General features: G+C 40.7%; 1 protein-coding gene across 1 annotated transcript; it reads right to left on the bottom strand.

Moving 5' to 3' along the window:
- Positions 1-14,902: 14,902 nt before the first annotated feature.
- On the bottom strand, positions 14,903-57,763 carry LOC143171867 (tubulin-specific chaperone A). Its single transcript, XM_076360984.1, has 4 exons — positions 57,606-57,763; positions 30,862-30,967; positions 20,801-20,887; positions 14,903-15,142 (listed from the first exon to the last, which is right to left on the bottom strand). The coding sequence occupies exons 1-4, from the start codon at positions 57,656-57,658 to the stop codon at positions 15,062-15,064; spliced, it is 327 nt and encodes a 108-aa protein (XP_076217099.1). The 5' UTR covers positions 57,659-57,763; the 3' UTR covers positions 14,903-15,061.
- Positions 57,764-72,089: the final 14,326 nt, after the last annotated feature.

The raw sequence follows: 72,089 nt of genomic DNA, 5'->3' as shown, positions 1-72,089 counted from the left end.
ATTTCCGTTTTCCATCCACTCTTTTGGCTGATGCATCTGTAAACCAAACACCCTTCAAAGGGTTTTCAGCTGATAGAGGGGGAGTGGGGTAAATAGGAGAGGGTTTAAAAGGTTGAGCTAATGCAAGTGGGTTCGTGTTCACTGATACTTGAAGTTTGGAAGGTTTAGTTGGTACTTCCGTAAGATTCATTTCATCAGCTACTCCTGTTAGGTAGGCGTACCATTTCCTGACTGTGGGCTTCTGTGCAATTCCTTCAGAAGGTGCTGTACCCTTTAAGACTGACTCGAGCAAGTGAAAGGGACCTCTGACTTGTATAGGTTGTCCCTGATGTAATTTCTCTACTTGTTTGACAGCACAAAATACGGATGATAGGCCCTTTTCCCATTCTGAATAACACTGTTCAGTTTCTTTAAAAGCTGTAGAATTGAATAGCAGGGGCCGCTTGGGTCCATTGGGTCCCGCCTGGAATAAGTTACAATAGGTTCCGTGTTCTGCAAATCCCCATTCTATAGTTATGGGATCTAGGGGATGTATCGGTCCCAATGACTGGTAGGTCCTTAGTTCATTTATTAACGTCTTTACTGCCTCTTCATGTTAATTTCTGAAATCCCACAACTTTCCTTTTCGTAATAGGGAATATAGGGGTCGTGCTATAATTGAAAATCCTGGTACATGTTTTCTCCAATATCCTAAAGTTCCGAGAAGTTGTTGCAGTTCCTTCCTGTCATTAGGCATTTTTTGAGTTTTCTAGTTCCGTCAGAGTATCTGGGGGTATAACAGCACTCCCAGCTACCCACCAGGTACCTAGAAATTTTACTTCCCTACTGGGTCCCTGGCATTTGTTGTGGGGAACCTCTATTCCTGCTTCGTGCGGTGTCTGCCAAACAGCAGCAGCAGATTGCCCACTGGTAGCTGCTAATTTTCTCTCAGCTAACCAAGGACACTCTGGGCGGCCAAATGACCAAACACTACCATCTGGTAATTTCCAAATCTGTCCTTGTAGTACATCAAAGCCTAACATATTTTCTTTCCCTGAAGCTACTGCTAATCAGTGCCTTGATATCCTTTTCTCCCCTGGTAATAAAAAGTTTACTTTAGCCACGGGGCATATCTTACTTTTGCCAGTAAATCCTGTTATTTTAACTTTCTGCTGTCTGGGCTTAATGTAAGTTCTTTGGGCATCCAAACTTGAGATTATTGAAATTTGAGCTCCAGTGTCAATCAGAAATTTTACTAACAGTTTCTTAGGGCCAATGGGGATATAAACATGGGGGCTGTGTGAATCATCTCACTGATAGGCATCTACTCTCTGGACGGGTAGGCCCAAAGTCCATTTGGAGCTTAATCATTTTTTTGTGAGTTTAACTCTTTCAGCTCGTTCAGCAATATCTCCTGCTTCCTCCCTGGGGGGTTTAAAAGGGTTATTTACAGGTGGAGCAGATGACTGAGTGTTCTCCCTAGGTCGAGTCTGCCTGTCGATTCCTTACCGCCCAGTTGAACAGCTTGTACCAGGCTAAGAATTACCCCTGTAGGCTGTCCTTGAATAGCTACTCGGGGTATGCCTAAATCTAAAGTTAGTCTCCGCAATTCATTACAGCTCTTCTGGGGATCCATTGCTTTATGCGGAGGCCCTTGTGATTGAGAAGGATGTCTGGGATTCTGGGGGGTCTGTTTCACTTGTCTGACCTGTTTACTATCTGGTTCAGATCAGGATCGCCCAGCTGGCATTGGATTGTCCCACCCCATTTCTCACCCATGATTGACAATGCCGTGCATCAAATCTGCCCAGGTCAGAATAGGTCGAATATGTTGTTGTCCGTCCTGCACATTGTGCTCCATATTTTGTCTTATTTCATCTCTTTTTGCAATGAGATATGGTTTTAAAACAGCAGGAGCTCTCCGTATTAGTGGTTTCATGGCCTGGGGGTCTATGGGAGCTGAGACAGGGTAGTTACCATGTTCACCCCTATTGTTCATAGCTTGAATGCAGTCTGCCTTTGTAACAGCTGTCGATAGCTCGCTCATTGATCGTATAGGGATAACAGTGGGTTCTCCTCGTTCCCGAGGGTCTATGCCCCCTGCCCAATAAGCTATTTGGTGCGTGATAGAATGCAGTTCATTGTTAGGGTCTGGTCCCCCTGTTAAAAATACCTCTGGTCCCCAAAAGCCACCTGCTTCATCTTGGTTTAACATGATACGATCTCCCCCTGTCAGGGAAACTCGCCATAAATATTCAGTTTCGCTTTCGCCAGGCTTCCGCCCATGTTTTTCCTGCAAATTAGGCAGTTGAAGGGGGTCCCACGGAATGGTTCTCGTGGTATTTCTTTGGTTACCCCCCTGGGGCCCTACGGACACTTCAGTTTTAATAATAGGGGCCACCTTAAACTCAGATTCATCTAACTCACTCTCTTCACTACTCTCATCGCTAAATTCCTGGTCAGGGTCCCCCCATATATCTCCATCCCAATCTTCTGGGGACACAATTAACTTACGGATCTTTAAAGGGTCTGGGGGATTGGGGGCCCAAGTTATCATGAGTTCTAGTTTGTCCTCTACTCTTTTTCGCTTTTCCTTTTCCTCCTCCAGTTGTTTCTGCAATTGTTCTATTCGCAGAGATAACAGCATTTCTTGTCACTTTCTTTGTTCAACCTCATCTTGTAACATTCTCATTTCCTTTTCTTTGCATTTCTTATACTGACATGCTGCTTCCAAACACGTTCCCAACATCTTGCATATTATTCCCTTTACTATTTTTCAGTTTCCCTCTCGCAAGGTTTAACTGTTCCTCTATCTTACTCCAATTATCCCAATTTTCGCATGCCTCCATAAGTAGTCAGTGATTGAATCTGCCATCCTGCTGACTACGCCAATTTTGTCCCAGGATTCAAAGATCACTCAGGCAGATCTGATCTAGTGGTTATTTTATTGGGTTCTAATCAGTAAATTTAGGTATGTAAAATATTTAATAAGTACAGATGGGTTGGTGGTCAATACTCTACTATTTACTACACTTAAAGTTAGTATGGGATACAAAGATTATCGCGTAAGCTTACTATACGTATCTTAAATGTTACATGCATGCAAAAAATGTCACTTACCAACCCATCGATGCCTGGTGTCAGGTAAGGGATCTCTCAGCCTCGAGGAGTAACCTTGAGAGGCGTCCCTACTCAAGGGGAGATCACCGCCACACAGCCAGCTGCTACGGAGGGAGAGCTCAACAGGCCCTGGTGGCTGCAGATATTTATAGCGTAAAGTGGTTGATTTGTAGTCTGTTGATTTTCTGCTGTGTTCATGCAGTTTCTGCCGCTTATCAGCCCAGTCTCCAGCCAAACCGTTTTTTTTTGGTTTTGGTGCTGGGTTCTCGCTGATAGCCTCACACAATAGGATTAACTTTGGTTAGGCCTACTTCTTGAGCATCTGCCTGGACCAAAGTTCAATTAGTTCAAACAGGAGGAGTGCACCCATCACAGGAAGGTAGGGTGTGGTTCTCTCTTTGGCTTGAGATATGCTTTTGGATTCATTCTCTGCCTGGAGCCCAACTCTTGTGTATCCAGAGTTAGTCTAACTACCTGGCAATAGGCTCTCCAGCTCTTACCCCTCTTCATCCTGCCCCCTCCACCTGGACACTTCAATCGTATTTACCACTGTTGACAACCTGAATTTTAGTGCATAAGACTTTAAAAAACAGCTAGAGATTGAAAGTACCTTTTTCACGTGTTAGTCTTGCAATGCGTGTAATTTTTCTCTTTAAGAGAATAGTTGCTTCTGCTTGGTTAACAGTATTAACTACCTGTAATACAACATACTGCATACTTAAAATATCCTGGGATAATTAAATTCTGTGCTTAAAACTGTCAAGAAGTTCTGAAGCTTGCATGTTTGCATGTAAACTTTTTAATGAAAAAGTATTTCTTGCTTCTTCAGTTAAATGTAGTTTGCTCACTTAACAACTTTAATGAGAGGACAGAATTATTAAACTGAAATAATCCTGACATCACCACTGGGATAACAAAACTTAAAATGCTTAGGTATTAGTTTATGGAAAAGTGAACTAAAGCTTGGAGAGACTAATTGATTTGCTGAAGAACAACAAAATGAAACTGTGGCGCTATTGGTAACCCGGCCCCGATAGCGGTCTACTGCTCTGCCTAGTAATCGCTCTAAAGCAGAGTTTGTCTGTGTCTAGCTCATCAAGCATCTAGCCAGTGCAAGTTTTGCTTTTGTCTGAAGCCACAGAACAACATTTTTTACATTTTCCTGTTTGAGCTTCATGAGGGAGAAGTAAAACTTGAAAGTAGATTGGCTATTTCTTCTCTTCTATATGAAGAGTAGCACATCTCTTTGAAGTTAAGCCAGCTGTGAAGTGCTCTTGATCGTAGGCAGCTGATGATGTTGCAATTTTTGAGTAAAGTTTTATATTTGGAAGTCTAAATAGAGAGTATTGGTCTAGCTCCAGCTGAGGTTTTCATTAAAAGTTAATAGGAGCATTTCTGAAAAGCGATGTGTTTGGTGCAGCAGGGACTGGAATCTTCTGCTTATCCACAGGATGTGTAGTCTTGGCAAAACTGTCTGATCTTTCTTATCTTGATTGCTCATTTCTGTGATGTGTCTTGATGCCGCTCTGGCAGTACTCCTTTTAATGATAAGAAGATAGTTTAATGATAGGAAGGTAATTTAGTTCCTGTCAGCTCAGCTCTAGGCTCCTTTGAAGGGGCTAGTATTTAGGATATGAGTTCTCCCCTCTTGTGCCTCTGTTACCATAAGAGAAATGGCTCTGCCTTGGAACCCTTCATAGTTTAGCAGTGTCCCATTTGTCATATGATGTTATAGGGTTTTAGTTGTCACCTCTGCTCCCCCAGCTGTCCTTTGCTCCTGTAAGACTGCATTTTTAATTTTTTTTTTTCCATAGCTTTTGTTGCATGTAGCTGTTGTTACACAGGGGCTTGAGTTCAAAGCCAAGTGAGAACACTGGTTGTCCTCCTTCCAGTTTAATGCAGTCTCAGCTCTGCCTATCTGTGGAAAGAAACTGATTTCTAGTAGTAGCCAGGTGGTGTGGCCATCATCATTTCCTCCTGGCTAAGAATCTTAATGTCTTGGTTACCTTTTTCCTTTTTTTTGAGTCTGCTTGTCTTAGTCACGTATTCACATGAGCATAGAGACCATAAACTTGTTTGGATTATTGTTCTCCTTTATTTGTACAGCTCCTGGCACAGTGAGGACCTAGTGTGATGGCTTTTTAGATGCTGTCTCTGTAAATGCTTGATAATATTCAGAAATGGACTAGGTTCACCATCTCACTTTATGTAAGCTGCTGAAGGTAATGTTGATGGTTATTGATTTTAAATTGGGTTTGGCCAAGTAATCTGAGGTTTGTTAGCTTTGATGTGAAAATTGCTTCATTTTGATCACTCCACAAGCTTCTTTTTTTTTTCCACTAGCTCCATCTACTGCGCCTAAGGGTACATGTGGAATTTCAGATGTCTTCAGTGTGGGTTCTCATGAGTCCACATTAGCCAGAAATTTCCAGATTATTCAATATTCCTCAAAAAAGGGGGTAGCATTCCAAAAGTAGCAAAGGCAAACAAAATTAGAGTTGATGTCTGGATCCTTTAAAAACAAGTCAATGAATTCAGTATAGGTAGTTGTATCTTTTGATATCACTGTTTAAAACTTCAGTTTCATGTATACCTCCTTAATTTAAAGTATAAAACTTAAGTTTACAGCTGTTTAATTTGCTCAACTGAGAGTAACAGTTTAGCTTTTTGGTTTTGGGTTTTTTTGTGGGTGGGTTTTTTTTTTTTTTTTTTACACTGTTTAGAAGGCAGCTTGCTCTCTTGTGCCGGTTAGAGTTTTTACTGCAATTTTTTTTTTTAGGTCACAAATGGTATTTGGTGCATTCATGGAGGTGAGGTCCATCAGTGGCTATTGGCCATGATACAGCCTTTGGGGGCTTAACTCACTGATTTTCCTGGCAGAGCTTCCCAGTTGTCATCAAGGATCACTGTTATACTTGTTTCTTACACTTTTCCCTTGAGTATTGGCTACTGGCTTTTGCGCCCCCCATCTGTGCCCCAGCTCAAGAGAGTGAGAATACAGCTCCCTGCTGCCACAAATGATGCAATTGAGTTTCCTGCATTTGGGGAAATTGCATGAGTCAGCACATACGGAGTGTGAGGCTTGATCTTCACCCTGAGAAAACTGCATTCCTGCCCAGGATGTTTCCCCTGGCTTCTGTTGGTGGCAGGATGTTTGGGGAGACAACCCTTGGTCTGGCCCAGTATCAGGAGCTGTTCTGAGTTCTTACAAATCCTGCGGTGTGCTGGACGATAGCTCTCGAGCCTTCCTTTTCCAGGTTCAGCACTGGTTCAGCTTGGCGCCTAGATGACCTGGTGGTAGGTATTGTGTAAATGACCCAGAAGAATGAAACATAACACGTTAGTCCTTTTGTGGAGGCATTGATTTTTATGCAAAAATATGAAGTTTATCTTCTGTGTTGAAAACAGAGGACAAATTATAAAATTGACATATGTGATCAATTGGTTTTGAAAGGTACCATCTTCATTTGCAAATGCGGTCTTTTTTTTTAACCCACTCCCTTGGAAATGTGTAGAAGCTATAAAACAGCAGGAAGCCAAGTCACTAAAAGCATCCAGAGGAATTTTATCTTATTTTCATAAACTAATCTACCCACTCACATCTATCTGTGTAAACTAATTACTTTTTAATTAGGTAGCCTTTTGATTGCTTATGGAGAGCTGTGGTGAAATTTACCACTAATTATGCTGGGGCAGGAGGAGGCCATTGGATTGTTAGGAAGGATGAGAAAATTTTATTTCCTTTTGTTGAAATGGGGAGCAAGTAGTAATTGATACATAAATAATGTGCTTATTTTTCCAATTTCAACCTATTCAGCTTCTGTTAACCTTACTAATTGAGACTCTTTCTATGGGTCATTGGGTTTCCTTCCATCTAATGTAACATCTACAGGAACTTCAGAACAATAAGGAAACAGAACTGTTGTAAAGTTGAAGTTTTCCTTCTTCCTGTTAAAGGTAACGTTTACACTGAGTGGTTCTAGATTTTGGAATTTGGTGAGTTCCAGTGATGTTTGACCTAAAACGCTTGATCCTAGGACATGCTAGCAAGTAATCTGCAAAGTTCAAGTGCTGGGTTTTTTTCACTGTGGTTGAATATGTATTTAGAAAACTGGGGGAAGGTGTCAGTTTCACATCTCTTGTGCCATCTCTGAAGCCCTAAGCTCATCGTTTGGATTTATTGAGGCCTGTGTTACATATAATAACACAGTATAGCCAAGATTGCACATGGAAGAGAACCCAGTAAGTGGTTCTCCTTTGTGTTTTCTGTCTGTGGTATAGTCCTGGCTCCTTATAAAGAGTTGGTGCCCAGAGAGATCAGGTGGGAGGAGGGCCGTTAAGATGGTTAGGCCATAAGCAGCACGTCTTCTCCTTTCCCTCAAGCTTGCAGTCCTGCTCTGAGTCTCTACTAAGGCTGACTTTCAACTGAATTTGCTGCACCCCTCCTAGTTGTTTCCAGCAGGCTCCACAGTTCACTTCTGGTGCCTTGCGAGCTCCATCCTTCAGTTCTCAGCTTCAGTCCAAACTTCTGGCTTATCTTTGCCTGAATGAGTTGCTTGTGCACAAAATAAAAAACACTGACAAGTGGGAAATTTGAGGTATTTTTGGTATTGCGTTAATGGTGGGTGTTCAGAAACGTGAATAAAAACAAGTGGGAAGCCAGGAGAAATAACTTCATCTGGATCATAATCTAGTCCTTTCATTCAGGAGGACCATTTTCAGCTTCTTTCAATCCACTGCATTGTAATGTGCAGTGCAAGGTCTGAAAGGTCTGATGTGTATCACTGAAATCCTCTCCTTTGAGGGGGCTCTGGGGATCACCTCTTCACTGTATTCTGAGTAGTTCACTTCAGCTGTGTCATGAATCTTGCCTTTTTTTACATTTCTGTGTGGGTGGGTGAGCCTAAAGGGGCAAGTGCTGCCAAGGGAAGGACAGTTACTCCATCCATCTCTAGATGCCTTTGCCTAATGCGCAAGTATGAGGCAGGATCAACTGTCCCTGTGTCACATGTGACAGAGCTGCCTGGTCAAGAGAAGACCTCTAGGAATGCATTTCTGACAGCCTCCCTGGGCAGTCTGTTCCAGAGCTTCGTTTGTCTTAGTTGATTTCTGAGGAGAAAGGAACCTTTCCAACTTCCCCCCCCCTTGCTGTAACTGAAGCCCATTGCATCTTACTCTGCTAAGCAAAAGTTTATTCCTTTCCTCCATAATCTTTTACATGCTTGAAGACTATTACCACCCTCTGTATTCTCCAGGCTAAAATGTCTGAATTTGTTCCATCTTTCCTTAGAGACCGTTTTTTAGTCTTTTTGGTAGTTTTCACCGTTTTCCTCTGAATCTTTCCTATTCGTTCATTCCTTTAGTTGTAGCTTCTAGCTGTGATAATGCTTCTAGATGAAGCCTTACTAATATGAAGGAGAGTGTAAGGGCTGTTGCCCATGTTTTGTGAGCTAGGCTAGTGTTTTGCATATAATTCACTAAAACACATCTCTTTCAGAAATGCTGTCTAGCTTTTAACTTTTCCTGTGTTTATGCAGCAGATGATAATTTCTGCTGCCATGTAAAATTTTGCATTTTTCCTTACTGAAATATGTTCTTACTGAAATGCATTTTTTCTAAACTTTCTCCAATTTGTTAGAAATATTTTGATTTCTAATCTTGTCCTTCAAGATATTGAACAGCCTTATGTCGCCCACATATTAAATATGCACACTTCCTCTTTCACCTCTTTCGTCATATAGATCAGTTGAACAAAACTGCACCTTTTGGGGTGGTCAGAACGTTCAATTTTAGTAGTAAACTCTTGGTAACTACCTGGTATAAGGGGCTGTGCACCCACCTGCCCTACTTATGTGGGAATTCTGAGGACTCCAGTCTATTAGGAATGAGTGGCAGGTATTGCCCAGTAGTTAAGCATTTTCCTGGATTGAAACCCCTCTGCTTGCTTGATTTAGACCAAGGACTTCAATCCTTCTCCCCCTCCCACCTCCCCAAGAGAATGTTTTGAACTGTGGCTGCTAGGTATTCTGTGGGAGAGCTCTCAGTCTGGGCTTTTAAAGACAGTTCAGTCAGTGTTAGAGGAGTGTGGGAGATATTGACTGCAGCTCAGAGTTGAAGGCTTTCACTAGAGGTGCGGAAGGTGGGTTGCCAAACCAGTACATTATTCTAAAGAAATAAAGCAACTTTGTGTGTGGGTTTTTTTGTGGTGGTTTTTTTTTTTTTTAATTGGCAGATCTGGATTCAAGCCTCTGCCTTAGGTTAAGCAGAAAGGATTTGAAAATAGGTCTTCTAGATGGCAGATAAAGCCTGCCTTTTCCTGCTCCTAATCTTGACATTTCCTGCTGGCTAGAAACTTCTTGCTTAGTTTATTGCCTTTTGTGAATGCCATTCTGAAAGCCCAAACTTTTCCCATGCCTGAAAGTCAAAATCTGACAGTGTGTCAGAAGTGTTTGTAGCATGGAGTACATTATAGTCTGCAGAACAATGAGCATTAGACATCTATGAAATGGTTGCCCTTGGATTCAGTGACACTGGGCTAATTGACTCTGCAGTCAGTCCCCTTTTCCTATCTCAAGGCATTTAGCAGATGACATGCTGTACAACCTTTATCCTTTTTGTAGATTTAACCCAAAATACTCATGTACAGTTAGCTCTTCCCTTTTCTTAAGGGAAGTTGGAGCATAACCTCCCTGGAGATGTACACTGTAGTCCTTTTCTTAGCTAATTATGTGCCTACAGGATAGGGGAAGCAGGCTTATTCTGTTGGAGGCTTACTTAAGTCTTGGATCTGATACACATTTCTGTCCCTTCTGAAACTGTGTTTCAATGGATAAAGCGCCTTTTAACCTATGCTGTGTGATCTTTCTTAGTGAAATTCAGCTAATTCAACTCAATGAACAATATTTTTGATTGGAAAAAAATTACATTATTCAGTTTCATCCCTTTTATTCTAGTAAGCTGTGGCCAGAAATGACCTGTACATAGTGATGTTCCTTGTGCAAGTGCTTTTGGACCAGATTGTGCTTTCCCCTGCTCCCCATACTTCTTAAGTCATCCCAAAAATCTATTTTTGAGTGTAAAATTTCAGTTGTCTTATTTGTGGTGTTGGTTGGTCTGTAGTATAGTGTGGCCAATTATAAGAGCAGATTTCCATATTTCAAGGAAGTGGTAGCTGCTCAGCTAATAAATAAAAGGGTAAAAAGATGCAGTGGCAGCTGTTTCCTCTGCTTGCGTTTTGGGAGAAATAACTGATGTAAACATTGCACTCTAAGCAGAGGTTCAGGGTTGCTCTATTGGGTTTGTGGGGCAAGGTTTTGGTAGCGGAGGAGGGGACTACAGGGGTGGCTTCTGTGAGAAGATGCCAGAAGCTTCCCCCATGTCCAACAGAGCCAATGCCAGCCAGCTCCAAGACAGACCTGCTGCTGGCCAAGGCTGAGCCAATTAGCGACAGTGGTAGTGTCTCTGTGATAACATATTTAAGAAGGGGAAAAAATCTGCTGTGCAATAGCAGCTGGGAGAGAGAGGAGTGAGAATATGTGAGGGAAACAACTATGCAAATACCAAGGTCAGTGAAGAAGGAGGGGGAGGAGGTGCTGCAGGCACCGGAACAGAGATTCCCCTGCAGCTTGTGGTAAAGACCTTGGTGAAGCAGGCTGTCCCCCTGCAGCCCATGGAGGTCCACAGTAGAGCAGATATCCACCTGCAGCCTGTGGAGGGCCCCATGCTGGAGCAGGTGGATGTGCCCGAAGGAGGCTGTGACCCTGTGGAGAGCCCATGCTGGAGCAGGCTCCTGGCAGGGCCTGTGACCCTGTGGAGAGAGGAGCCTATGCTGGAGCAGGTTTGCTGGCAGGACTTGTGACCCTGTGGGGGACCCACACTTGAGCAGTCTGTTCCTGAAGGGCTGCACACTGTGGAAAGGACCCACGTTAGAGAAATAGAGGACTGTCTCCTGTGGGAGGGACCCCATGCTGGAGCAGGGGAAGAGAGTGAGGAGGAAGGAGCGGCAGAGACAACATGTCCCCCCGTGCTGCTCAGGGAGAAGAGGTAGAGAAAATCAGGAGTGAAGTTGAGCCCAGGAAGAAGGGAGGGGTAGGGGGAAGGTGTTTTTTAAGACTTGTTTTTATTTCTCATTACCCTACTCTGATTTTGATTGGCAATAAATTAAACTAATTTCCCTGAGTTGAGTCTGTTTTGCCTGTGACAGTAATTGCTGAGTGATCTCCCTGTCCTTATCTTGACCCACAAGCCTTTCGTTGTATTTTTCTCCCCCTGTCCAGTTGAGGAGGGGGAGTGATAGAGCAGCTTGGTGGGCACCTGACAGCCAGCCAGGGTCAATCCACCACAGTTGCAAATCTCAGCCAGAGGGAGGTGCAGCTTAGTTATTGGAATTAGAGCTGGAAGAATAGGGGTGAGGAAGGGACGTGTGGCTTAATAGCGTGCTTCCTACAGTTCATGCTGAAGTGTGGATGTTTCCCGGATCCTCTTTTTAAGTATTTAACTACATGTAGTTTTCAGAAGAAAATTAAGTTCTTTTCCTAGAGCTTCCTCCTAGAACATAAACACTGTAAAACAACAACCCAAAATATGTGCTAATAAATTGCAAGGTTTGCTTTTCATGCAGAATATTTTGAGATGTGTTGTATTAGAGGCCTGTAAGAAGCATTATTTTAGAATCATGGTTACTTTTATGAATGTAAGAAACTTACCTTCAAAGAATCCTTGGGAAATTATTACTGGGGAAGAAAGTGCTTTGTATTAATTAAAACACTTTTAGTAACATAACAAAAGCAACTGGCCTGCAAATTAGCCAGTTAGTTACAAGAAATTTCCTGTGTGTTGTAGAGGTTTTTCAAGTTGAAAGGAGGAGTTTAAATTAGAGGACAAACAGAGTTTTGAAACTACTTTCAGTTTTGAATATACAGTATAACTGAGGACTTGATATCTTCACCCGGAAACTAATATTTCTCAAGTTTGTTTTGTAGTTGTATTTCAGATGCAGCACATCTTCTGAATCAAAGGGCAAGAATCTTAACTGTGCAAGGGTAAACTTAAAAGCAGGTAGTAGCTAGCAAGCATGTGATCAGAGCAACGGGCACAGGACTTATAATGATAACTTACTTACAAATTGTTATTTTCTGTCTACCTTTTTCTTCTAAAATCACCTTTGGACTCCTGTTCTGCTATGGCCTTTCAGTAAAACAAATGCTTTGTTCAGCTGGCAAATAAAATTATTCTGCCAGCACCAAGAGAGAAAAATGTCCAGGGCATAAAAATGCATTCATGATATGAGTGCAGTATGAAAACTTCTGAGTGATAAATGAACATGTATCATCATATGTAAGGGTAAATGCAGCTTGTGTCAATCTTAGGTAGACTTTGAAAGGCATCAGTAAAGCTAGTGACAAGGTTCAAAGAGGAGAGAGGTCAAAAATGTTGCCCACAGGACTTTTCTTTTTTGGAATGGTCTCTTGTATCTGCTAATGCAGACTATGTATCTCCAAAAAAGAGTAGGTAACTTTAAAATTAGAAATAACACGGTGTCACTTGATGTGCTACTGCCTTTTGAGTTTGGGATCTGAGAGGACAATAACAATACTACTACTTAGGCTTAATTTTCTGTATTTTACTTCACTATGGAAATTGGCCCCAGTCTAAATGCTAAATGTTTTTGTCAGCAAAAATCATCTTCTATATGAATAATCTGCATCTGGCCACTCAGAGCACTGCTGGAAAAATTTAGTCTGCCATAATATATCATTGGATCAACTGTTCTACTAGCATGAGTAATGCATTACCTGCATGGATTTGCCAATCACCCTTCAAGGGCCAGCCCTATGTTATTGCTGCCTCGTCACAATTTTTTGGTATAGTTTTTACAGATATGCTGCTGTCCTCTCAGAAGTTAGACACTTTCAGGGGCACCTGGAGACAAGAAGAGAGCAAGTCCCCTTTCAGGTATGAACCTACCTTGATTTTCATCAGTGAGGCTGGCTATTTTCTGTACAACAGAATACGCTCAGTCTTTTGGAAAACTTAGTAAGAGGGAAGAAGAAATGGATAGGGGAGAGTATCATCTCAGCTCATGATGTAATCAGAGGGAGCTAGAAAATAGCTTGGACAGAAACATATAGGCAAACATGAGAAACCACCCTACCCTAGAAACTATTGCACCAAGAAACTTTTCCCTGGAGTCTGGTTTATATGTTAAACTACTCAGTCCCATGCACCCTTAACTCTAAATGCCAACTTAAGCCATACCACAATGCTACTTCCCTTCAGCCACTACAGGTCCCACCTATGTTTAGATTTCATGCTGACCTGCATTTCTTGTGGTACTTTGCAACTGCACATCATTTTTCTGTGGGTTTGTTTTACGAGAAGTATGTATTATTTCTTCTGAAGAAGAGTAATTTTAATTTTAAATTCTGCCTTACCCAGCAGATTCACCCCCACTGCCACCACCTTTTCAGCTCAAGCATTTATTCACCACACTCCACTCAAGGGCCTGCAAGCATAGTTACTATTATGCTGACTGCAGTCAGTCAGCTAAGGCAGGCTTTGTCTGCTCCAGCCGCTGTTCCTGGTGAAGGTTCATAGAAGAAACTGACTGAAATGAGTATGCAAAGACAGATGTTCTCTTCAGTAGCAGTTCATTTTCCCTGTGAACAGGGCAGTGTCTGTTTGGCAGTTACATGCCTAGGACACAATGCTAGTAAGAAGGTGTGCGTATACTCTTATGAAACCATAGTGTGGTCACAAACAGTTTTTATCTCTTAGTGCTGTCTAATACTGGTCTGGGGTCACTTACTTCAAAAGTAGGTCATTCTGCAGTCAGTAAGAAATCTTGCAGTGTTGATAATCTGTCAGAGCAGTGCTTAAGAGTGATGGAGAAGTAGACATTAAGCACATTGAGAATAAGGTACACAAATAGAGGTATTGAAATTGCAGTTTACCCAAACTCAGGCAAATTAACAAAAAATTTTAATAAGAGTATTCAATATAGCACCACACAAAAGATACACTGTGCTTTGCGTTGCCTTTAAGGAACATGCCAAAAGCTTTCACACTAGAAAAACTAATGTAAAAAGCTTTCTTGTTCATCAGAGCTTACTCTCTGCTGTTTAGAGAAGCCATTCTGAAAGAACCACAGCTTTTGTACATGTTTGGTCTTCCAGGCTGATTAAGCATTGTTCCCTTACCTGTTAGTTCTCTTCCAGCTTCCAGGGTTTAAGCTTTGAACAAAGAAACTCACTTAAGCCAAGGTGCTTTCAGGAAAAGCATTCAGTCCAGAACTCCTACCAGCAAATCCAACTGACAACATACTAGTCATCTGCTAAATTATGTTTCTTGAAAAAGTAACAGAATTTTGATCAATGGTAATTGTGTGAATTGGGCTCTACAGATCAACCCCAGGCAAATTGAGAAAGATTTGGAATCAGCTCTTAATTTTGTCTTGGGCTCAAAGATAAAAAAGGAGTAATACATGATAAAATTACAAATAAATTACATCACAGAAAAAAAAGATGGGTGACATTGAAGGGTCATTTACTCCATCTCTTCCTTCAGTACAGATTGTTATGCTATAATGGCTTGAAATTATTTCAAATATAAGGTGCCTCTAAAGTATTTCTTGGTCCCTCACATTCCTTACATAGCTAAACTTTCTAACCTGAATTGTTCAGACTATGTTCTGTATATTATCTATTACACTATTATGCTTACATTAAATAGGCTTTTTTTCCTTTCTATAACTGAGGTGAACTGGAAATGTTTCTATTTTGCCTGAATATGGACCACACAGCTGTTTCAGAACATCCTTTATTTGATGCATCTTGCAGTTAGAGAAAGGCCAGTTTGCATAAAGGGAACCGTAGCAAGCCAACAATAGTAATAGAGCCATAGTCAAATGAAAGTGTGGAATGGACCCAGTGCTAATGCATATAGAGAGAGTATTGAAAAACTTCTAGGCTTCCAGCTTCACTGACTCTAGTATGGAACGTGCTTCTTTATACTCTTCGGCTTCTTCCAATTCTTTTTCATTTTCCTGGAATGAAAAACAAAACTTCTGAGTACTTTGAAAATAATGGACATGGGATTAAATTTAAGAAGGAAACTATGAAACAAGGGATATATCATTATTGAAAACACTAGTTCTACATAATTCAAAGCACAGGTAATTTCTTCTGTCCTGCTTAAGGTACAGGATAATAGCTGTCGTGTGAATAGATTTGACCTATGCATACCTTTATTTTGTTAAATAAATATTTAAAACCAAGGACAGCATAACTGAAACCAATAACAACAGCACTCAGAACAAGAGTACCATTAGGAAAAAGCTTAAGCAGAAATTGACAATTGAAAAAACATACTACTACACAGTCGATTTTAAGCATTGAAGGTGAGCTAAGAACAGAAAGCAACCTTGAAAGACTTCCAAATTCTTAATAAGAACAGTAACTCCCCACATTCCTCATTTTAACTTTGTACAGTACAGTGTATGGATCAATAGCATCACTTCTGCATGCCGCTGAAATCTAGACCAGCTGTCAAGTAACTAGCTGAATGACAAGAAGGTCCTAAATCCTGCCAGGTACTGAGCATTTATTTTGGAAAACAGTAGAGGCATACCACCCAAGGAGAAGACACCTTGAGTTTTCCTTTGAAAAGGGATTTGCATTTTAAATGTCAAATGTGTCTGAGGTTTAATTTACCATATGTATTTTTAGCCTCACAGTAGCATTTACATACTGTCCTGGTTTTGGCAGAGATAGAGTTAATTTCCTTCCTAGTAGCTGGTACAGTACTGTGTCTTGGATTTAGGATGAGAACAAAGTTGATAATGCACCGATGTTTTAGTTGTTGCTAGGTAATGCTTACACTAGCCAAGGACTTTTCAGCTTCCCATGCTCTACCGACTGAGAAGGCTGGAGGTGCACAAGAAGCTGGGAGGGGGCACAGCCAAACTGGCCAAAGGGACATTCCATACCATGTGACGTCATGCTCAGTACATAAACTGGGGAAAGCTGGCCGGGGGGGCCGCTGCTCGGGGACTGGCTGGGCATCGGTCGGCGGGTGGTGAGCAATTGTACTGTGCATCACTTGCTTTGTGTATTATTATTATTACATTATTATCATTTTATTTCAATTATTAAACTGTTTTTATCTCAACCCATGAGTTTTTCTCACTTGTGCTCTTCCAATTCTCTCCCCCATCCCACTGGGGGGGGGGGGGAAATTGAGCAAGCGGTTGCCAACTGAGGTTAAACCACAACAGTCCTTTTTGGCACCCCACGTGGGGCAACGAAGGGTCTGAGATAATAACAGATTAACCAGAGCATATTAAGGAATTTTTATTTTTTTATATATATACATACATAAGGAAAAAACGGTGGATGAATTGGCTGGTCAACTCCGGCAATATGAGGAAAGTCTCTCTTCCTCCCTTGTTTGGCTGGGGAGAAACTGTCCCGGGAGATAGAATCATAGAATCATAGAATCATTGAGGTTGGAAAAGACCTCTAAGATCATCGAGTCCAACCGTCAACCCAACACCACCATGCCCACTAAACCATGTCCCTAAGCGCCTCATCTACACGTCTTTTAAATACCTCCAGGGATGGGGACTCCACCACTTCCCTGGGCAGCCTGTTCCAATGTTTCACCACTCTTTCAGTAAAGAAATTTTTCCTTACATCCAATCTAAACCTCCCCTGCCGCAACTTGAGGCCATTTCCTCTCGTCCTATCGCTTGTTACTTCGGAGAAAAGACCAACACCCACCTCGCTACAACTTCCTTTCAGGTAGTTGTAGAGAGCGATGAGGTCTCCCCTCAGCCTCCTCTTCTCCAGGCTGAACAGTCCCAGTTCCCTCAGCCGCTCCTCATAAGACTTGTTCTCCAGACCCCTCACCAGCCTCGTTGCCCTTCTCTGGACATGCTCCAGCACCTCAACGTCCTTCTTGTAGTGAGGGGCCCAAAACTGAACACAGTATTCGAGGTGCGGCCTCACCAGGGCCGAGTACAGGGGCACGATCACTTCCCTACTCCTACTGGCCACACTATTTCTGATACAGGCCAGGATGCCATTGGCCTTCTTGGCCGCCTGGGCACACTGCCGGCTCATGTTCAGCCGGCTGTCGAGATCCAGCAACTCAGAGAGGATAGGTCCTACTCCTCACCTGTACGGACCAGTATCTCGGCTATTAGGAGTCAGCGTTCTTTTGCTGAAGAGAGAGGATATAAAGGGTACACACGACGGGGCACCCTATGGTTTTACCTGCGTGACCATGGAGAGGACATGAGGAAGTGGGATGGAAAACCTACTTCAGACCTAGGGGCACGGGTACGTGAATTGCAAGGGAAAAAAATCACAGAAGGGGGTTCTCCCAGGAAAATTGCTGCTCCAGTTTCCAGCAGGCAGTTCCCCAGACAGAGTAGAAGGGCTGATCTTACTCCTGATCTTAATGAAGAGAGTTCTGACTCATATATACAAGAAGTGAGAAATGAGTACTGTGATGAGTACTAGAGGGGCCCTGCCTCCAGCCAGGGGGAAGAAAAGGACAACCGGGTTTACTGGACTGTGTGGATTTGGTGGCCTGGCACATCAGACCCACAGGAATATAAGGCTCTCTAGTAGACACCGGTGCACAGTGTACCCTAACGCCATTAAGCCATATAGAGGCTTATATATTTCTGGGGTGACAGGGGGAGCCCCACAGCTAACTGTATTGGAAGCCGAAGTGAGTCTAACTGGGAATGGGTGGCAGAAGCACCCCATTGTGACTGGCCCAGGGGCTCCGTGCATCCTTGGCATAGACTGTCTTAGGAGAGGGTATTTCAAGGACCCAAAAGGGTACCGGTGGGCTTTTGGTATAGCTGTCTTGGAGATGGAGGAAATTAAACAGCTGTCCACCTTGCCTGGTCTCTCGGAGGACCCCTCTGTTGTGGGGTTGCTGAAGGTCGAAGACCAACAAGTGCCAATCGCTACCACCACAGTGCACCGGCAGCAATATCGCACCAACCGAGACTCCCTGATTCCCATTCGTGAGCTGATTCGTCGACTGGAGAGCCAAGGAGTGATCAGCAAGACTCGCTCACCCTTTAACAGTCCCATATGGCCAGTGCGGAAGTCTAATGGAGAGTGGAGACTGACAGTAGACTATCGTGGCCTGAATGAAGTCACGCCACCGCTGATCACTGCTGTGCTGTGATCTGGACTGGCAACATAAGGGTGAATGATTTCTAGCTCTGTGGGCCCATGACACCTCAGGTCAGCAAGGAAGAGATGCAACATACAGATGGGCTCGTGATCGAGGGGTGGACTTGACCATGGACACTATTGCGCAGGTTATCCATGGATGCGAAACATGCGCTGCAATCAAGCAAGCCAAGCGGTTAAAGCCTCTCTGGTATGGAGGACGATGGTTGAAATATCAATATGGGGAGGCCTGGCAGATCGATTATATCACACTCCCACAAACCCGCCAAGGCAAGCGCCACGTGCTTACAATGGTGGAGGCAACCACCGGATGGCTGGAAACATATCCCGTGCCCCATGCCACTGCCCGGAACACTATCCTGGGCCTTGAAAAGCAAGTCCTATGGCGACATGGCACCCCAGAAAGAATTGAGTCAGACAACGGGACTCATTTCTGAAACAACCTCATAGACACCTGGGCCAAAGACCATGGCATTGAGTGGGTGTATCACATCCCCTGTCATGCACCAGCCTCTGGGAAAATCGAACGATACAATGGACTGTTAAAGACTACACTGAGAGCAATGGGTGGCGGGACATTCAAACATTGGGATACGCATTTAGCAAAGGCCACCTGGTTAGTCAACACGAGGGGATCTGCCAATCGAGCAGGCCCTGCCCAGTCAGAACTCTTACGTACTGTAGATGGGAATAAAGTCCCTGTAGTGCACATAAAAAATATGCTGGGGAAGACAGTCTGGGTTATTCCTGCCTCGGGCAAAGGCAAACCCATCCGTGGGATTGCTTTTGCTCAAGGACCTGGGTGCCCTTGGTGGATAATGCGGAAGGATGGGGAAGTCCGATGTGTACCTCAAGGGGATTTGATTTTGGGTGAGAATAGCCAATGATCTGAATTATGTGATGTTAAGTACTACATAATATTATTTGCCATACTAATCATATTACAATAAGAATCACCCAGACTAATGAAGAATAACTTCAGTGAAACCAAGCAAAGCACAGCGATGATGGTACCAGAACTGACTTCAACATGAAACAATCCAACACCACATACCATCTCCATCTTTCCTGCCCTGAAAGATTATTACGACAGATGGAGCCCAAAGTCATGGACTAAATGAACTCACCGAACATTTTAGAGGGATGGCCCACAGACTAAGGGAATGATATCTCTGTGTGTGTGTGTGTGTGTGTGTGTGTGTATATACATATATATATATAAATAAAAACCCAGGAAAAGGGGTGGTGATTAATGAAAACGTACTGGAAAATATTGGACTTGAGCATGACGTAGATGGTATAGAATAAGGGGTGGATATTGTCCTGGTTTCGGCAGGGATAGTGTTAATTTCCTTTCTAGTAGCTGGTACAGTGTTTTGGATTTAGGATGAGAACAAAATTGATAACGCGCTGATGTTTTAGTTGTTGCTAGCTAATGCTTACACTAGCCAAGGACTTTTCAGCTTCCCATGCTCTACCAACTGAGAAGGCTGGAGGTGCACAAGAATCTGGGAGGGGGCACAGCCAAACTGGCCAAAGGGACATTCCATACCATGTGACGTCATGCTCAGTACATAAACTGGGGAAAGCTGGCCGGGGGGGGCCGCTGCTCGGGGACTGGCTGGGCATCGGTCGGCGGGTGGTGAGCAATTGTACTGTGCATCACTTGTTTTGTGTATTATTATTATTATCATATTCGTATTATCATTTTATTTCAATTATTGAACTGTTTTTATCTCAACCCACAAGTTTTTCTCACTTGTGCTCTTCCAATTCTCTCCCCTATCCCATTGGGGGTGGGGGGAGTGAGCGAGCAGCTGTGTGGTGCTCAGTTGCTGACTGAGGTTAAACCACGACACATGTGTAGCAGAATTCTTGGCGAAAAATCAGCTTTTAAAATAAGCGTGACTATCTCCAAACTTAGTATAGTTTAGTACAAGATACTATTTATTCCTGCAGGTATTCATATTTTAAAAATGCAGCACTTGTTCTCATCTCACTAATAAATCATATAAGCAGTACTCAGTAAGGACTCAGCTGTCTTGTTTCTTGTCCATAGGATAATGAAAGTAGCAAGCAAAGTATTTTGACTATTTCAGTTCACTACAAGCATATTATATGCATCTACATGATCTAGAAAGACTACCTAAAGCAAGTGAACTATTTTTTCGATCATGTAACTATCACAGGAATTCAGAGTCCATTCTAACAGTTCAGTATTTAAGTGTATGTTGAGTGTGCACTCCCTTAAAGACAGCTTATAATATTCTAACACACACAGTTTTCATAGACTGAAGACCAAGTCTGCACATTTATCTAAAATGAAATATTGCTATGTTATAGGATGCTAGTCTTGGGACCTATAAAAAGTAATTTTTCAATCCAGTTCTAATATGCTGCAATTGCACTGCAGACAAGCATGTTTTTCCAAGTTCATCAAGGAACAGCAGCATTTCTTGATCAGTGGATTTTGATGCTATACTTACTAGTAGTTGAGTAAGATCTGCATGTGCAACTTCTAATCTGCGCTGGCAGTCTGGAATCATCATTCGTGACTCTTGTAAGATCTCAATCTGTGAAAATTAGAAGCCAATGAAATGAGAATGTATTCCAGATAGGAACGTTATTTTTTTTAAGATAAGCCTTTACTCTGAAAAATCAGTAGTCCAGTCATCATCTAGGAACTTCAGAACAGTGGTACCTATTTTCTGAATAGGCTTTTATATTAAAAGACACACTTAGCATAATTACTTAAAACTCCGTTAATTTACAGGACACTTCCATTTATTTTGTGCTTAATTAAATATAAAGTATTAAGTGCAAAAGAGTATTTAGAATAATTTTTTCTTTGAAAAAGGTACTTATCTGGTAAGCTTTCCATATAGCATTTGTTAAAAAGGCTATTTAAAACAAACTTTGTCCTGCTGTTGTGAAGCAGCTTCATCCAAAATGGGATCAGCTGGTTATATAAGTATCTCCTGCATCTTTTGGGTAATAAAGAAAAACAGTGTTCAGATAATACCACATAGAGATAATTACTACATGAAAAAAGTTATTGAGTTATTGATCACATTGTGTGCACACTGCAGGAAGCTCTGACTGAAAGAGAAAGGTAAAGAAAAATGAAAAGCAAAGACCAGCAGGCTCATATTTTTGATGCTTATCATGTATAAAAAGTTATTACTTATCCTTGTGTTTCATTTTAGGAGAAAGATTATTCTCACCATGCACTTTGAACAAAATTACTAAACTGGCACCCCACCGAATCTGAACATCCTGCTTCCTCCTACAGAAAACTTCAGATTTATACAAGGGAATATTTATTTCATGGAACATTTCTGGATCTGAAATCCAACCACTGAGAAGAAAAGGTGTGCAGAGTTGTTCAATAACATTAAGTCTATTTAGAAATGAAAATAGGTTAAGTATGAAACCTCTTCTGCATTCAGGATAACCTGCAACAGAAGGCTTTCACTTTAAATGGCTTGCTTCATTCTGTCATTCCTATGTTGTATTCTTTCAGTATTAATGCTGCCGTACTGAAGGGAACACTGTCATCACAAAAGGGAAGATAAGCTATGGCTAATAATGTATTTATGCATATAGGAAGGCCTTTTGTAGTACAACATTATCATCATTCTTAAGTGTCATATGCTTAAGTTCTTAGTTCAAGTGGTTTTTGAGAGAAACGGTTTAAAAAGTTTGTTTCTAATTTCCTTTCAGAGAATCTAGGGCAAAACCTGTCTACTTTGATGAAGCAAAGATGGGTGATAAATATTGAAAAGAGTTAAGCACCCCCAAGTTCTAGTTCTCATCAGTATTATTACTTTCTTTTAAGCATTCAGCATTGGACTGTATTAAAAAATAAGACTAGTCAGTCTGCATGTTACACTTTCAGCAGTGAATGAATAAAGGTTTGTAACTTCTATAGAACGAGGTATTCCATGAGATGATGCCTTCTGCTTTATGTACTACAACTTTGTTTTACAAAGAATACCTACAGGAGTGAGAATATCCAATAATTACTTCCTTGGGCTGGTACTGCTAAGTAGTTGTGCGTTGTAAAGCTGGTGGATGATATGGAAAGTAGTAACTTATTTGATATATGCCACTCAATAAGCGATCTGGGAAGGCATATAAACTGTAGTCCTAGCTGATGTAAGAAAAGAACAAACCTACCCTAACCACTCTGTTCAAAACAGAATTTGACTGAGATCCAAAGGGGTACCTGAGTTTTATTTACATTTGCCTGCAGTTATGCAATAATAAATAAAAAACAGAAGGAAGATAAATCCTGTAACTACATTCACAGTAGGTGCAAATGGTTGGAGATTGGAACAGGAATTTTGTGGAACCAAGATTATTAGTTGATTACTGAACTAACCTATGCAAACTTTGATAACTTCTACATAAAACACTTTTTTCCAAGATAATCCCAGATGGACCATTTACTGTTACAAACGTATATAATAAAGCAAAGTCAAAAGCTCAAATAATTAGATAAGCTTTAGGACTGGAATTTTTAAAAAGTGTTTGCTCTCCAAACTCTATCAAAATTTAAACAGCAGCCCTCTCCCCTCCCCCAACACATTCTAGAAACTTTCTGACTAAATTCTAAGGAGTTTAAATTATAAGCAGGTCACAGAGGAAGTTATTACATGAAACTGATCTAACTTTGCAAAGAACCATAAGTATCTGCAAGGTTTCTGTGAATTACAATGCCAAACAAGTATTAGAAAACTGGAGTAACTGAAGTGCATCTAAATAAAGTGTTAAGACAAAAGCAATAAAGCACAAAAGTACGTTCAGAGAGAAGCAAATTGAATTTGTTGTCAATAAGCGCATGTAGGACCAGAAGAGCTACTATGACTAGTGAGGATGACCTCCCTATTCCTTTAAGTGTACTGAAAAATCCAGTTAAACAAATCTCTGCAGAGACACACATTTCTGGTCAGTTGTCTTTCAGGATTGAAGGTATTTCTACTAAGGGAGCAGATGTCTGGCATTTTTCAAAAGAAAGCAGTCTGCTCAGATGTGATGGAACTCTCTAACTGTTGGGGTGTATATAGCCTATTTACTAAACATGATGTGGATTTTTTGTAAATTGGTTCAGATGTCAAAGAACTAGCGTGCTAGTTCTATCAATAGCCTTCAATCTGTTTTCCATAAATTCCAGACTGCAGTGACAGATAAAGCAGAACTGGAAACAGAAAAGCCGAAGAGATGCAAAGACACAGATCCACCTACCAGTTGCTTAGATGGAAGGGCACCATAACAAAAATCAGACAATTATTTTACACATTCAAAGTAAGCACAAAGGCCAAATGCAACTCTATGAGAAACAGCTGAGGAGGTAATGCTCAAGGCTTTAAACATAAGCAACTTTGATTTTAGCAGGTCCCACAATAAAAGTTCAAAGCCAGTATTTCAACTTATCTAGGCACATCAGAGCTGCTCAGATGAGGCAGATTCTCTATTTTTTGGATCACCCAAGCACTTATATTAAAACAAATTTTTGATATTTTAAGAATACAAATAAATATTACTGCTTACAAGTGTCAATACCAAGTATTCTGCAACAGGAAGCAATTTTGCTCAGCCTAACTGACATGTAACAGGGACAACAGTTTTATCAGCTTCAAAAAGATGGAAGCAGTTTGGTGGGGGTTTTTTTTGTTGTTTGTTGTTGTTTTTTTTTCCAGCTGACCCACAACTTAACAAGAGATTTAGAGATGTGCAGACCCACAAATAATTTGAAAAGAACAAGAAAACCTCCATAGGATGCTCTGTCATTCCTTGATCTTAAGAAAGACAGCCTAATAAACTACCAGGTCACAGGGTATAGTGACAATATTGTTTTATATGACAGGAATGGTATTCTAAACACAAAAGATAAGCTAAGAAAAATTAGAAATGTGAATGAGTCATATATGAATTATATACACACACGAATATATATTTATGCTTTTAAATACTGCCTCATAATCACTTGCCCTTTGTTGCACAACTGAAAACAGATAATCATAACAGTATGGATCTACTCAGAGACAGTAGGGAAGAAAAGAAAAAGCATGCAAATAATTCAGTTTGCCAAGAAAAGTGCTACTTGTTTGAACTACTTTTCATCAGAAAGTTTGTAAAACGCTTGTAATCCATTGACCAGTTACAGCCATATCTGATGGAAGGACAGAGAGATGTCCTTTTTTCTTTTGGGTCTAAGTATCATGAACACCAATGGTGCCAAAATTAATAATCCTACTAAGGAAAAGACCGTAGCACAACGTAAAATAGTGATGCTAAGGCTACTGGTTGGCTAATCAACATATTTGTAACTTAAATCCACAGCATGGTATTACTTCTCACCTCACTGGTAATCAGGGAATATAAAGGCACAAGATGCTGGGCCAGGATGGTGGCAAAGGAACACAGGGAGTAGGACAGCATAGACGATGTAGGAGAAAGCTGGGTATAGGGAAGGCAGGAGCTCACAGGAGATACAGCATTAAGGGGAATATAGAGGGGAAAAAAAACCCAAACACACACAAAAACTGTAGGAAACCAAGTTTTATTAGTTCTACTTCCTTTGAAGCAACTTGTTTTATTTTCACATAGCAGGCCCAAAAGAAAGCTTGAGCTATCCGCAAATATAGGATACAAGAACACACTGCAGTCTGTTGCGAGTTCTTTGCCAAATACATTTGATCAAAACACTTCTGAAAGACCACGAACAAAAGCTTGCAGTAAAGAATTGGAAACAGATTACATTGTTTTGTTTCTATAGTGCTTGAGTGTTTCAGGCACTGAAATGGCCATGTATCAACCACAAACTAACTACCCATTTGTAGCAAGAAAGCTGGAGGAGAAGAAAACCCTCTAGATCTAAATGCCTCAGTATTTCAAACAAGCTTTCTCCGCAGCCCCTTCTCAGGTGAGGAACAATCCTGTTTTTTTTAAAGCAGATCACTTTAGGACATAAAACACAGAAAGGTTCCTTTGGTCTTTTTGGAAAACAGTTTGTTGCTGGCTGTTTTCCACTAGTGTACAACAGTAAGGTTTTCTTCATTGCCAGCAGCAGGGGATGGAGGGAGAACACCACATGACTTAAGCTAAAAGATGGAGATACCGTTCAGAGGACAGAAGCAAAACTCTGTGTCCTTCACTGAAAAAGTTTTTAATTAAATACTCTGTATCATAAGTTACAGATACTGCTCCTTTAAAATTAACTTTAGAGGATTATAATGGAATTATTCATTACAGAAAGTTGTAATTTAATTAGCAGGCAGCACATTTCCTCCCAGAAACTCAAAATTTTACCTGAACAGATCCATGTTGATGCAAGTATAAAGTCTCACCCTGTAAACAGGTGAGAGGTGGTAAACATCTGAATGAAGAGGTTTCTTTGGGAGTAGCATAAAGAAAACACTGACAAAAGACAGACTTGCTTTCCCAACAAGAATGGCTCAACCTTGTTAGAACAAATAACCAAATTTTCTCTCTGCTGAGGTTAAGCCTGGGGGAGAGGTTTAGAGGGTTGGGTTTTTTTGTTGTTGTTTTTTGTTTGCTTGTTAAGATAGCATATAGATTCTGAATGCATGCTTTGCTAAAAGGCAGTAGGCTGGTTAGGAGATGTTTTAGAATAAGCTTGAAGGTTTGAGAGGAATTCCCCATCTGTTTTGTGGAGGCAAAATACCTGGGGAAATTTGTGCTAAAATTGGAAGCAGAACAGACATGGGAAATTCCCTAGATAGACAGAAGGCAGAAAAATCAAGTCCAGATTTTTTTCTTCCCTCTAGAGCAGAGGAAAAGTGAGCCCAACTACAGAAGAAATGAATCATGTCCCATCTCGGTGACAAGTCTTTTCTACCATAGGAATGTTGCCATACTAACTTATTCCAAATATTGCATAAGTGCCTTTAATCTTCAGTATAAAATCTGGAATCCAAAAGGTATTTACACCTGCCTAGATAAAAAGGAAAAAAGCCTCTGGAAAACAGAAGGGAAAAAGGAAGATCACAGTAATGATTTTTCATCATTTGGTCTCTTTCAGAAAGCACATTAGGCAATAAAACCAAAGTTTGAAAGCGTTTTTAATATCACCTGTATGTTAGGAATATTATTTTGTATTTAGTACAGAGAATTCCAAGTTGCTAGCTTTTAAGGAAACAAACCGTGCTTGTTAAGGATACTGTCCAAATACATAAGGGGGAGCATTAGACCCTTCATTAGTATTTCCACTGCCTCTTTACCTAAGCAGCTAGAGTTACAGAGTTCAGATCATATATTCTAAAAAAAAAAAAAAAAAAAAAACAAACCAAAAAACCCACAAAAAAAACCACAAACCAAAAACCCAAACAAACCAAAAACTAAAAAAACAACTTATGAAAATAATTAGACTTCAGTGAAACTGTATGTTTCATCTAATCTTACTGTACTTGATCAGTGAGAAGATTGAAACTTTGTTTGAACCAATAGGGTGGGGGGTGGAAAGAGTTAAACTTAAAAAGCCAACTGAACTGGAGTATTTCTTTGATGCTAAATAGACATTTAGAAATGAAAAAGTTACAGAACATTACAATGTTCCTTTTAGCTAGAACTCCTCTAGTAACAAGGTTAGCAGCTCATTCTCATCTTCAACAATAATTTTCCAAAACAATATAAATTGTTTGCAAGTGTATTTCTTTTTAGCTGTTTCAGGAAGTATTCTACCTCCCACTCAAAGCAAGAGAAATATTGCTGTTTTCACTAATGCTTGGAGAAAAACTGTATATTAGCAAGACTGTATGTACTCTTTGGCATGCAGATATTAAATTCTATGTTAAAGTCCATTGGATTTTTAATTCATCTGGAAATGACATTACACAAGAAATCATTTGGAACTGTAGGATAACTATTTAAAAAAAAAATTATCATTTATCAGTAAAAATGCTGACAGTTAACAAACTCCAGAGTAGATCTACAATCCCACTGAGAGGAAATAAGGAGTAGATACCTCAGGCTCTTCCCACACTCACAAGCCTCAAAATAAAAGCATGAGATGGGAAAGGATGTTATTTATGTACAGGACAAATCAACAACCACAGAAATACAGAAAACTACTGGTTCCTACCATTAGTCTGCATTCATGACCAACTACAGTGAAAAGTTTCTATTACAGATAAAGTATCATGAAGCCCTGTGTAAAGTCTTCATACATTAAGAACCATTACAACTGTGTGGAAACTAAGGCTTCATTACAAAAAAAAAAATCCACATGGAGGTACAACCGCATTATTTGCTGCTACCAGTCAGGGGTCTTCATGACCCTCTACAGAAGCCATATGCAGAATTTACACCTGATAGAATACATCAAAAGTCTTTTAATACTTTTTTCTAACTTGTACAAACCTGTTTTGTATAAAATAATTCAGTTTTTATTAAAATTGTTTTCAATTTAGTATTTTATTAAAATACTTAATAACCCTTTTTCCTAAAAAGTCTTGTGGTTGAGGATAGTGTGATTTTGAGATATAAAATTTATGAAAATATTTTCTTTCATAGTATTTTCCCCCCCAAATACTGCTCTTCATTTATTATGTTTTTTCTGCCAATAAATTGTTATAAGCTTTCCCCTAAATTCTAAACTTCTCATCTGCCTTTTGTAGACAAAAAAAAGTGTTTTTTTAGTTTAGGGGTTTTTGTTGTGGGTGGGGGGGTTGTTTGTTGTTTTCGTTTGTTTTTTGTTTGTTGGTGTGGGGGTTTTTCTTTGTTTTTTTAAATAAGCTGTAAGTGATGGGAAAGGAAGGGCTTCCCTGCCCCATAATGCTAGCGATTCTTTCCCTGGGATATACTACCTACCACAAGTAGATCTCTCACAGCTTGGATTCAGCTGAAGTACATTAGTTGAGACACAGCAAGTAACACAAATACAACATGCACCCAGGACAATAGTAATATACAGGGTCTTCAAGTTATATTCTTGGTCAGAGTATACCAGCACTGCGAGCAAACTGTCCTTTTTGTTTCTCAGATATTGAATCTGTTCCTCATTAAATTAGTCTTTCTGGACAGCACAGGTGAAGACTAGTATCTAACAACTGCCAGCTACCCTAGTTGATCACTGCCTCAGCTAGACATCACTTCAGTTCACAGAAACCACAAGATGCCCAATTGTATAAGGAGTTAGGAGAAAAATATTGAGTCAAACCCTAACTATCGTTCTACAAAGGGACTGATCCCTTCTTACAGACCAGACACACCCTAAAGTCTACATATGCTTTAGGAATGGTATTATTAATTTTAAAGTAAATTTTTCCTTAGACACTTCTGTACTGTTAAACCATATGTTCTACTGCAGAGTTGTAACTAGAAAGCTAAATGAGAATAGTAGTACATTAAGAGGTAAGTAATGCTTTTAAGCATCCCTCCCTCAACTCTGGATTGATTTGTATATACATATCTGATACCTCAGCTAAAATAAGTTAAAATTATTCTCCTAGTCTCAAATGATTGAATTCATTCCCATCCCCCAAATGCTATTTTTTATTACTGAAATAAAATCTATAACCATATTTTTAAATAAAGTTATTCAGATTAGGAATTATTAACTGAAAGCAATTCTTAAAGTGTGTAACTAGAGATCTCTTTCCTGAAGAACTTCTCAGAGTATTAACTCTATCCAAAATGTTTTTTTGATCAAGCTCTCCTGGTATTATGTAATTTTCTTTAGTGTAAGAAATTTGATCCTATGAAAAGCATGCACGTTCTTTCTGAGCCTCCAAGTTCTTTATAACCTAAAATATTAACAACTTCCAGAATGCAAAGTGCTCTAAAAGAACAATAAGTGAAGATGTCATTGGAGGAATTGATTGCTTTCAAAGTGGATCAGGCAATTTCTGAATGAATCGAGACTATTCTCTTTGAAGGTATTTTCAGAGACCAATGACAAAAGCCTTCAAGTAGTGTGTAACATTTCATTTCACAGCAGAAGTTCTCAGCCTCCGCTGTTTTTGACTTTGATGATATCTTGCCAGGTCACTGTGGAAATACCACGGTGCAGTCAAATAATCTGATGAATGGGGGACACTAAAAATGGGAATTGCATTCATTAGTTCTTGTTAGCACCAGCAGATCTTCAAAAATACTATTTCCGTAGGATCTTGGAGTCTCAGTCTGTGGTGAGGCAGAAGGCAGCTCAGGTCTATAATACAATTCTTTATTTGTATACAAATTCTTTATTTGTATTTCTTTCTCATGGCATAATGAAAGCAAGGCAGGACATGCACACATGAACTGAAATCTGAACTTATTTAAATAAGTTGTTTTAGTTTGTTCTTAAAGGGCTTTCTCCTAGCTTGTTTTCATTTTTTTTTTATATTGGGTTTTGTTTAACCTTGTTGTGGTTTAACCTGGCAGGCAGCTAAACACCACACAGCTGTTCCCTCACTCCCCCCCAGTGGGACGGGGGAGAGAATTGAACAAAAAAAGGTAAGACTCATGGGTTGAGATAAAGACAGTTTAATAGGACAGAAAAGAAAGGGAAAGTAACAACAACGACAAAAAGAATATACAAAACAAGTGATGCACAATGTCGTTGCTCACCACCCACCGACCAATGCCCAGCCAGTTCCTGAGCAGCGGTCACACCTCCCCTAGCTAACTCCCCCCAGTTTATATACTGAGCATGATGTCATATGGTATGGAATACCCCTTTGGCCAGTTTGGGTCAGCTGTCCTGGCTGTGCCCCCTCCCAGCTTCTCACTGGCAGGGCATGAGAAGCTGAAAAGTCCTTAACCAGCGTAAGCACTACTTAGCAACAACTAAAACATCCGTGTGTTATCACATTATTCTCATCCTAAATCCAAAACACAGCACCATACCAGCTACTAGGAAGAAAATTAACTCTATCCCAGCCAAAACCAGGACAAACCTATTCTTCCATTGTTTGAAAATGAAGATGGGAAAACAGTAGGTTTTATAACATGAAGTCACCAGACTATTGAAACCAAGTGAAAATAACTTTAATTTACAGTTTCAGTGAAAATTTAGAGAAAGCATCTGGGAAATGCTTGGGAAAACAGTTAAAAGATAACATGTTTAGCTGAAAGAATATAAAGGCCACAGTTAAACACAGACATGCCACACTTCTGTAAAGAATATAAACGAATCTCCCAAAGCCAAGCCTTCTCTCAGTGACAAGGAAATTTGACACTCCTCCTTCCAAAAGGGCATGTACCAACTGTCTGCAACGACTGTCCTTTATGGGGAACCTTCCAAGAAAAATTTAATCATATTGTAATAGTGACTCTAAACCATACCATAGTTAGTGAGTGATAGCCATCCTGACACCAAGTGCTAAACAATCCATACCCAGTCTCCTTATAATTTAACAGTTCTGGAGGAAAGGAAGTTTCTACAAATGCGTATTATGACTTTTATAATTGACAGGATTTTAGTCTAGTACTTATATAACAGGAGTCTGGAAAAAGGTACAGGAGATTCTTTTAAGGATGACTATGATTAAATCAGAGAAAAGAAGGATTTTATAAAACAAGTTTTAGGATAGTTTACCTGCTTCTTAATTCCATAATCATCACATGCTTCAGCTTTCATTTTTTCAATCTTTTCTTCTTGCTGTTTTGCTTCTTTTTCATACATAACTTTTTCTTTTGCCAATCTGCAATTAAACCAAGTGACTGTGTTAATCTGGTTCTATTATGGTAAAAAGTTACGCCATTAAAAAAAAAAAAACACACTGAAAGCTGCAGCCCTATAAGATAATACAGAGTTTTATAAAAAAAGGCTCTTAACCACTGCAAAAAACTGCATCTAGGAAATGCTGAATTTAGCTATAATGTATAATAATTCTTATAAGAATAATTTCAATTAAAAATATTTTTAAAGATTCTGTGTGGGTATATCCATATAGAATATCCTAAAAAAAAAAATCTATATACTGGTACTTCATTTCAAATACATACTAGAAACAGATAAGAAGCTGCCTTGTAGATCTGGATGACTGCTAATAAAGACAGTAGTACAGAGGAGAAAACTATCTATCAAAAAAAAAAAGTCCTCACATCATAGGTAGCCAAAACAAACTTAATATTAAGATGTCTACAAAGGCAACACTTATCATTGACTTTTAGATCAGCATTTGCCAGACTTTCTCATCACCATCTAGACTCTGATAGTTTTGTGAGTGACCTATATTGGCTGTTATAGTCATGTGGCCTTTCCTCTTTCCTATTCACTACTGAACAACACCACTGCACCAGCATCAAAAAGTGAACAACATTCTTCTTAGTAGTAACTCTGAAAAAAATTATCACATGTAAATGAAAAGAAAAAGCACTTTCAGGTTCACAAACTATGATCCCAAAATGGTTTGTTTGCTTTGTTTCTGATCATAACTCCATGTCATGCCATTAAATGCAATATTTCCCATACTAGCTTTCATACAAAGTACTGAAAAGTAAAATTCCCAAATAACACAGTAGCCTCATAGCCTTGTGTTCCCTAGAGTATTTTCTCCATTTACCTTGATGCTGGTTTGGGAGTTATAGACAAAAGTAACAGTTCTATAATTTACATTATAGCAATTTTCTTTATGGCCTTATTTTTCAAAGGGAAAAGAATCCATCTTTTAATCCTAATAACGGACCCATATTTGGGAGCAGGATGCTTTTTGCTAGCAAGCGTAGATTCAAGAGTAATGCAAGAAAATTTTGAAGGTCAGAAGGGAATATTAAGGTAGTCTAGCCTGATGTCCAGCAGTAATTTTTACATTGCAATTCCATTATCAGGCTTAATTATTTGTTGTTATTGCAATTTTGCTGTTACATCTCCTACTTTGTTATGTACGTTCATTATGTATATGTTGGATTACATAATGCTAGATTTGAACCAAAACATCCTTCAGGATCTGGAGAATGATGAAGTAATTCCTGACTAGCTAATTCAAGACCAAAACAAACATTGAGATGCTAGTGCAAACCTGAGAGCATGTCAAAGGAAATCCTTCCCCAAACAAGAACAAGCCTATATCAGATCAGCCTATATTAGATAAGATTGTTTAAGAACTCAACAGCCAAAAGAACATAATCAGATCCAAGAAGCAAAGAATATTATACAAATGAAAAGAGAATAAAGGTCTTGTTAGAGAGCTTCTTGGTCACGTTAGCACATCAGAGCAAATTAATTCTTAATTTGTCACTGTTAAGTGCTCTACTAGAAGTGCTGCTGAGGATGGACAGAACAGTACTGGGTTGACAAGAACCTTTTGTGAACTGAAGCTGCCACAAAAGCACCACTGCAGTAATATCTTGAGAAAAATGCCAAGAAGAATATGCCAATATTGCAACAGCAGGAATTCTCCCTGCTTTTGACAGAGTTTACATAATCAAAAATTGTTTTGCCAAAATAGCCTTAAGCTGTGGTTCCACAACAGCTGATCTAAATTGGGCTGTGGCAACACTCACCTGAACTGGTTTCAACCCCTGTGGAATCACACCATCAAAGAGGGCCTTCAGTCTTTTAAAGCAGCAGCATGTAGAGCATATAGCGTAGGTATCATCTAGGCCAGTTTCTACAAGTCAGCCAAGTACTAGCTTTGAAAAGTAGTACTGGGGAAAGACAGAAGCCTAATTACTACTAATAAAGATACTAAATCAGGGGCTGTAATTCCAACTACTGGAACTAGCTCCAGTATTAGCATCAGCAAATATTGATTTAATAGAGGATGAGTTAATTGTTTGATCAAGATTGCTTGATTTAATTCCAGACAGTATTATTTGCTTTGCTATTTTTAGGTTCCAAAAAAGTTAATTTTAATCAACCTGTGAGACAGCTGATTTTTTTTTTTTGAGTGAGAACAGGAAATTCCCTTGAGTAACAGGGAGGGAGAGATATGATGAAAAGTAGTTTTAATGTTGATTCACTTACTAAAGCATGTATGCCACTGAAACTAAAGGCAACTTGCATTGCTAAACCCAGCATTTTGAATTATTTTAATTTTTAGCTAGAACAAAAGGCACAATGTTTGTCACTACTTATGTTTTCACATTATGTTTTCACACTCACATCTCCCTCTACGCACACTAACTTTTCAAACTGACTGCTATTCAAGTTTGCTTACTTTTGTCAAAAGGTAAAGGACTGCATGTTCTGGCCTAGTTTAGAACTAAGTTTTAACTAGATTTTTTGCCCGCCTTTCTCAGATCTGGATGCTTAATAGTTACATCCATATTTATCTACCTACTTCTATTTCTGTATTAATTATACATTTCAGAAGCAGAACTTGAAATATTCTGCTTTCAAAACTGGAAACATTACATGAAACCTGAAATATGAGACTACTTTCTGTGACACTTTTTCCACTGCACTTTGTTCAGTAATCAGAATTGTTCAATTTAATGTTCCATTTATCATTCATAAGATTAATATCAGCATCCCAACGCTATTAAGAAGTTTTGATTTGAAAACATTTTCTGTAGTAGATCTAGATGCCATGAAGCTGTTTCTATTGAATACATGGTTTGGGAGATGCTAAATTAAAGCAAGCTATCGATTTCAAAAAGAAAGTGAAATTTCATAATGGAGCAATACTATTCCTTAATCACCTCTTCCTTAAAAATTTCAGCAGAATTCTACACAAAGATATCCACATGATACTTTGTTCCTCTCTTCTTCCTTCACCCTTTGTCTATCTAGAAGCAAAATTCTGGTGTTTTTTTTTTTTGGGGGGGGTGGGTGGGGTTTTTTTTTGGTTTTTTTTTGTTTTTTTGGTTTTTCTTTTGTCATCACCCCCCCCCCCCCCCGTTTAAAATAAATACTAAACCAGAATCTTTATATATGGTGTGATCATACACAGTGAACAGAGTAAGAATAGCTCAGTAGGTACCAGAAAAAGCTAGACCATAACTTGTTGCATTTCAAGTACACGGGTCATTTATAGATGGAAAAACCTGCAACCACAAAAACTACTACAGGCATAACTTTAGCAGACATTCTATAGCATCATACGAAATATAAGCTACAGTAACTTTAACTTTTAACTGCAAGAATCCAAAAAAAAAAAGGAAACAATGTAGATTACTTATCATAGTTCTAACTTGTTTGTGCTGGTTTTGGCTGGGATAGAGTTAATTTTCTTCATAGTAGGTAGTATGGGGCTATGTTTTGGATTTGCACTGGAAACAGTGTTGGTAATACAGGGATGTTTTCGTTATTGCTGAGCAGTGCTCACACAGAGTCAAGGCCTTTTCTGCTCCTCACACCACCCCACCAGTGAGTAGGCTGGGGGTGCACAAGAAGTTGGGAGGGGGCACAGCCAGGACAGCTGACCCCAACTGACCAAAGGGATATTCCATACCATATGACATCATGCTCAGCAATAAAACTAGGGGGAAGGTTGGCAGGGGGCCACTGCTTGGGGACTGGCTGGGCATCAGTCAGTTGGTGGTGAGCAATTGTTTTACATTTGCATCACTTGTCTTTCTTGGGTTTTATTTCTTTCTCTCTGTAATTTTCCTTTTCATTACAATTTATTATTATTTTATTTCAATTATTAAACTGTTTTTATCTCAACCCACGAGTTTTCTCACTTTTACCCTTCTGATTCTCTTCCACCATCCCACTGGGGGGGAGTGAGTGAGTGGCTGTGTGGTACTTAGTTGCCGGCTGGGGTTAAACCACGACATTGTCATATGTAATAAGCCTTTATTGTACAATAAGCAGTTCCTTAATATCCTCTTGTTTTTAAACAATTCTGTCACCTAGTACCCATCTGAAACCCTACAGTTAGCCTTATTTCAGCTACACAATATCCTGCATCCTGTAATAGCTCTGTAAATAAACCAAACATTAATCACCAAGAAGTTCTATACATTGAAAGGCACACTGTGTTAAGAAATATTGTCAGCTCTGTGACCAGTTCTCTCAAACCTGATTGCCAAAGTTAGGAATCTAAATGTTGTTCTAAATGACATTCTTTTTCTTTTCTTTGGTAAAAAATGAGCCTGTTTTTTAGTAGTAGTCTATAAACAGAACTTAGATGGACACCAATAGGAGAGAAGGGTACTCACCCTTTTAAAAAGAAAAATCTTAACTTTGCTCACAAAATAGAAATTCTAGTCCTTCGTGCACTCAAGGTAAAACATTTTGGTATACATTACAACATGTATCCTCTCAGTTACCTTAAAATGCTATTGTATTTTTCAAATTCTTCTCAAGTGCAACTATGACATATGATAAGCAAGTGGAAACGAAGTGACAAGGTATATTGCCTCCAATATAAAACAGAACTTTAGTTGAAACAAGAGTAATTTAAAATGCAATACACAAACAAAATATAAAGGACAGTTAAGAAGAACAAGGACTAAGAAATTTAACCTCTCAGCATTTTGTTTATATTTATGTTACAGTTAAGCAATAATAGCATACCTGTAAGACGTATTCCGTATTATCAGAATAAATGCATTAATTTTGGTATACACCAAGTTCAGGGTGAATATTCCATTCAGAAAAGTCCTACAAAGCTCCATAAAGTGTATTATAACACAAAGGTATGACATTGATCAGCATGAAACTGACCTCAAGAATAACTACACCTTTGGTTTGACACTTCAAAAAAATTCACTGTTGTCTCCCCTCAAACTCAGAGAGGTAGATGACGACATTCATTCTTTACAATGTATCACTTGGACAGACTCGGATATTAAGATGTATTTTATACAGATGTAGTTGTAGAGAGCGATAACGTCTCCCCTCCCTGGGTCCTGCACTTGGGTCACAACAACTCCATGCAACGCTACAGGCTTGGGGAAGAGTGGCTGGAAAGCTGCCTGGCGGAAAAGGACCTGGGGGTGCTGGTCGACAGCCGGCTGAATATGAGCCGGCAGTGTGCCCAAGTGGCCAATAGCATCCTGGCCTGTATCAGAAATAGTGTGGCCAGCAGGAGTAGGGAAGTGATCGTGCCCCTGTACTCGGCACTGGCGAGGCCGCCCCTCGAATACTGTGTTCAGTTTTGGGCCCCTCACTACAAGAAGGACGTTGAGGTGCTGGAGCGTGTCCAGAGAAGGGCAACGAGGCTGGTGAGGGGTCTGGAGAACAAGTCTTATGAGGAGCGGCTGAGGGAACTGGGGCTGTTTAGCCTGGAGAAAAGGAGGCTGAGGGGAGACCTCATCGCTCTCTACAACTACCTGAAAAGAGGTTGTAATGAGGTGGGTGTTGGTCTCTTTTCCTAAGTAAGAAGTGATAGGACAAGAGGAAATGGCCTCAAGTTGTGCCAGTGGAGGTTTAGATTGGATGTAAGGAAAAATTTCCTTCACCAAAAGGTTGTCAGGCATTGGAACAGGCTGCCCAGGGAAGTGGTTGAGTCACCATCCCTGGAGGTATTTAAAAGATGTGTAGATGTGGTGCTTAGGGACATGGTTTAGTGGTGGACTTGGCAGTGTTAGGTTAACGGTTGGACTCGATCTTAAGGGTCTTTTCCAACCTAAATGATTCTATGAAAACTGAAATAAGACTTCATGTAGTTGAAAATGAAGTTATCATTAGCTTTTTAACTTGAAATATTTCACAGAAGCCTGACATTGCGTGTGTACATTTCTTGAATTCCTGGTGGAGATTTTTACGTTGTATGTCAGAGGCGCTGTATAAGCCAAGAATTTTTCCATACTCATTTGCTATGTACAAAGTTTGTTTGTACAAAAATATAAAGCCTTGCCAGAGTAATGGATGGAAGTACCAAAATAAGCGTTTTTGCTTATTTGTTTTGCTCTTTCACCATATCCCCAAACCTCTGACCCAAAACCATTTTTATCCCATAAACTGTTTTGTCAATGACATGCAGTTAGAGGTATTACCTGAGACTCTGCTCTGTCTTTTCTATTTGTAGAAGGGTGATGTCAAATATGCTCCAATTTCTGTCTCCATGTCTGTGACAGCTCTAAACTACAGCCAGTTTTATTTTTATACCAACACTATAAATCCAGTCACTTGCAATCCAGCTGCATGCTCATTAGCTACAAAACATAGTGATTCAGCTAATTTCTGCTCATTCTACTAATCTCCTGTCTTTACTCCATTTATTTGCCACTTTTGCCACTGCTCCTCCACAAAATACAACACTGTCCCTTCTAAGATTAATTGATCATCAATTTAATCCTAATATGGACCAAGTCAGGTGGTAAATGGACCACTTTTGCTTGATTGTTAGTGAAATGTGTGCAAGCACATTGATAAATAATCAAAATTTATCAATTACCACCAAATGAAGTAAATCTATTGAATAAATTCTAGCCTGATTGCTATAATAGAGTTTGAAAATATCACTATTGATAATGATTCTCACTAATAGTCTTTTCCGACTGCAGTTGCTGGGTTGTTGGCACAACAACAAATAATTCATTTTTCATAACATCAGCTGCATACGCCTCAGCAATCCTTCATTAATCAGTTACATTATGGGGCTGCTCCTCCGTAATGTGTGTTCCTTTGCTCAGAAAGCCTAAACCACTTTGCCATATTTTATGTCAATTACCAGTAATTTTAATATCCTTCCATCAAGGCACCTTGTAATAGTTAGCATATGCTACAGTAAGTGTCTTAAAGCTCTTGAGATGAGTTAGTTATATTGCAGATACGGTTGTGTTTTGTAATGCTTTGTTATTTGCATTCCAAAGCCACAGGCTAACAAAAAAAGGTCCCCTGATCTTAATTTCTTATTGCACAGGCTAAGTCACTTTATGAAGGGTGGAGCTGAGCTTATTTTAAATGAATCTGCCAGTATGTTTTCCCAAAGTTAATGGAAAAGCAGCTCTCTGGAAAATGGAAAAGAGTTAGACTCAATACACATTCAATTACTCTAATACTGTATTTTTGAGCTGTGTAGCCAGTGCCAGTTCAAATGACAAAACTAAATTGTTGTCATTTTATTAAGGGTATCCCACTGTGTAAGGAGCTAACTCAAGTGTGCAAAACTGTAGAAAACCTATGCACAGTATTTTTAGCTTCCAAAGAGGAGAAAGGAAGCAGCGGCAATGCTTCATTTTACTTTGCAATGTGACTGCAGGTCTTGCCCAAGGTCACACATCAGTAAGTGTGCACCCAGCACTGTTGCAGAATTATAAGTGATCTGGAATAGAGGCCACTGTTCATTGAATTCTATTTCACTAGAAGAATATACTATCACTAAATAAGACAGATTTCTTTATTATGTGCATGAAAACTATTTTTTTTCAGGTATAAGCAAACCATTATTCAAACTTGGTAAAAGTATTTTAAACAAGTGATAAATATCTGGGTTTGTACAACAGACAACACAAAGTTTGTAATTGTTACCAATGTATGTATTTTACATAAAATTAGTATTTATTTTGCACATTCCTCTTTCACAACTTACCTTGAGGTTACAGAGACTAAAGAAATTAGGTTCTCATTTCCTCCCTTTCTGCTCACCCTCAGACCAGGGCATGCATTGTGCAGAATGCTGATGTTCAAAGACAGCAAGTCAAGAATTCGGAATTTCTTAAAGCACAAGCATGATGTTTTAAACTTAACTATTCCAGTCTATTTCCTCTTGTACACACAGGTATTCTGGGTGAAGCATTAGTAATCAAAGAGAATCTCCTTTAAGAATTTATCTTATAAAAAAAAAATCACACACTTGCAATGTGATTTAAGAGTTTTTATATACTGCATATTCTTGCTAGAGGTTAACATCTACTTTACTAAGCTCACATGATCTTAATTTAAAAAAAAAAAAGTCTTACTCATTCTGACCTAAGTCACCTGAGCAGGCAGCAGGCAAGGCAGCAAACAAGCCACTCCAGAGGCTCCCACTACTTTCATCACAACCACAGTTTTTAATTAAAAAAAAAAAAAGGAAAAGGTTCTACTGAATTTTTCCATTTTCAAAAGCATATATACACCAGCAAGAGAAATGTTTAACTTCGGTCCATTCTATACTGAACTTTGTGTTGAAAGGGGCATTGGGGATTTCTCAAATTCCTGAAAAGACTGCTTTAGGAATTTATATTGACTCCATGTTTGTGACAATTAATTAATTAAACAGAACTAGATCTATTAATCTGATTTCTCAGAGATCCTCTGAGCCAATTCAAGTGCTTTATGGTTTTCATGTGTCAATAGTTTACACTGGTGTCATTCTTTAGAAATTATATTTGCCAGGCAAGCACACTTCCCATTCTCTCCAAGGAGTTTGGCCACTATGTTTCCTATGGCTCTCCCTCCTTCCTGACATAGTGTGTTAACAGCTGCCAGAATTCACAGACATCCACAGGAACATCTTAAACATCTATGTGACATTAAGGTGATGGGTACTTTCCTGTGCCAAAACTTATGAAAATATTATTTGGAAGGCTTAAAGATATTCTTATGATCAAACCAAGATGTCACAGCCTCAAAAAAACCAAGAGCTTCATTTTTACTGTATACCTAATATCCACCAGTTCCTAAATGGGCCAAGAAGAGTCTTCCTCTAAATTACATTTGCAAACCACTGCCCATAGTTTTATAACATAAAAAGCACCTGTAAGGTTGAACTGTTCTGAAAGCAATCAGTACTTTCTTAAACCACCTACAAGATGCTGAAAAGTCTTTGAGAAGTGGCTAGAGGAACCTTCTCAGTCCAGTTTTGCTCAAGAAGTCTACAAAAAGATCCAAACATTCAAAATCCAACACAGATCTGTTCTTTTTATTCTCTACATGCATTCAGTATGCATAGAGAGAATAAGTCAAACGTTCCTGTTACCTAAAGTTCTTCAGGGAATCTGCAGCAAGACATCCCCAATCAACTAGAAGTACAGGACCATTTCAGCACAAGCTGCTTCATCTCTTCCTCCCCCAGAACCTCAATGACTCCACCTATAAAAAAGCAGCTCTCTACTTCAGTCCCACTTTAGGGCAGGGAGGGATGAAAGAAAGTTAAAACCAGAAATTTAAGTCTTTAGGTATTTATCTTTTTTTTTTTTAAATTATGGAAAAGAGATTAGAAGTTCCTTAATTAACTTTTTTTCCATCTTAGAAGGGAAGGCATTAATGTATTAGCAGCAAATATTAAACTTCCCCAAACAATGAATTTTTTCTTTTAATAAAACTTTTTAATAGATATAAAAATACAGATATCTATAATGTAAGCATTAATGAAAACATCTTACAGGAAAACAGTGAGAATTATTTTTTCCATTGTATTGAATCTGTAAGATAACTTTACCTTAACCTGATTTCAGAATAGGCATAGGAAACATAAGAGGCTGCTCTTATGTCTACCTGAAACCTTCTGAAGCTGACTATAGCTTGCTTTGATTAAACTGAGAACAAAGATTATGAAAAATAAATTGTTTTGAGCACATAAAATAGGGTACAGCCTGCTATTTATGTACATTGAGTTTTAAATACTGCCTTAAGTGTAATGACTTAAACTGACTATATCTGGACAGTGATTAAACAACCTAGAGGCTGAAGCAACAGAATTAATCAAGGGGTTTTCAATCTCCAAAACAATCTCGCATTGCTTCTGACAAAGTATACTGCGTATATTCTGCACAGAAAGTAAACTTGCCATGCAAAAAAAAAAGAGAAACTACATAGTCTTTGGAAGCTTTATAAAGAAAAAGTGGTCCACCCCCACCCCCAAAAGATTTGCCACTACAGTCTGTTTTAAACAAAGATTTACAATGTATTTTTCCTGATAGTTATTAATTTTTCCAGGGTACTGCAGGGTGCAGATTAGCACCAATGCAAATTTATATTGAAAATAATTTTTTATTGATGAGTCATTAATGTCAATATGATGACTCGTACTAGCACTCATATCACCAAGAATCCACTTTTTCTTCCACACGTAAGTGTATTTACTAAACCCAAAGATCTCCAACCTAACTTTCCTTAAGATAAAGCTAATGGTAGTCTGTGCATAGGAAAAGATGCATGCAGAACAACTGAAGGTAAGCTGTTTGGCAATGGACTTTTGGAAAATTGGGATTTATCAGCTACCATACAGGTAGGAAAAGTTTAGTATGTATTAGACATGACCAGCAGCAGCAGGAACATAAGCTATCCATTTATTCATTGAAAACAACCCTGCAACCTTCAAAACATGTCCACGAACAACACCACAGACAGTTCCTCAACCCTAACCTAGGGAGAACCAATATTTAAGGATATACATTTACTGCAGTTAATCCTATGAAAATTACTCAAACCTGAAGAGCCACAAAGCTGCACCTAAGTTACTGTTACTGCACTCACCAATTTCTGCTCAAGAAGTTGAGAATATTTAGCCTATTACTACAGCAAACCAAACCATTCTACAATGCTTTATTAATGGATTTTGCAGCAAGTTTTACATATATGTAGCTTTACATGTATGTGGGAAGCCAGGAATAGTGGGAAGAGACTGAAAAACAAATGTTTGAGCTTTCATCCTTGACTGAAGTGAGAATCAGTTGCCAAGCTGTGCGAGAGTACCACTTAAGACACGGGCTACATCCTGTGGCAGTGTGCCCCCCACAGGGGGGCCTCCCCTGCGTAAGCAATGACCACCAGTGGGGGTCCTTGTGGCTGCATCCAGCTTACGCTGGACTTTGGGGATGGATGGCAACACAGTAGCCAAGGGCTGCCTGGAGCAGTCACCCAAATGTCTTGCTGATATGCAAATATGACTAAGTCAATCATCTTACTCTATAAATAGTGGACAGCCCAGGGCCCGTTGAGCTCTCCTGCATGGCAGTGGGCTGCGCAGTGGGATCTCCCCTTGAGTAGGGATGCCTCTCAAGGTTACTCCTTGAGGTTGAGAGATTCCTTGCCGCAACAGATCCTCAGTAAGTGACTACTAGTATGCTAAGCTTTGAAATCTTAGCTAAGTGATATAAAGGATTAATTGCGCATATATAATCCTTTAGACATAAACCGTTGACCAGGTCTGGGACTAAGTTTGGATCCAGCCACACCTAGACTCCTCTCTGAGAAGGAGTCTAGAAAACAAGGGGGTCCTTTCTGAACCTCACGACTCAACGGGAGGGTCTCCCTGACAGTTTTGTCTGACCCTATCCTCTATGCAGTAAATAATCAAGTGTACCTTGCCATCCACTCTTGTTAAACCACTGTCGCGTTTACCATTGAACTTTGTTAACTCACTGTTTTCTATCAATAAAGTGTATTCTTGCTTCTCTCCTACGAGTGAAGCGCAGTCTCGCTCCATTCTGCGACACATCCCTAAAAAGGAACTTCCTCTGTGTATAAACAGAAGAGGTTGGGACTGCATCTGAGTAAGAGCCCAAGACCATGATGACAGACCATTATTCTGTCAATGACGTGCCCACTTTAACACACACTTTCTTCTCATAGGGATGCAGTAGTGTTAAAAAAATTACTTATGTAACCTAAATACTTTTTATTTCTACTCTACCATCATCTGCCAGAAAGAAAAAAAAACCCAGTAATTCTGCTTTTATTATTTCTTGGATCTCTTTCCCCTCTGATTTGATTTTCTGCTTTGGGAATATTTGCCCTTTGGCCATAAAATTTTTTCTTCACACTTCAATCTTTATCCTAAAGTTTCAAGGTAGGGCCTCAAATTTTAAGATATTAATGATTTTTTAAAAATTAACAAGATTGCTACAAAGAATAAGTTATTTAAAGATTAGACCAGAAACAGCCACCATCTAAATTAATAGGATAATATATTTTGCAGTTGGTCAGATGTTAAAAAAATTCAAAATCTGTAAGGAAGTTCAAATTTATTTTTTTTTTTTTTTAATATATTTTGTTACAATTTCCACATCCCATTCTGCTTTCTGGCAAGTGTTACAGTTCAGTGGACTATCAGGAAATATGTGAGAGCTTTTGATTAGAGGCAGCTGGTACATAATTAAGGTACCAACTAATGACTGAAATTTTCCTTCAGTTTTCCTCCTTTTAAAATAAATCTACGACCAAGAATCCCCAAATCCTTCCTCTCCTTGGATACCCTAAGTTAAATAAGTAAAAACTGATTAACAACTGCATACTACCAATATTAGCTTATTCTCATACTTCAAGTCTCCATTTACAATAGCTCTTTTCAGCCACCAGAACTCCACATAAATTTTTAATGGAAGTGAAGGCTCCCACATACCTGGTTTAAATCTACTGAAAACAAGCTTGTTTTCCTTAGTTATTTTTCACAGACCCTGAAGCAGAAGTCTACGCCCCTAGAAACAGGGGAAAAAAAAATAACCCAAACAAAATAACAGTATTTTTACTAGCTTCTCCCAGTCTTTTGAAATGAAAAGGAAGAAACATAAGATACAATTATTCTGGACCTTGTTTCCAGTGCCAGCCAGTAGTTAACCACTAGGGAAAGAGTATAAACAAATCAAATCTAAAGTGACATTTCCTGTGATATACCTGCCTCTAGAAATCAAGTTAAGGACTTTTTAACACTGAACAAAACTAAACCATCAATGTTTCACTTTCTCTCCCACTTCTGCTCCCCAAGCTGAAGAGCTGTGGTGGGTTGACCTTGGCTGGACTCCAGGTGCCCACCAAGCTGCTCTATCACTCCCCCTCCTCAGCTGGACAGGGGGAGAAAAATATGATGAAAGGCTCATGGGTTGAGAATAAGGACAGGGAGATCACTCAGCAATTACTGTCACAGGCAAAACAGACTCCACTCAGGGTAATTAATTTAATTTACTGCCAATCAGAGTAGGGTAATGAGAAAAACCAAGTCTTAAAACACCTTCCCCCCACTCCTCCCTTCTTCCCAGGCTCAACTTCACTCCTGATTTCTCTACCTCCTCCCCCCGAGCAGCACAGGGGCATGGGGAATGGGGGTTGCAGTCAGTTCATCACACATTGTCTCTGCTGCTCCTTCCTCCTCAGGGGGAGGACTCCTCACACTCTTCCCCTGCTCCAGCGTGGGGTCCCTCCCACAGGAGACAGTCCTCCACAAACTTCTCCAACATGGGTCCTTCCCATGGGCTGCAGTTCTTCACGAACTGCTCCAGCATGGGTCCTTTCCACGGGGTGCAGTCCTTCAGGAACAGACTGCTCCAGCACGGGCTCCTCTCTCCACAGGGTCACAGGCCCTGCCAGGAGCCTGCTCCAGCACATGCTCTTCACGGGGTCACAGCTTCCTTCAGGTGCATCCACCTGCTCCAGCATGGGGTCCTCCACAGGCTGCAGGTGGGTATCTACTCCACCATAAACCTCCATGGGCTGCAGGGGGACAACCTGCCTCACCATGGTCTTCACGGGAATCTCTGCGCCTGGAGCACCTCCTCCCCCTCCTTCACTCACCTTGGTGTCTGCAGGGTTGTTTCTCTTGCATATTCTCATTCTTCTCTCTTCTGACTGCTGTTGCTCAGCAGTTTTTTCCCCTTCCGTCCTGGTTTCGGCAGGGACAGAGTTAATTTCCTTCCTAGTAGCTGGTACAGTGCTGTGTTTTGGATTTAGGATGAGAACAAAGTTGATAACCACCCATGTTTTAGTTGTTGCTAGGTAATGCTTACACTAGTCAAGGACTTTTCAGCTTCCCATGCTCTACTGACTGAGAAGGCTGCAGGTGCACAAGAAGCTGGGAGGGGGGCACAGCCAAACTGGCCAAAGGGACATTCCATACCATGTGATGTCATGCTCAGTACATAAACTGGGGAAAGCTGGCTGGGGGGACCGCTGCTCAGGGACTGGCTGGGCATTGGTCAGCAGGTGATGAGCAATTGTACTGTGCATCACTTGCTTTGTGTATTATTACTACTACATTATTATTATTGTTACTATTATTTTATTTCAATTAAACTGTTTTTATCTCAACCCACGAGTTTTTCTCACTTCTACTCTTCCAATTCTCTCCCCCATCCCACCGGGGGTGGGGGGGAGTGAGCGAGCAGCTGTGTGGTACTCAATTGCCGACTGAGGTTAAACCACAACACCCCTTCTTAAATATGTTACCACAGAGGCACTACCACCATCACTGATTGGCTCGGCCTTGGCCAGCAGCAGGTCTGTCTTGGAGCTGGCTGACACTGGCTCTGTTGGACATGGGAAAAGCTTCTGGCATCTTCTCACAGAAGCCACCCCTGTAGCGCGCCCCCCCCCCCCCCCCCCCAACCTTGCCACATAAACCCAATACAAGAGCAAAGTAAAACAAGATGGTTCAATACAGTCAAAAAGCTGACCACTGCTGAACAGGTCTGCTCCCCCTCACCCCAGCATACATCTCTGCCAGCACTAATGCTCAAGTGACCTCCCCATGAGCCAATTCATTTCACCAAAACAGCAGGAAATTAACACAGTAAGAAAAAAACAAAACACTTAACCCAGGAGAAAAACTGTTAAGTAAATAAAGCAAGTTCAGCAGAAGGTTTGACTAGCATCAGAGACCAAAGAACTGGAAAGGGGGAGAAGGAAATGAGACCTCCAAATTTAGGATGACATTGATTTCTGTCCTGGTTTCGGCTGGGATAGAGTTAATTTTCTTCCTAGTAGCTGGTATAGTGCCGTGTTTTGGATTTAGCACAAGAATAACATTGATAACACACCGATGTTTTAGTTGTTGCTAAGCAGTGTTTATACTAAAGTTAAGGACTTTTCAGCTTCCTGTACTCTGCCAGCGAGGGGGTGCACAAGAAGCTGGGAGGGAGCATAGCCAGGACAGCTGACCCAAACTGGCCAAAGGGATATTCCATACCATGTGATGTCATGCTCAGTACATAAACTGGGGGGAGTTGGCTGGGAAGCAGCGATCGCTGCTCAGGGACTGACCAGGCATCGGTCAGCAGGTAGTGAATGGCTGCATCATTTTTTTAATTTTGTTTTTCCCTGGGTTTTGTTTCTCTCTCTCTCATTGTTTTACTTTCCATTACAATTTTTTATTATTATTTTATTATTTCAAGTATTAAACTGTTCTTATCTCAACCCACGAGTTTTCTCACTTTTGCTCTTCTGATTCTCTCCCCCATCCCTCGGGGGGGGGGGGGGGGGGGGGGAGCAAGCAGCTGTGGGGTGCTTAGTTGCCAACTGGGGTTAAACCACGACAACTTCTCAAGGGACTTCACTCCTCGTCTGCCTAGGGTGCAGAGTTGCAAGTGGTTTAGACTGTTCTAACTTCTGGCTGCTGCTGAAAAAGACCCAAATTGCCCTCCTTTCTTATTCCCCATAGGTACATATGTTCCTACCCTGGTCCTTATACATCAACCCCATCATCTCCTGTAATCGCATCATTAGCAGTAGCAAGCAGATCTACATCACTGATCAGTGGATCATAGGAAGGGCACACAGTTTATCTGAAGATTGACAGATGAAAAAAGTATGCACAACATGAGGTTTTTTTGAATGCATAATGAAATTAAGATCATCTGTACTAGGTAGACAAAAATTCCACCTTTTTGAGCTGGTGTCACAGGCAGGAACTAATATTGGATGCCTAGAATTAAAATAGTAAAATGGTACAAGGACAGTGCAAGCACACACTGATACTCTATGTTTCCCCCAACCTCCAGCAATATCCAACAAATCAGGTTCTACATGAGCCAGAATGGTACCTATGTGCTTAAGCCACCAAATAAAGACTGCTCTCCAGTATTAGAAAAATCAACATAAGAAACACTTCCCTAGCTGGACTGAGCAAGCTCAGTGGAGCTCTGAAGATGATGGGGGCGGGGGGGGGGGGATTTATCAATTTTGCTATTGAATAGCTTCACTATGGAAAGGACATGCATCTCTTCAAAACTAATATTACCATTAACCATGATATATGCTAATATACCATGGATTCAACCTAAGCACACAGAAAACCCAAAGCTGACAGGATGTGTTGACTAGATGAAATAGCTATGCTGACTTAGTTCAAACCTAAAAACCCATAATAGTGTAACCGTACATGTTACAGTTTTTTTGTTATAGTATAATGAATTCCATGTATTAATATTATGCACAATTATAGCACAAGTAATTAAAAAACCTGCAGTAACATTGGTGCTGTGGAAATCACTACCTGCAGAGCTTAAAATATTCAGGTCCCAAAATCTGCAAATTACTTATGCTCATTCTTGGTTTCACTGAGGCTACATAAGCACACATGCATTATAGACTGGGACCTAAGAGGAAAAGTCAAGGAAGGGAGGAAAGAAATACAGTACTTGACAGAGTTATCACCAACTGCCATATTTTCTTAGCCATGAGTAACTGACTACTTTCTGATTTGGACAGGATCTCAAGTTTACGCATTCATTTTCTTGATAGTGACAAAATCAGCATAAAAGCTAAACTTTCTCTAAAAGAGTCAAGATGTAACTACACACAAGCATACGCATTATTTTTACCACACACACCCCTCTCCGCATCTACAACTTACAGAACTGAATTGCCATGACATTTTCAGGTTAAATTTGCAGGCTTGGCATTTATCAGGGACTACTACCGTGAAGACTATGAAAATCAGTTACAGGGGTTTTTCTGAAGTTAGAAAATTATTTTAATTTAAAAATTACTTGGTTTTAACATTTTTACAGCATCTCTTATTAGTAAAAAAGGCAAATTATACCATTTTTAAATTTGAGATTTCTCTGAATCTCCAGGGCTTCACATTCTGTCCTTGCCTCTCATTTTCCTGCTCTTCCAATATATTCCTGCAGATTTTTTTTTAAATCCTTGCCATAGCAACAGCTGAAGTTCCCCTTTTGCCCTGCTGAGAAAGTCTGCTTGATTAGGGCATCATTGAATGCCAGCAGGAGCATGGAGGGGGGCAGAGGGAGCAAGTAATGGAAGAATCCAACAGATGCAACCAGAGTGAAAGCTCTTAAGTTATGGACTACTCAAAAAGCAGAAAGATGCTAGCCGGGGATGAAGTATTTGCTGAGGTACTGCAAGAAGCAACTTGGATGGCTGGGAGCAAAGAGATGGGGTACTGAACCAAGAAAACTGAAAGAGCATCTCTGATGGACTGAAGACAAGAGTTAGAGAGAAGTAAAAAGTTTATCAGCCCATCCTGAAGAGGCTCTGGAGTTGCAAAAATTCTGGGAGAGAATGGTACGGAATGGAACAGGACATAAGTTGAAAGTGATAAATGCTAAGGAACCTGAGAACTTCACTCCTAGAGAAGTAAGAACAAGAAATGGGGCCTCTGTTGTGGCAACAATTGGGGTTACCACAGATCACCACTTCATTTTCCCTTCTATAACCCCACACAGTCAAGACCTTTGTTTTGGAGAAAAGGCATAGAATCTACTTCTTCGCCCCCCCCCAACTGGGGATAACCAATTGGAAGCGTTACAGTAATGATCAAAATTAAACAGAACTAAAGTCATTATGTGTGTAGGCAATTCACAATACATCAGGAAAGAGACTGAATACAGTTTAAAAAAAATACAATGGGCCTCCTGATCCTGAACGAGATTTCCACCTATATAACGCATATAATTTAATAATACTTAACTCAAAGTCAAACCAGGATGGATTAGGGTTGTTAATGCAGTATCTTCTGTATACAAAGCACTACCATGAGTTTAATATAATAATTTAGTTTTTCCCATAGAGCCACATTCTAATTAATGCAAAATTATTATTTACAATTGTTTTATCTACATAGTTGAATATGTGGCTCCATGCCATGGGCAAGAATGCCATGAAAAAAGTACGTACAATCAAAAACAAGACAACAGTACTACACATATGCGTAATGGCACCAAACTAGGGTTGCCAAGCAACTGTAACCACAGTATTTCCAAACTTTTTAAAGACTGCTGAAAGAATGTAAGGTTGCAAAGCCAGTTTTGCATATGTACTTGCCCAAATTAAGAAAAAAAAAATTCCTTCCTCCTTAACATAGCATCACTACCAGCACCTATGGTGATAAACCTGGTTGGTGTGTGACAGTTCTGCCAATTAAGACAATGACATCAACAGATTACTATGGTCAATGCACAAGACAGTTTTGCCTCAGGGGGCAGAAGATAATTGTAAACACAAAACCAATGAGATGCCAGAATCACGTGTTTCAACTAGAGGCTTTTATTTTTTTTTAGAAGAGGTAATGGGATGGAAGAAGGAATGCGAAGAAGGCAATCTTTTAGAGGTCTGACCATTACTAATTTAAAATTTGTGAGATACTTCTATAAAGGAACCAGTGTTTAGGTCTGCTCAAAAGGTAAAACAAATGAAGTCAAAATAATTTAAAAAAAACAACAAAAAACCACTACGCAATTTTCACAGCAGCCACTGTGCTCTTCTCGCTTTTTTTTTTTTTTTTTTTTTTAAAGATCTGTGTGGGTACTGTTTGATATTCCTGAAGTTTAAAAGAAAGCATGCATTAAAAAAAACCCACAGGGAAGTAGGAACCCCTTCAAACAAGTAGTTTTGTTTCTGGAGGCTAGAGTCAACTTGCAATTACCCTTAAACTAATTATCTGGGTTGGTGACTACGTATGCCACAGATGTTAATTCAGACAGCACTGTGTAAATGCAGGTGCACTCTTTTCTCAACCAGTTCACATAAAGCAGTTTTTATGTGGGACAGAGACTAAGTTAGTAAGTCTAAAAGACTGAAGCAGCCTTCAACTGCAGGGCCAACTAGGGACTTTCTGTATCCGATCCTCATGCCCAGGAGCACTACAGAAGGTACTTAAGACATATCTAAGTAGCTCTGGACCACAACAACCACATTTGGCTAGCACTGAACCCAAGTTTACAGGCTGGGCTGTTAAGACTCCAGGACTGAGCTGGTGACAACCCTAGACAACAGCTGCACAATGCTCCTGCACTCTGAGATGGGTTATTTAATTTGGATAGAGTCAGCTTGTATCCAACAGTGCATGCAATATATTCACCCCACCTGAATCTCTGCACTCTTGGATGTGCATTTAAACATTAAATATCTTTATCATGCTGACTCAGTATAGCTGAGCAGCTCTGCAGATCATTCCTCAATACCCATATAAGATATCCCAGCCCTTCCCATTAATTGAGCTAACAAGCAGTTGTTGCATACAATCTTCTAATTATAATGAGAATAAAGAAAGGAGACATGAGTTTCCTATCAATATATTGATGGTAAGAATCAGGGCTGGTGCCCACAGCTAATCAGAAACAAACAAGAAAGTGACCATAATTCATATGGTGGAGAGAAGACAGAAAATTTTGATTTACACCAGAAATAGCAAACTTCTTGAGTAACCAAGAAAATTAACTAGTTTTGTGCTTGAATTAGCAACGCTCACCATACAGCAAAAGGAATATCTGCATTCTCTGCAACACTTCATACTTCACTTGCACAAAATGTATCCTGAAATTTAATTATTTTACTGGTGAGTTAAAATAATTGTTTACATTTATATTTTAAAAGAAACCAACAGTTTTGTGTAACTTGCAGAGCTTTCTGTGCTTAGGAGGAAAAAATAATAAAAAAAAAACCACAGTGTAAGTTGCTTGGCAATGTGAGGATATTTTACAGAGAGAAAAAACAGTATCAATGCTACAGGCAAAAGAACATCTTAGGAAGATTCCATAGTTTTAGAAAGGTGGTTTTAAAAAAGGGCTGTTTCACAAAAAAAAACCACAACAAAAAACCAATAAACTTTCCCCATAGGTTCATGACGTAAAATTCTATAATAAAGGCTTGTAGATTTGTAATTATGGTATGTCAGCCACATTTAAACAAGAGCATTAAGAGACTGTTAAACTAATACAACTGCAATGTGAATTGTCTTAGCCTCATTCTAATCTACTGGTGTCACTTCCATTTAATCAGATGGAAACTATGGGCAAATGTCACTACTATTTTCACATGCCCCAACTTACTTCATTTGCAGTAGTTTTTAAAACCATTGCCAATCTGAAATGAGTATAAGATATTTTTAAAAGTGGGTTTGTTTTTTTTCCTCTAATCAATTCCCTCACTATTCAGCAGGTTGTCCGAGTTTGGATTTACTAAGAGTAAGAATATTTTGAATCACAGAATCATAGAATATCTCAAGTTGGAAGGGACCCATAAGGATCATCGAGTCCAACTCCCTGCTCCTCGCAGGACTACCTAACACTAAACCATATGGCTAAGAGCATCGTCCACACGCTCCTTGAACTCTGACAGGCTTGGGGCCGTGACCATTTCCCTGGGGAGCCTGTTCCACTGACCGACCACCCTCTCAGCGAAGAACCTTTTCCTAACGTCCAGTCTGAACTTCCCCTGACGCAGCTTCATTCCATTTCCTCGCGTCCTATCCCTGGTCACCAGAGAGAGGAGATTAGCACCTCCCCCTCCGCTGCCCCCCTTGAGGAAGTTGTAGACTGCAATGAGGTCACCCCTCAGCCTTCTCTTCTCCAAGCTGAACAAACCCAGTGACCTCAGCTGCTCCTCATAAGTCTTGCCCTCGAGACCTTTCACCATCTTGGTCGCCCTCCTCTGGGCACACTCTAATAGCTTGATGTCCTTCTTACATTGAGGCGCCCAAAACTGCACACAGTACTCGAGGTGGGGCCGCACCAGTGCAGTGTAGAGGGGGACAATCGCCTCCCTCGACCGGCTAGCTATGCTGTGCTTGATGCACCCCAGGACCCGGTTGGCCCTTTTGACTGCCAGGGCACACTGTTGACTCATATTCAACTTGCCATCAACCCAAACCCCCAGATCTCTTTCTGTGGGGCCGCTCTCCAGCCTCTCGTCCCCCAATTTGTACGTATAACCAGGATTACCCCGTCCCAGGTGGAGAATCCGGCACTTGCTCTTGTTAAATTTCATACGGTTGGTGATTGCCCAGCTCCCTAGTCTTTCCAGATCTCTCTGTAAGGCCTCTCTACCCTCGAGGGAGTCCACAGCTCCTCCTAGTTTAGTATCACCAGCAAACTTACTTAATGTGCATTTGATTCCTGCATCCAGATCATTTATTAAGACGTTAAAGAGCACTGGCCCTAAAATTGAGCCCTGGGGAGCCCCACTGGTGACTAGCCGCCAGCCTGATGTAACCCCATTTCCTATAACTCTTTGAGCCTGACCCATCAGCCAATTGTTCACCCATCGTATTATGGACTTGTCTAGCTGCATGCTGGACATTTTGTCCAGAAGGATACTGTGAGAGGCAGTATCAAAACCTTTCCTAAAATCCAAAAAACCCACATCTACTGGCTTCCCTTGGTCAACTAGATGGGTGACCTTGTCATAAAAGGAAATTAAGTTGGTTAAGCAGGACTTTCCCCTCGTGAACCCGTGCTGGCTATGACCAATGCCTGCATTGTCTCTCAAGTGTTTCTCAATAACTTCCAGAATAACCTTCTCCATAACTTTACCGGGCACTGAAGTGAGACTGACAGGCCTGTAATTACCAGGGTCTTCCTTCTTTCCCTTCTTGAAAATTGGGACAACATTTGCCAGCTTCCAGTCGACTGGGACCTCTCCAGGCTCCCAAGACCATTGAAAAATAACGGAGAGATGTCCCGCGATAACATCGGCCAGTGATTTCAGTACCCTGGGATGAATCCCATCGGGCCCCATAGACTTATGTGCATCCAGCTGGAGCAGCAAGTCTCGAACAAGTTCAGGGTCACCTGGGAGTTTATCATCCCCCCAGTCACGGTCTTCCAACACAGGGCTCCGGGGGTCCCAGGGCCTATCATCAGTGTTAAAGACAGAGGCGAAGAAGGCATTAAACATCTCTGCTTTGTCTACATCCCTATTTGTGAGGTGACCGACCTCATCAAGTAATGCACCAATGTTATCTCTGATCCTCACTTTGAAGTGATTAAACAGAAGCACTGCTTGTTAGGACATAAGCCACAGGTACAGCAAACATTATTATTCATGCTCATCAAATCTACTTTTTTTGAAAGGCTGGCTAATCAAATTATGCAGTCACCAAGAGCCTGACTATCAGATTTGTCAGAAAAAGCAAAAAGTTCTCCCCATTCCTAGTTCAGATATCTTTCATTGATACATAACAACGTAAGAAGCATGAAAGTATGTACAGTATCCACAACCTACAATATAGTCTCTTAAGAGGGGTACACAAAGAATATATGATATACAGCTAAAAAAAAATCCCACATTAAACAGCTGCTTTGTTATTAGTTTGAAAAGAGTGATGAGTTAGGTAACTGATGAGAGAAAAGAATGGGCTACAGCAGATGATTAAAAAAAAGACAAATGAAGTGTCAAAAAAGTTCAATACATCCTAATGGTTCATGAACCTTATCTTTTTTTATATACTCTTATAGCATGAGCATTGAACGTGCTTGAAAATCAGTATTACAGGCTAAATTCAATGCACTTTTCTAAACTGCAAATTCAGAAAAAACTAAGGAAAATTAATTGAAGTGTTAAGTCACTTTATGGCATGTTTAATAAGCCTCTACATTGAGTCCTCTCACACACTAGGAATAAATACCTATATAGGTGCTCTAGTCCCAAATGAGAGGACAATATTAATGAGAGGACAATATTAATGTTCCTAAGTTGAATCAAGTCACATGCACACCCACTGTAGTACAGAGTAGAGAACTCTAGTTGGAGAAGTGTTGTGGTTTAACCCAGCAGGCAGCTAAACACCACACAGCCATTCACTCACTCCCCCTGCCACCAGTGGGATGGGGGAGAGAATCGGGGGGGCGGGGGGAAGAGTAAAATTCATGGGCTGAGATAAAGACAGTTTAATAGCACAGAAAAGGAAGGGAAAATAATCATAATAATGATAAAAATATACGAAACAAGTGATGCACAATGCAATTGCTCACCACCCACCGACCAATGCCCAGCCAGTTCCCGAGCAGCGATCACCCCTCCCCCGGCTAACTCCCCCCAGTTTATGTACTGAGCATGACATCACATGGTATGGAATAACCCTTTGGCCAGTTTGGGTCAGCTGTCCTGGCTGTGCCTCCTCCCAGCTTCTTGTGCACCTCCAGCCTTCTCAGTCGGTAGAGCATGGGAAGCTGAAGAGTCCTTGACTAGTGTAAGCACTGCTCAGCAACAACTAAAACATTGGTGTGTTATCAACATTGTTCTCACCCTAAATCTAAAACACAGCACTGTACCAGCTACTAGGAAGAAAATTAACTCTATCCCAGCCAAAACCAGGACAAGAAGGAAGGGTGGAGTGGGACAGAGCCACGCCTCTTCTTACATCTGCATGCAACTGTCACAGAAGTGGGAGCTGCTGCTGTATCATCTCCCCCACATGGAATGTAAGATAACATTCCTTTTTTGTTGTTTTTTTAAAAGTTACCTTCACTTACAGTATGCCAGCTGCTGCAGAGTAACTGTAGATGTGCATATTGTTATCACACAACAAGCACGAGCTGTTTACTTGCTTATTCACACAGCCATTCTCTAAAAGCAAATCTGAATCCTGCTGACTCCACTTGTATAATTTCCCCAGATGTTTTCATCGCTTTCTTTGTACTAGCCCTTAAATGTATACAGCAGCATGGCGAGCTGGTCCAGGCAGGCCTCATCCTTCAAAATAACTTTTTCTTTTTAAGTGTGGGTTATTTTTCAGTGGATCAGCTCCCTGAAATATACAGATGTGTGGCCACCTAAGTCCTTGTGCTGGGCAGGAGGCTGTAACACAGCAGCTCAGATTTAGATTAGCTTAAGCCACCATGGACCAACACCAAGTCTTCTCCTGTCACAACTGGCAATTGTTTCACCTCAGGAATGCCCACCTATATAGTGCCCCTGAAACATAATGTAATTTATTAAGCATGGTTTTTAAGAGGCCACAGGATTTGTATTAGGCTCACAAAATAGTTCTCGGGAATAGTCAGACTTTGCCCAGACTTGTCTCGGCCAGCCTAGAGCTCTCTTTTACTTGTTTAACTGTAACCACTATTATGACTAGGTAACAATTACCTACTTTGTTTTAGTTTTTGCTCAGCTTTGTACAATCGTGTGGTATAACGCTGCTGTATTGATTTTTGTTACTAACAAGAATGAGCTATCTCTGACTTAGAATAAAAACGCAGTATAAGTGATCAAATCTGATGAGAGCAGGAGCATGGGGTGATAGCAGAGCCCTTGAAAACACAGGCACAGGAAGATGCTGAAACGCCCCAGTGCTATAAACAACTCACCAATAGTCAAGCACTGGTCAAAGAAATGCAGCCCTGAGAGATGGGTAAAACCAGTTTTAGGATAACAAAGAAAAAATATTCAACACATGTAAAACACCATATACAGTAAATTCACATAAAGCGTGGAGTGCAAAACAATGAAGAAAAACTAAGATGTGGATTTTTATATGTGTTTCTATATGCAGACTCAGAGAAGCACAAAACCATCAAAATCATATTCCTCTCAGCAAAGGATTTGAGATGCTGATGACTTGCTTGAATTTGTCCCCTCCCCATTACCAAATTTAGCCAGTGGCATTAGGACCCAGAGGGCCAGCAAAAAGGTGAGTATAACACATCAGGGAAAGGGTGCTATTAAAAACAAAGTAGAAACATTAGAAGCTTTGTGTCTATTAATTTTGACTGTATATAATTTGAACTGTGTTAGTATCATTGTAACTGAACTAATATCCAGTGGGAATTTAAGCAACCTATTCTGTAACTTGGATGCAACAAACTTGTAACAAAATCAAAAACAGCATCCATGGATTTCCACAAATCAAGTAAACAAACAGAAGAGCCACACTAAGCAGTAAAGAAATTGCTCACACAGGATAACAACACTACTAACTTCTAATCTCTTGTTCTCAGCTCTCAGACTCACTTAAACTGCAGCAGCAGAGAAATTCAGACAAAGAACATGCAAGCTAATCTCAGAGCTGGAAGCACTAGGGACAGTGGTATACAGACACTGAGCTAGCTCCATGCTAGCATCATTAAACCAGGTCCAGAGGGACATAGCCACATGGTACAGCATTCACCATGTAAATATGCAGGCCTGCACCAGCTCTGACTGGGATCTCTACGCAGTTGTTCATTGTCTAGTGTAGACTTTCCCTCTGTTTCCCAGTCTATAAACATGAGGAAAAAGCTTGTTCAGGTAACTTTTGTGATGATGAGAAAAAAAAAATGTTAACCTAAATAAATCTAGTTTTTCCACACCTCAGAATACTTTGTCTACAAAAACTGACACAAACCACTATCCACTTACAAATGCAAAGAGAACATTTACAATGTTCCTGTCCAGCAAAGCCAGTAACCATAACACAGGTCACAAAAGGGACCCAAAGCAAGAAGCAGTCACCGAGCTGCTCAATCAGACCACACTAAGACTTTCTAGCTTAAAAATAACACACAAGTTCATTGCACTCCCTGCACAGTGACAGGAAACAGGACCTTACAATCATATAATCAATTTCTTGCTCGCAGCAGTACTTGAGAACTGCTCCCCATTTTGAGTTTTGGTGGTTTGGTTTTTTTTTTTTTTTGAGAACTCAAAGTGTCTTTAGCATAAACATAATGATAAACCTATATCCATTTTACTTTTCTAGTCTTGAAGTCCAATCCTTAAGAGCTAATCAGGTATTAGAAAGTGTACCCATTTTACTGTTAGTCTTTTACTAACTGAATTTAAATAAGTCATAATACAAAGTTGATTGTATGAAACTGGACTATTTAACATCCTGATCCAGCACACATACTAATTCCTGTCTCTGCCTGAGCCAGTGCAGTCTTTGTAGGGTGCAGCCTTAATAAACCCCACTGTGACCAAATATTTAACGTCAAAGCCTTGCGCTTACAGTCATAAGAGGGATTCAGATAGATAAACTGCAACTTTTCTTAAAAATGAAGACTGTATTAAAATTAGACAAAACCGAGACTCAGGTGTTGAACTTACTATCGGTTTTGTGGTATGAACTATCGAATTAGAAATATCCCATTCAACATTTGCTTTGGTAGAATAGGTAAGACTTCCTGCCTCTGCGAGGTATACGGCAAGACTGCCCTGTACACTGACGGGGCAGCGTGACAAAAAACCCCGTTTAATTGCGGTGTCGGGAAAAAAAGGCCTTTTCCTGACGACGGTGCGCAAGGGGAAGAAACCGGCAGCCATGGCAGAAACTGTGCCACGGCCGCCTTCCAGCACACCTCGGCAGCCCCACCCCACCGCAAAACGCCCCAGCGCAACAACCCCCAGACCCCACAGCAGGCACGGTCGGCAGCGCACGAAGCCCCGCTCGCAGCTCTTCCGCTCAGCCCGGCGGAGCCCCCGGGGGCCGCGGCGGCGGCAAGGCCCCTTCCCCGCTCAGGGCGACGGGAACTGCCCTTAGAGCTCGCAGCAGGGCCGAGCCCGCTCCCGCTCGCCCCCTCGGGAGCGGCGGAACCGCCCTCAGCCTCCCCCAACGGCTCCTCCGCCCGCGCGCGCACACTCACCGCCTCACGACACCAGTCTTAATCTTGATCTGCCTCAAGCGCGGGTCGGCCATGACGGGGCTGGCGGAGGAGCAGCGCGAACTGGGCCCTAGCGACGCAGGGACGGAAGATACGGCACAGCACCGTGACTACGCAGCCCGACCCCGCGCATGCGCCAAGCCGCCAGCCTGGGCGGCACCACCGGGAGCGGGGGCGGGGCTCTGCGTCCCTCCCCTCCCACCCGGTGGAGGCGTCCCCATAGCGACCAGCGAGGGCCGGGCCGGGTGCGGGCGGGCTCCGCGGGCGCGCAGTAGTCTGCGCGGGGCTGCGACTACCCCTCGAGCGGCCAAGTGTAATTCACCATTTCTTCATAAGCACACACGCAAAAAAAATCTGAATCCACCCTCAGATGCAGCAATAGGAGTTATTCTGAGGTAGAAACAAATTAAAAGGCAACATTAGCACTGGCAGCTCAGTCCTAGAGTTATAACCGACTGATGGTTCAAGGGCTGTTTTCCTTCATGCTTATACTTAGTTGAGGCTAACCATTTAAGGGGTCAAATTCTAGAAAAATAATCCTTTGGGTCTGTGTTTGAAAGAACTTCCCCTGAATGAGCATTTAAATCAATAAGAAGGAAAAAAATAGCTTCAATGAATAAATAAGAAAGATAAATATAGCTTTGGTGGAGTACAGTTCAGGAAGGTCTGTATAGACCTTTTGTTTTTCACATCCTTTTGTCCTGTGTTAGTCACTTGCCCTGACTCTCGACACTGTTAGTGACCAATACCTCTTGAGAAAAACCAGCTGCGAGGGAGGATGTCATATTCCTTTTGATGATGTGCCAGTTATAGGTCATTAGCCAGCAGCCATAGGAGTGCAGCTGGCACTATTGGGCCCCCTTCAGACATGGTATAGGGAGGGCCAAGATTGCTCAAGTCCACAGAGTTGTTTCTTATTCGCAGAGGAGGACGAACATGACCCCTGTTACAGAGCCCAGCAAACCTCCCCGGGGACCCGCAAGCTGGGCCAGCCCAAATACAGCCTTGGCTTGGCAGGTTGTCTCTGTAGGAAGATGTAGGTCTTAAAATCAACAGCCTGCATAACGCCATGAATGACTGTGACCTGGAGACAAGTTTACAGATGTATTATTTATTTGATATGCAAACCTGACGTCACTCGTGCAGGAAGAGGAGGAAGCAGAGCAGCATTCTGGCAGGCATAAGGGAAAACGTGGCCCCTTGCTTTGACAGAAACCCAAATCTTATTCATCCAGCTTTAGAAAGTTGTATCAAGTCATGCTGGGGCTGAAGCTGTTCTCTAAACAATTCCAAGGCAGCGCGATTTCCACTTATGCTACATACCCTTTGGAAATACAGACCTGTACAAGGGAAGCTGCATTACCACTGTGCACCTACACATCAATTAATTTTTCAAAAATAGTCTTTGATGTCATTTCTGTATTTGACATAGTTGTTCCATAAATGAGGAGGCCAACAACAAATAACAGTATGAAAATAAAAATTGCCTAGAAGCAGCAGTATTAAGAAAAGTGACTCATGTTTTCAAGTGCTACAAATGTTTTATTTCTAGCCCTGAAGCATTAACTCATGTCACTGACAGTGTTCAGGCCCAGCTACTGAATTTTAGAAGTAGAATACAATTATTTTCTTACAGCTCATTCAGATAACTAAACAGATGATAATATATCAAATCTGAGTTCATATTTAAGCATGTATGATGATAACATGAAAAAAGTGTTACTAGTGGATGCTGAAGTATATTGTAAAATGTGTCTAAAAGCGTGATCTACTTTATTATTAATAAAAGTTGGTATTAGTACCTGAAAATGATAAAGTAACACTTAAAAAATAGTGATTTTATTTCTAAGGGTCTGGATATCCAGGAAAGTATGCATAATGCTTTCCAAGACAGACACTCCTTTTTTAATTAAAGGTTTGTTGGTTTTTTTTTTCCACAACTCCTTTGAAATAATTTCTAGCCTATTCAGTTGTAGATATGTTTCCATGTGAATTAGTGAAGTTACACCAGAGGTGAATACACTCTGTTATGAAGATTGTGAACCCTGTTGTACCTTTTGAGTGGTACAGAAACTGTAGATTCTTCCATGAATTTTGGCAGCATTCTACTTGTGTTGCATCTGGTTGAATGTTTTTCATAAGATCTATTAGTCCTAAGTCATTATGTGCACACTGTTGCATAGAGGCGGGTGCCTAAACATAATTTGCTGATGCTCTAGCTATGCTGACATATGGAGCAAGTCATTCTGTACGTGGGACCCTTATATGTATCTTTCCGTATTCTCCTGTATTGCTCCCTCCCAGCATCTCAAATGTAAAGCTGCAGCTGCCATGAATATGACTTCCTTCCCTCTGATCATTGTCATCTGGTCATCTCAGCTTTCATCTGGCTTCACATAAGGAATACTTCCAAAGCAGTTTGTTACATTTTTCACAAATTTACTCGAGTGGGTGCAATTGTCGCTGCTGATGTACTTCTGTCTAAAAAATCCAGCTAAGTCTTGTCTATTTATTCCAGATAAGAGCACACGTAGTGATTACTGCTCATTTCCATTTCATTTAAGAACAAAGGACTGGAAGCAGCTAATCAGACTGATGAACTCAGGTCTCTACACACATAAACAACTATATAATAGATGTTTGATCTGAAATATTCACAGTGCACCCATTTCGCATGCAAGGGAGCACACCAGGCTGCAAAGCACTTCCTACAACTCATAACAATCTCTGTTAAAAGACCAGCTAAGAAGTTAATGCCACAGACATGCTTCACCACAAGAAAAGAGTAGACGGACTCAAAGGCATTGCTGTATGCCACAAGTCCCTCTGATATGGGCAATTGCAAGTTAATAGGTCTCCCAATTAAAGACTACCCTTAAGAAACACAGAACTTCTAAGCTGTGCAAATAGTAAATCTCATTAATCCTGTATTCTCATCATATCCCTTCCTCCCCTTTAAATTAATGATGTTTCCTTGGCTTTAGTAAGGGAGTTCCTGAAATAACAGGGCTGGATTTTTGTTGCAGTGGAGCTGTTTTGTGTTATACCACTAGTTCATTTGGACTATAGAGCCAACACATTTATCAGCTGATATAGTTAAAATTAGAGGTATTATGCCACTTCCACCTATGCTACTGAGGTCAGAGTATATCTTGCAGAAGGAGGTGCAGTCACCTCTGAAGTCCACTAAACCCCAGTGGCAGTTTCCATCATCTGGTCCATTACCAGTTGGTTTAGACAACTTGAAAAACCCATGGCCGTAGCTGTGCCAAATGTACATTTGCTTCAGCTGAGGACTGAGACCATTACTTTAATAAGTAAATGCTCAATGAGATTTTATACTATTTTGTTTATCCATCGAAACCATCTGTGCAGTTCGAATATAATTTCATTTTAATTTATGATAAAACAAAATGTGGAAGCTATTTAGTCTTCAAATTTTATCTCTTTTGTAGGAAAACCAAATTTCATTTAGCCTCTCTAAAGGGTATTACATAAATAAGATTAGATTTTGAATAAAGGTTAGTAGTGTCTCCTTAATTTTTTTTTATATATTCAGTAGACAAAATTAACACACAAGTACAGCTGGCCAGCGCAAAGCTAGACACCATTTAAGTGCACAAGAATGAATTTTCCTGGTTGTGAGCGTACAACATAGTATCAGTATTCTGTGTAGTGTAGATCTCTTGATCCACTTTCTTATTAGGTGATCATCACTGGTCAAAATGGTCTTCCAAAAATATCCCCCTGTTAACCTCAGTCGGCAACTGAGCACCACACAGCTGCTCGCTCACTCCTCTCCTGCCCTGGTGGGATGGGGGAGAGAATTGGAAGAGTAAAAGTGAGAAAACTCATGGGTTGAGATGAGAACAGTTTAATAATTGAAATAAAATAAAATAGTAGTAATAATAACAATAATAATAAAAGAATATACAAAGCAAGTGATGCACAATGCAATTGCTCACCACCCGCCGACCGATGCCCAGCCAGTCCCCGAGCAGCAGCCCCCCCGGCCAGCTTTCCCCCAGTTTATATACGGAGCATGACATCACATGGTATGGAATATCCCTTTGGCCAGTTTGGGTCAGCTGTCCTTGCTGTGCCCCCTCCCAGCTTCTTGTGCACCTCCAGCCTTCTCAGTCGGTAGAGCATGGGAAGCTGAAAAGTCCTTGACTAGTGTAAGCACTACTTAGCAACAACTAAAACATCAGTGTGTTATCAACATTATTCTCATCCTAAATCCAAAACACAGCACTATACCAGCTACTAGGAAGAAAATTAACTCTATCCCAGCCGAAACCAGGACACCCCCCCAAAATGCTTAGAGAGTTATTCGATGCCAGAAATACAGGCAAATGGCATAGGTTATTAGCACATAGCCATGGGATGGGACAAGGATAAAATGGGTTGCTGTTGCAGTTTGCGAGATACCTACTGAACTCGGTGAATCAAGTGGGAGCTGTGTTTTGTTACAGGAGAGGCTCGATTACGTTGGAAAGTTAGGTAAAGGAGGAAGGAGTCACCAGGCAGAAACTGAAAAGAGTCAGGGGCAAAGTCCATTCCCATTTCTGCCTTTGTAGCTTCACCAAACACTGCCAGGACAGATTCTGATTTCATCTATGCTTCTGTGAAAAGGAAGTAGCCCACTGGGATGTGGTGGTATAAAATCAGAAGGAAACCTACTCATTTTCAGCAGAGTTATAGTGACAGTACAATTTACCCTTGTAAAGGCAGCAAAGGTGATTCCTCAAATATTACACTATTGGGGAGCACATGTTACAAAACAACCCTCATACAGTTTTGAGGGTTAAACTGTGCCTATAATAAATGCTAAGCTACAATTCAAACATTTCTAGCTAACTCGAGGTTTTTTTTAAAGCAGTTTTTCCTAGCTCAGACCAACCATTAGGTGAAGAGCTGGAAGTAGTGAGAGAAAAAGGGATTTATGTGCATGCATCAAAAGGAGAATATATCCCTTTGCAAATTATTTCCATGGGTCCCCTACCTACAAATGAAGAGATATGTGATATAACAATTCATTGTTCTGACACACATTACAATCATGATGTGCAGTTTTTAATGCATCGTGTTACATTAAGCTCAGCCCATGGTCTAACACCATGTAACATAAATTTCTGGAAGGGAGTAACATAACACAATACTGTCTTTTAAGAGACACACACGATTTTTTCAGATCACTTACTTCTTATCCATGAATGCCCAATCTAAAAATTGAGGTGGCAGATGAAAGTGAAGTGAATGAGTATCCACAAACCAGAATATTTATCTTGTGTAGTTTTGCTTATTGTTACCTGTATTCAAAGAATCTAGACAATTTTCATGTTGTAATGCATGAACAAAGTTGACAGACATATTTTTTTGTCACCCTCAGTTAGATTTTATTTGTGGTCAATCAAGGGAGACCTGACAGCCATTAAGTCTAAAACACACTGACAATCCTCACAAGTGTTTATTTCGTAATAGAGAGGGGCTTTGATTATGAACCTGCCACTAACGTTATTTTGACTGCTTTGTTTTTATCCTATGAGACAGATTTTCTGTTTTAATTGATAGTTTATTTTAAAATTAAAATATCATTTAAGTGATTCTCACTGGAATGAAATAAAATGAATTATTGATTTGACAATAACTGGATATAATAAAATCTCCAGTGAAAGATCAAATTCAAATCTGAAGTTTAAAGAACTCACAGAATAAAGCTGCATGTGATCAATCTCTTTGGAAAAAAAGAGGTAGATTTTATATATTTATATACACATATATATTTGCTTATTTATCTCCTCCCGAGTCATTAGAAAGCTTCAGGATATTTGAAGACTTTTTATATAAGTGTCTTGAAATCAGTCTTCAGTGCCTGCTTGATTCCTAAGTGATTATCTTTATTTTTAATTGAATCCTTTCTGTGGTACAATACAAAGCAAAACCATGAAACTCACAGACATCAACTGACATCTTTGTGGGTTTGACTGATCACATGCTTCAGTGCAAAGTTTAAATACCAGCAAAGGGGTTTCCTCCTTTTTTGGCCACATCTGAAAACTGCAATTCTTACCAGAGAATGAACACTCAGGACAGTATTCTCCAACGAAGAAACAATCTTTGCCAGTGCTTAGCAGACAGGAATATGTTGGTAGCACACAAAGGTGTGTAGCCATATGTTTGGGTTAATACCTAGACTGTAGTCTTCATTATACTAGCCTGATTACCTTGTATAAACAATGCATGCCTTATAACGACTATGCCCTTGAAGAAGAACTAGAAGACTGATAAAAGGGGAACATCCTGCCCTAGAAGGCGTCAGAGGCTAGATGATTGCCAAAGTGTTGTGGTTTAACCTCAGTCAGCAACTAAGCACCACGCAGCTGCTCACTCACTGCCCCCCACCCGGTGGGATGGGGGAGAGAATTGGAAAAGCACAAGTGAGAAAAACTCGTGGGTTGAGATAAAAACAGTTTAATAATTGAAATAAAATAATAATAATAATAATATGATAATAATAATAATAATACACAAAGCAAGTGATGCACAGTACAATTGCTCACCACCCGCCGACCGATGCCCAGCCAGTCCCTGAGCAGCGGCCCCCCCGGCTAGCTTTCCCCAGTTTATGTACTGAGCATGACATCACATGGTATGGAATGTCCCTTTGGCCAGTTTGGCTGCGCCCCCTCCCAGCTTCTTGTGCACCTCCAGCCTTCTCAGTCGGTAGAGCATGGGAAACTAAAAAGTCCTTGGCTAGTGTAAGCACTACCTAGGAACAACTAAAACATCGGTGCGTTATCAACTTTGTTCTCATCCTAAATCCAAAACACAGTACTGTACCAGCTACTAGGAAGGAAATTAACTCTATCCCTGCCAAAACCAGGACACAAAGAAACAAGAAGTCAGCAAAAACCCGCGGTAACTAGGGGAAAGGTAAAGGCAGCAGGGGGAGATCGCGACCACTGACTCAATTCAAGACTAGAAAGACTTTCCCCCACACACACCTGCAAGGACCATGCGTGCTAATTTACATGGCAAGTGAGGCTATTTTGAACATAACTAACCAATGAGCATGAACTTAGGTGGGTTTTTGCTAATCATGTAACAATATAAATACGCTGTAGTTCTTTTGTGTGGTATGCTAGCTTTGTGGAATTACCACCTAGCACCCATCTTTGCGCAAACATGAGCTAAATAAATATCTCGGCTCTGTGTGTAAGATTGGCTTATTGCACACCAGGTACCAGACCCCGCTTGTGGGACAACAGGTGGAGAACTGTAAAATATCTGGCACAAATTTGCAGATCATGCTAATATCCCTTATGGTGCTGCATGTGATGTTTTGAAAGCTTCTCATGAGTCAGTAAAAAAGGAAAAAAGTATCTGTAGACTGCAGCATCAAGATGAAGCAGTATTTAGAAAGTCTAAGGGAGATCAAAAATATATGCTTTTAATAGGACAGCAATCTTTGTTGATGTCCTGGTTTTGGCTGGGATAGAGTTAATTTTCTTTCTAGTAGCTGGTATAGTGCTGTGTTTTGGATTTAGGATGAGAATAATGCTGATAACACACTGATGTTTTAGTTGTTGCTGAGCAGTGCTTACACTAGTCAAGGACTTTTCAGCTTCCCTTGCTCTACCGACTGAGAAGGCTGGAGGTGCACAAGAAGCTGGGAGGGGGCACAGCCAGGACAGCTGACCCAAACTGGCCAAAGGGGTATTCCATACCATGTGATGTCATGCTGAACAAAAAAAACTGGGGGGAGTTGTCTGGGGGGTGGCACGGCCGCTGCTCGGGAACTGGCTGGGCATCAGTCAGTGGGTGGTGAGCAATTGCATTGTGCATCACTTGTTTTGTATGTTCTTTTATCATTATTATTATTTTCCATTCCTTTTCTGTCCTATTAGATTGTCTTTATCTCAACCCATAAGTTTTACCTTTTTTCTGATTCTCTCCCCCATCCCACTGCGGGGGAGTGAGTGAACAGCTGTGTGGTGTTTAGCTGCCTGCCGGGTTGAACCACGACAGTTGACAGAGATAAACATGCTGTCATGATATAGCTTGACACTGTAAAGCAACTGGCACAAAATCACACTATGTTGTGATTAAAAGTTTAGCACTGTACAGTATCAGTTTAGCACATGTGAAACAGTTTTGAAATTGATGTATTGCAATTGGGTAATTATCATAATGTAGGAATTTTTGGTGGGTTCTTGCAGGAATCTGTTCACCAGGCTTAAGCTATTAAATATATTTGTTAATCGCCTGAGAGAAAGTATAAAATAATTGCTAGTAAATCCTGCTGCTGACACAAATGTTGTTGACATTCTAAGTAATAAGAACAAGTTAGTTCTGTAAAGCAATTTGGATTGCTTGGTGAAATAAACTAATTCAAAATATATAATTTCAACGCAGGAAAAGTCAGGGACATGCATTTAGGAGCAAAGAATATGTCAGACTTACAGGGTGAAAAACTGTGACTTGGAAACCAGTAACCCTGGAAAAGGACTGCTGAGTTGTGATGGCTAACCAACTGAAAATGAGCCCAGCTATACTATGGCTGACAGAGAGCAGATATCATCCATGAATATACCGACATGTCAGTATTATGTAGGAGTCTTAATATCTAGCAATGCCAAAAGAGTGAGGCTCTGGCTGGAATCACATGCACAGTTCTACATCATTAAAATGGAAAAAAAAGCTTGCAAGGCTCAGAACAAATCTACAGGACTGATACGGCACCTGGAGAACATACCCCACACAGCAAGGCACAAGAAGCTAAGGGTATTTAGTCAGCAAAGAAAATAAGGGATTTGGTCAATCTGTAATCTACATAGAGAAGGAATTTCTGATAGCAGCAAGTTCACAATCCAGCAGAAAGAATGAGCAGTAGGATACAACAGCAAGGTCAAACTAGACATATTTTAATTAAGGGACCATATTTTAAGTACTGAGCAATTAACTACTGGAAAATCTACCAATGGATAAGGGAGATGGAGATGTTTAAGATCGGATGTTTTTCTGTAAGATATGTTTTATCTTAACTGCAAATTAAGGCTCAGTGCAGAAATTAGCAGGTGAAATCTGTGCAGGGGGTTAGACCAGACAATCTTAATAGTTCCCTCCATTTCTAAAAGTCTGCTTGTCAAAGCATACGCACCTAAACTGAGGAACCAGGCTCTTGAACTGCAGACTTGGCTGCAGGATCAGAAATCCACCCGTTTAGAACAAACTGTAAGACCGAAGTCCTGCTCCTAGACTATTAAGTTTTTTTATGGGGAAGGAAGGTGAGAGAAGAGGTCTGTTTACTTTTCTCTTACACGCAGGGCATTGAGGTGCAAGAGATGCTAGAAATAATTACAACAAAATGTCATGCTGTAAATATTATAGCAATACTGATTTTGCTAAAATTATCCTTATCAAACCAGTTTAATGGGATTTTCATATTTCTAGTCTTCAGTGAGGAATGAAACCCTTTCTGTTTTCAGATATATAATTTATTATTTTTAATATATATAAAGCTTTCAAAGTACATACTGAAGCAATCATTCCTAATCCAGCAGAAAACATGAGCATATCAGGGAACTAAGCCCTTGAAATATCAGGTACACCTGAATTACACTTTAGTAGCAAGTCTCATCTTGCTTAATTTAAGATGCATCCGGATTAGGTGTCTAGTCTATGCCTATTAGGCTTCATTTACACTGAAGAGAAACAGTTCAGTTCATGCTGTGTAAATTGGGTATCTAAAACTGTTTGGATGATTCATCATTTACAAATGGCTGAAGTTAGATGAGATGAATCCCACACTGAATGCTTAAATTGAAAAGGTAACCCCCCAACTCAACTCCCTTTTAATCCTGGAGATGTTTACAGTTTGTAGGCAGTACATTTCCAACATTGACCATGGGGAAAATTCCTCTAGGCATGCAGAGAAACATCTCAACGCTGACCATACACAGCATGTCACATCCGTGACTAGTTTAGAAATCCCAGCAAGACTTTCTGTCCCTACTTCATCTTTGGAGTGGTTATTTGCTGTTGGTTTTACTCCACAGCTTAACCAAACCTGCTCTGGATTTAGAAGAACGTGGGTCAATGCACACTTTTGCCTTCTAGGAGACCATCCCTGGTGGGAGCACAGAAAATATTAGGCATGGAAAACACTCTGTATTTCTCCTGTTTATGCTGCTTCGTGTTTATGTTTCCTGTAATAATTTCATATGATTGAAGCAGAGAGAGAAAGAGGAGTGACAATGCAGCCAAGTACTTAGGTTACCTCCCTGTGGGAAAATATTCGTATGCAAAATGGTAAAACCTCAGCAGGTGGATGAGGAAGGTCTCCCATCTCAGAAAGTCCCCGCTTACCTGGTCATATGGACACTGTTTTAGGAGAGCTTCCTTGGCAGAAGAGGGAATTCAAGCGAGGTGAAAGCTCGAACCACTGACCTACTGGGTAAAGCAGGGGCACCAATGCATTTAGGCTTTTAAAGAAAAGATGTAGCTGTCTAAATCCATTAGGGAGTTCAGGCAGGGCATCCTGAGTATAAAGGAGCACCTCAAAATACATCAGAGAAGGCATTGAAAGGCCAAAGTTGAGATGGTAGGTATGGTTGTCAGCAGTGCCCTGCTTAGATTCTAGTTGGAAAGATGTAATGCCCCTGTGACTGTACCAGCAGCCCAGGCACCTAGTGTGGTTGCTGGGAATTTCTAGAGGTGCTCAGAAGTTTAGTCTAAACATGGATGATTTAATTAAAAAATCTAGTCAAATTAAATGCATTAAAAATAAACTGTGAAATCACATGTAAAACACTGATAACCTCTATTAAAGCTTAGATTTTCTCAGCATTATTTCAGTATATCAGAAAGATGCTCCTACTTGGCGACTCAAGAAGAGTACAGGGATCTCGTTAGGTCATGCAGAGAGGAAATGAGAAAGGCAAAAGCCCAGCTAGAACGCAATCTGGCCACTGTTGTTAAAGACAACAAAAAATGTTTTTACAAATATATTAATGACAAGAAGAGAGCCAAGGAGAATCTCCATCCTTTATTGGATGCAGGGGGGGAACATTGTCACCGAGGATGAGGAAAAGGCTGAGGTACTCAATGCCTTCTTTGCCTCAGTCTTTAACAGGCAGACCAGTTCTCCTCAGGGTATTCAGCCCCCTGAGATGGAAGAGAGGGACGGCGAGCAGGATGAACCCCCCATAATCCAAGAGGAAGCAGTCAACGACCTGCTACGCCACCTGGACGCTCACAAGTCTATGGGGCCGGATGGGATCCACCCGAGAGTGCTGAGGGAGCTGGTGGAGGAGCTCGCCAAGCCACTCTCCAGCATTTATCAGCAGTCCTGGTTAATGGGGGAGGTCCCGGACGACTGGAGGCTTGCCAATGTGATGCCCATCTACAAGAAGGGCCGGAAGGAGGATCCGTGGAACTACAGGCCTGTCAGCCTGACCTCGGTGCCGGGGAAGATTATGGAGCGGTTCATCTTGAGGGCGCTCACAAGGCATGTGCAGGACAACCAGGGGATCAGGCCTAGCCAGCACGGATTCATGAAAGGCAGGTCCTGCCTGACCAACCTGATCTCCTTCTATGACCAGGTGACCCGCCTAGTGGATGAGGGAAAGGCTGTGGATGTGGTCTACCTGGACTTCAGCAAGGCCTTTGACACCGTCTCCCACAGCATTCTCCTAGAGAAGCTGGCAGCTCACGGCTTGGACAGGTATACTCTTTGCTGGGTAAAAAAACTGGCTGGACGGCCGGGCCCAGAGAGTTGTGGTGAAGGGAGTTCAATCCAGTTGGCGGCCGGTCACGAGCGGTGTTCCCCAGGGCTCAGTTTTGGGGCCGGTCTTGTTCAATATCTTTATCAATGATCTGGATGAGGGGATCGAGTGCACCCTCAGTAAGTTTGCAGACGACACCAAGTTGGGCGGGAGTGTTGATCTGCTCGAGGGTAGGTAGGAAGGCTCTGCAGAGGGACCTGGACAGGCTGGATCGATGGGCCCAGACCAATTGTATGAGGTTCAACAAGGCCAAGTGCCGGGTCCTGCACTTTGGCCACAACAACCCCATGCAGCGCTACAGGCTTGGGGAAGAGTGGCTGGAAAGCTGCCTGGAGGAAAAGGACCTGGGGGTGCTGGTTGACAGCCGGCTGAACATGAGCCGGCAGTGTGCCCAGGCGGCCAAGAAGGCCAATGGCATCCTGGCCTGCATCAGAAATAGTGTGGCCAGCAGGAGTAGGGAAGTGATCGTGCCCCTGTACTCGGCACTGGTGAGGCCGCCCCTCGAATACTGTGTTCAGTTTTGGGCCCCTCACTACAAGAAGGACGTTGAGGTGCTGGAGCGTGTCCAGAGCAGGGCAACGAGGCTGGTGAGGGGTCTGGAGAACAAGTCTTATGAGGAGCGGCTGAGGGAACTGGGGTTGTTTAGCCTGGAGAAGAGGAGGCTGAGGGGAGACCTCATCGCTCTCTACAACTACCTGAAAGGAGGTTGTAGCGAGGTGGGTGTCGGTCTCTTCTCCCAAGTAACTAGCGATAGGATGAGAGGAAATGGCCTCAAGTTGTGCCAGGGGAGGTTTAGATTGGACGTGAGGAAAAATTTCTTTACTGAAAGAGTGGTGAAACACTGGAACAGGCTGCCCAGGGAAGTGGTTGAGTCCCCATCCCTGGAGGTATTTAAAAGACGTGTAGATGCGGCACTTAGGGACGTGGTTTAGTGGGCATGGTGGTGTTGGGTCGATGGTTGGACTCGATGATCTTAGAGGTCTTTTCCAACCTTAATGATTCTATTCTATGATTCTATTCTATTCTATTCTACTTCTCAGTGGCTCAAACAAAGCTACTCATGGAATTAGTAAAAAAACATTAAATTTTTAAGGTCAGCATGGACTTTAAAATAATGACTATGTCTTCAAATGCAGAAATTTATTCTTTTTTCTGCCTTTACTGTGAAGCTGATACTGTTTTTTGCACTTTTTAAATGTTTTATTGTACACAAAAGCCTCTGTTTTCCTTGATGTTGGTTTTAGCTGAACTAGCAGGTACAGCAAATATTTTTGTCATTTAATTAGCATTGCTCATGCAAAATTCAGAAGTGGATTGAAGGCTGAAAATGCAGGATTGTTTTCTTTTCCAGTCTATGAATAAAAAAAGCGGAGAAGATAACATGGTCAAAACCCTAATGGTGAAGGGTCAGATTTCCAAAGATATTTTGGTGCCTGGAGATTAAGACAGATGACCAGTGGGAGTTTCAAAATCCCTCCTACAGATTAAATGTCTAACTCCTATTGTCTTCAGGGGAAATGAGGCACTAGCCCCTATAGGCACTTCTGATAATCTCACTAGGCATTTATCTGCATGTTAGGCATCTAAGTATTAGCTCCTGGAGACAGGAAATAATCTCTCAGTTCACTAAATAATGTATCTGCTTCGTTCATTTAGTAATCTGGCTGGTTTTAAATATATTTCCTGTTTATAAGGAAAAAAAGTGATGCCGTATGTTTAAGACAGTTAAATACAATTAATTAAACTAGTTTTATGCATTTAAATTTATTTTTAGTTTCCACCCCAATGCATTTTGATACAAGCCCCAAATAAAATCATTTAGTAAAGAAAAGTCTTTTGCCATTTTCTGAGATAATATGAATGTAAAACAAGCATCTGAACAAATTACAATAATTCTCGTACTCTCACTGTGTATATTTATATGCTAAAATAAAAAAGATATTGAAATGTATCAAATATACACTGCAAATCAGCTTGTGTTAATCATTATGCCGGTCAATGAGAATGAAGATAATTACCAAGTACAAATGCAAAGCAAAAATAAAATCAGCTATGTAAATCAAGGTTTCCTTCTCACTGGTTTTAATCCTGATTAAAATTGGATGCTTAAATTACTATCAGCAGGTAAAGACTAACAAGGATCTGTAAGATATGGCCCTGTGAAATAGTCACAATCTCTTAAATCTGTTCTTTCCAGAATCACAAGAAATGTTGCACCTTGTTTTCCTGTTTATTGACCCAGATCTATGAAGATTTCTGTGCCTTAATCAATGCAAACATAACACAATTTAAGTGACCTGTTCTCTGAGTTTCTGATTACCCTTAGCTCCATCGCCAGCATATCACAGGTAACATTTGCCAGCAATAACCCATAATATTCAGAGCTTTTTCATTTCTATGTAACTCTTCCCAAGTAACAGCTGGGCCCTTTGAATACTTGAGTTTAATTCCTTGATTTTCAGAACCCTTGACACATTCCTCCTCTGTCTATCTGGCAAATAAAATAAAACACTCTGCTGTTACAAAAGGGAAGAACATAGCCCAAATCTTGTACCATCAAGTTGAAAAGGGCATATACATGATGCAGCTTGTATGTATTAACCCTATGCTCTGCAAATGCTTTGCTTAAAATGTACAGGGAATGAAGTAGATCAAATCATAATGCATAATAATTTGA

This window comes from Aptenodytes patagonicus, chromosome W, assembly GCF_965638725.1.
Source record: "Aptenodytes patagonicus chromosome W, bAptPat1.pri.cur, whole genome shotgun sequence".
In the NCBI taxonomy this organism is placed as follows: domain Eukaryota; kingdom Metazoa; phylum Chordata; class Aves; order Sphenisciformes; family Spheniscidae; genus Aptenodytes; species Aptenodytes patagonicus.
The sequence above is the reverse complement of the archived record's forward strand: the minus strand, read 5'-3'. Positions and strand labels throughout refer to the sequence as shown.

Bases quoted from the DNA above. Each gene is read 5' to 3' on its own strand.
- LOC143171867 (XM_076360984.1), bottom strand. From the start codon at position 57,658: ATGGCCGACCCGCGCTTGAGGCAGATCAAGATTAAGACTGGTGTCGTG. The intron at 20,888-30,861 runs GTAAACTATCCT...TAATTTTCACAG, and splicing joins ATTATGGAATTAAGAAGCAG to ATTGAGATCTTACAAGAGTC. The intron at 15,143-20,800 runs GTAAGTATAGCA...TTTTCATTCCAG, and splicing joins CAGATCTTACTCAACTACTA to GAAAATGAAAAAGAATTGGA.